This window comes from Caretta caretta, chromosome 7, assembly GCF_965140235.1.
Source record: "Caretta caretta isolate rCarCar2 chromosome 7, rCarCar1.hap1, whole genome shotgun sequence".
Lineage (NCBI taxonomy): Eukaryota > Metazoa > Chordata > Testudines > Cheloniidae > Caretta > Caretta caretta.
Window position 1 is genome coordinate 112,041,395 of NC_134212.1, and position 72,089 is coordinate 112,113,483.

Genomic DNA, 72,089 nt, shown 5'->3' on the forward strand with positions numbered 1-72,089 from the left:
TAGTCCAACCCCCTGCTCGAAGCAGGACCAAATCCCAGTTAAATCATCCCAGCCAGGGCTTTGTCAAGCCTGACCTTAAAAACCTCTAAGGAAGGAGATTCTACCACCTCCCTAGGTAACGCATTCCAGTGTTTCACCACCCTCTTAGTGAAAAAGTTTTTCCTAATATCCAATCTAAACCTCCCCCACTGCAACTTGAGATCATTACTCCTCGTTCTGTCATCTGCTACCATTGAGAACAGTCTAGAGCCATCCTCTTTGGAACCCCCTTTCAGGTAGTTGAAAGCAGCTATCAAATCCCCCCTCATTCTTCTCTTCTGCAGGCTAAACAATCCCAGCTCCCTCAGCCTCTCCTCATAACTCATGTGTTCCAGACCCCTAATCATTTTTGTTGCCCTTCGCTGGACTCTCTCCAATTTATCCACATCCTTCTTGAAGTGTGGGGCCCAAAACTGGACACAGTACTCCAGATGAGGCCTCACCAATGTCGAATAGAGGGGAACGATCACGTCCCTCGATCTGCTCGCTATGCCCCTACTTATACATCCCAAAATGCCATTGGCCTTCTTGGCAACAAGGGCACACTGCTGACTCATATCCAGCTTCTCGTCCACTGTCACCCCTAGGTCCTTTTCCGCAGAACTGCTGCCTAGCCATTCGGTCCCTAGTCTGTAGCTGTGCATTGGGTTCTTCCGTCCTAAGTGCAGGACCCTGCACTTATCCTTATTGAACCTCATCAGATTTCTTTTGGCCCAATCCTCCAATTTGTCTAGGTCCTTCTGTATCCTATCCCTCCCCTCCAGCGTATCTACCACTCCTCCCAGTTTAGTATCATCCGCAAATTTGCTGAGAGTGCAATCCACACCATCCTCCAGATCATTTATGAAGATATTGAACAAAACTGGCCCCAGGACCGACCCTTGGGGCACTCCACTTGATACCGGCTGCCAACTAGACATGGAACCATTGATAACTACCCGTTGAGCCCGACAATCTAGCCAGCTTTCTACCCACCTTATAGTGCATTCTTCCAGCCCATACTTCCTTAACTTGCTGACAAGAATACTGTGGGAGACCGTGTCAAAAGCTTTGCTAAAGTCAAGAAACAATACATCCACTGCTTTCCCTTCATCCACAGAACCAGTAATCTCATCATAAAAGGCGATTAGATTAGTCAGGCATGACCTTCCCTTGGTGAATCCATGCTGGCTGTTCCTGATCACTTTCCTCTCATGCAAGTGCTTCAGGATTGATTCTTTGAGGACCTGCTCCATGATTTTTCCAGGGACTGAGGTGAGGCTGACTGGCCTGTAGTTCCCAGGATCCTCCTTCTTCCCTTTTTTAAAGATTGGCACTACATTAGCCTTTTTCCAGTCATCCGGGACTTCCCCCGTTCGCCACGAGTTTTCAAAGATAATGGCCAATGGCTCTGCAATCACAGCCGCCAATTCCTTCAGGACTCTCGGATGCAACTCGTCCGGCCCCATGGACTTGTGCACGTCCAGCTTTTCTAAATAGTCCCTAACCACCTCTATCTCCACAGAGGGCTGGCCATCTCTTCCCCATTTTGCGATGCCCAGCGCAGCAGTCTGGGAGCTGACCTTGTTAGTGAAAACAGAGGCAAAAAAAGCATTGAGTACATTAGCTTTTTCCACATCCTCTGTCACTAGGTTGCCTCCCTCATTCAGTAAGGGGCCCACACGTTCCTTGGCTTTCTTCTTGTTGCCAACATACCTGAAGAAACCCTTCTTGTTACTCTTGACATCTCTGGCTAGCTGCAGCTCCAGGTGCGATTTGGCCCTCCTGATATCATTCCTACATGCCCGAGCAATATTTTTATACTCTTCCCTGGTCATATGTCCAATCTTCCACTTCTTGTAAGCCTCTTTTTTATGTTTAAGATCCGCTAGGATTTCACCATTAAGCCAAGCTGGTCGCCTGCCATATTTACTATTCTTTCGACTCATCGGGATGGTTTGTCCCTGTAACCTCAACAGGGATTCCTTGAAATACAGCCAGCTCTCCTGGACTCCTTTCCCCTTCAAGTTAGTCCCCCAGGGGATCCTGGCCATCTGTTCCCTGAGGGAGTTGAAGTCTGCTTTCCTGAAGTCCAAGGTTCGTATCCTGCTGCTTACCTTTCTTCCCTGCGTCAGGATCCTGAACTCAACCAACTCATGGTCACTGCCTCCCAGATTCCCATCCACTTTTGCTTCCCCCACTAATTCTACCTGGTTTGTGAGCAGCAGGTCAAGAAAAGCGCCCCCCCAGTTGGCTCCTCTAGCACTTGCGCCAGGAAATTGTCCCCTACGCTTTCCAAAAACTTCCTGGATTGTCTATGCACCGCTGTATTGCTCTCCCAGCAGATATCAGGAAAATTAAAGTCACCCATGAGAATCAGGGCATGCGATCTAGTAGCTTCCGTGAGCTGCCGGAAGAAAGCCTCATCTACCTCATCCCCCTGGTCCGGTGGTCTATAGCAGACTCCCACCACTACATCACTCTTGTTGCACACACTTCTAAACTTAATCCAGAGACACTCAGGTTTTTCTGCAGTTTCGTACCGGAGCTCTGAGCAGTCATACTGCTCCCTTACATTCAGTGCTACTCCCCCACCTTTTCTGCCCTGCCTGAGATGCTTGTGCCACAAGTACTCCTTTTCTTTTTGGGCTCAGGCTGTAGCCCTAGCTCTGGGGCCCTACCATCTCACAGGGTCCTAGAGTCTAGGCTCCAGCCCAAGCCCAAAGGTCTACAGGGCCAGCTGCGGATTTGTAATTACTGTGTAGACATACCCACAGTGGCCTGGCCAGAGGGCCAGAGGGCCGAGTCAGGAAGAGGGAGCGTTCCGAGTTGTGGGGGGAGTCACAGCATGAGTAACCGACAGAAGGGGGAGGCCAGAGTTGGTAAAAGCTGATCTCCAAATGTAGAGATAGGAGGTGCTACCCGTGGTGAGTGTACCTCTTCACACTTGCCATGAATGATTAGACCAGTGGCTCTCTAACTTTTGTACTGGTGACCCTTTTCACATAGCAAGCCTGTGAGTATGACAGCCCCCCCCTTATAAATTAAAAACACTTTTAAATATATTTAACACCATTATGTATAACTGGATACAAAGCAGAGTTTGGGGTGGAGGCTGACAGCTTGCGACCTCCCCATATAATAACCTCGCACCCACCCTGAGGGGTCCTGACCCCCAGTTTGAGAACCCCTGGATTAGACCTACCTGATCCTGCACTCAGTGTAGTCAATTATACTACTGTATCACCATCTACTTCAATGGACACAAGATTAGGAGCCTCTGTTGTTGACTCTCTCTTTTGGCTGTGATTTTTTTTGTTTATTCCATTGTCATCTGGGGGAAATGGGGATACTAAATGTCTTTTAAATGCGTAATCCTACAGTCATTTCTAAGGGAAAACACCCTGAAGTGTTTTGCCTGAGTAAAGGCTGTAAAATAGTTGTCTGTATCTCTAATTGTCTTTAGCTGAACTAACAGCAAAATTATTTATCATGTTAGACCTTGCTGTCAAACTAGGAAATCCTCACCTCAGCTTTTCTTTAGTTAGCATTGGCACTAAAGGCCTCACCATGTTCTCCTCAGGTTCATGTAGACAAAAAATCCAACTTTTGCTAATATTTTTAATTGGATAATACTGCTCATATCACTCATTTGAATTTTATTCATACGCTATTCAAATACTTTTTTTATTTAACATCTATTACATGTATACTTTACATGTTTGGGCTGAATAGCTACCCGTAAATAATACCATTGGAAAAAAGACACAAGGAACACTTGTAAATGAACAATTTAAACACATGCATACTGAGATTGAATATTAATAACAGGTTTTCACCAGCTTAGGAGTCAAATCCTAGTCAGTTGATTCTCATGGCTAGTACAATCAATGACAATGACATTATCTGAATAAACAAGGCAGGAAAATCCTAATCCCAGTACAGAGAAGGCCCAGATTTATGTAATTTTCACTTTCTTCCAGTTCCATACCATGTAAATTACACCATTTTAGCCACCTTGAGGTTCTCTGACATAACTTATATCTCCTTATACAACACCTCTTAATTTGACTCAGTTCAGCAAAGGACTGGAGCACTCGCGTAACTTTAAATAGGCAACTAGTTTTATTGAAGTCACTGCGACTACTGATATGCTTAAAGTTAAGCTTATACTTAAGTGTTGTGCTGAATCAAGGCCTAAAAGGATTCCCATGAAAAAACACTTTAATATTAATTGTGAAGTCAACTGTCATCATCAACTTTAACAGCAATAGTTATTGGTAATGGTAATAATTCCTATTTTATATGACTAAGTGGTTTTAGAATATGTTTTGGGACCAATTCTGCAATCCATACACGGACAAAACTGCTATCAAACTCTCTCCCTCCATCTCAGACACAAGGGGGGGGGGGGTCAATTTTCAAAAACTGTAAGAAAATATGGGTTGTGGAGCTTGGATACAGTATTTCACTGGGGACAAATAGATCCACCCTCCCCATCACTCCCCTGGATTCCTCCACATCTGTGGAGTACCCTGGGCAATGGACCTGCAGCCCTGAGGCTGAAGTGGCAATCATGGATCATACAGCATTGGGTGGGGGAGGATTTCTTAAACTTAAACCCCAAGGAAATCCTCATCAAACAGCCCAGTTACTTATACTTATATATGAAAATAGGATTTAGTCTGTAATGTTAACTGATGAGAATTAAGGTAGTGATGGTGGGGGGGTGGATTAGAAAACATGTACCTACTAGCAGAGTGGCTTTGTGATTGCTGCCACTCTATAGAAGTTATTTTGTACTTTCATCTTTGTACTTCTGGGTTATGGCCTGCTTTATGAAGCTTGCACAATTGAGCTTTTAAGGTATAAATAACCATATGGCATGTAAATATCTCCTGCTGGCAGCATAAGTGTCTGTCTTAGAGGAGACCCAGGCTATTACCTTTTCTAGTAAGAGGAGGAATATGATGAAAGTGGATACACAGGGAAAATGGTACACTCAGAATGGAGTTAGTTATGGACTCTACTGTATCTGTACTGGCTTGTGTGCCATATTCAGAGATGGTAAAGGAACAGCCTAGGCAGGGATGCCTGTTGAATATGAGAATGGGATCACTGCCAAAACAGGAAAAATATTATTTTTGAAGTAACCAAATGCCCACATTAATAAACAGCAAAAGGAGAATCTTTGTTTTCCCAACAAGAAATATGAAGGGTGATAGCGTAACAACAAAGGCTTACTAAAATGTGTGTAGCTAAAGTACTGCAAAGACTGGTTTCTGTGACATTTAAATCAATCTTCTGTAAATTATTTATTTGCCTGAAGACTTTTGTGATAATTTCTGCAAAAAAGAAAGATACATGCATGTTAATTTGAAATATATGAAACAAATCCTAATTGTGAGACTATTCTTTATAAATAACTTAAAAGGGCAAGGACATGGTCACAACCTCCACCATATGTCAGCTGACTTGGGCTAGTATGTGGCCAGGAGTATTCACCACTCTCTTTAAAGAGGTATACTAGATATTGTTGCTGTGTGTACTCTTTCACAGGAGTCAAAAACAACATGCCTATCTTGGGTACAATACCTTTGGGAACTATTTTCAGAGTATCAGCCGTGTTAGTCTGTGTTTGCAAAAAGAAAAGGAGTGCTTGTGGCACCTTAGAGACTAACCAATTTATTTGAGCATTCGATGCATCCGATGAAGTGAGCTGTAGCTCACAAAAGCTTATGCTCAAATAAATTGGTTAGTCTCTAAGGTGCCACAAGTACTCCTTTTCTTTTTGCGAACTATTGTTTTTGCACAGCTCCTGTTCCCTTGTCCCCAACACATGGGTATGTCTACATAGCAATTAAACACCTGTGGCTGTCCTGTGTCAACTGGCTTGGGCTACGGCGTCCCAGAAGGATGTCCCCTAATGGGGTCCCAGAGTCCAGGCTCCAACCCAAGCCTAACATATACACTGTAATTAAACAGCTCTGTAGCCAGCTGATGCGGGACAGCCACAGATGTTTAACTTCAGTGAAGACATACCCACAGTGGCCTAATGCCAAAATCTAGCCCTTGAATTTTAAGAAGACTGAATTTCTTTGTATCATATGTAATGTACCAGGATACCAAATGAAATTTATTTTGTTTACACATCATATACAACATCCTATACATAGTGAAGTATGTAACGTTCCCAAACCACCTCAATCAGCTTTAAGATTAGTATAGCTACATTGCTATATTTAAAGTTGAGCATTTCCATTAGGCATCTCATTTTGAGAGTTTAATCTCACTCTGTGTATTTATGTGGCCCCTGTCATCATAGTATATGAGCATCTGCCAGCATCATTATTCCCGGCCTTGCTTGAGAGTGTACATTTTAGATCTGTTTTAGACCTCTGAGAAATCAAAAAAGTAGAAGTTTGCATTTTACAAAACTTTGTTTTACTTGCTCATGATAAAGTTAATGAATGAGGTTCAAGGTTACCATCCTTCCAAATAAAGCGTTATGCAATAAACTACTCTGGCACAAACATTTTTACTGTTCATTAAAACCAATGTACATACATCCAAATAAACCATATCCTGTCACTGATGCCACATTTTTTCCCCCTAGTGGCAGTTGTATCATCAAACAGTAGCTAGACCAGACTCCAAAATACATCAACCAAAACCCCTTCACTCCTGAAAATGAGACCCTTAAAGTATTTACCTGCAATGTGTTTGTCCCCTACTTTTAAAAAACTAATATTAAGAGTAGTAAAATTCATAAATTCACAAGTGCTGAATAAATAAAGCTAATGTAACACAAACTAACAGTTATGAAAATTGAAGAAAAGGTTGATATTTAGAAGAAAATATGCAGTCTTCTCTAGTCAGTTTCCATAAAGAACCCTATGAGTTTACAACATTCAGTAAGTACATGAGAGTTGTCCTCCTCTGTGGCCCAATTGCAACATGTCTATTTAAATAAAGGTTGCTCTCTAGGATCAATGTAGCTCATCCTGCATGGTCTGTTCAGCATTCAAGAGGCTAATATTAATGGTGGCCCTACAACTAAATCCCTGCATCTTTTGCTGAAAATGTCTCAATCTTAACAGGTAATTTTTTTCTGACTTTCCCTTTTCAGTGAAAAATGGGGCTCTTGGCAGTTTGCAAATGGTGGGCCTAAAATTAATGGAAATTAGGAGCGCTCAATAAAAATAGCATACCATCTGCAGAAATTCAATTTCTGTTTGAAGAGCTTCACAAACATTTTCCAAGTCATCTTCTTTGTAAATTTCCAGTTCTTTTTTTATTCTGTTTCAATTAAAAAAAGAAAGTCATATCCAAGGCTAGTCAATTGTATTACTGTTTCATTCAAATTTGGTCCAAGCCTGCAATCTGCTCAGCGTTCGCAGACCCTATCCTCCCTGCACAGATCTGATTGCATGATCAAGAGCTAGATTTGCAGTTATGATAGACCTGCATGTTCAACACTGCATAACTCCTGGAGATTATTCATCACTGGCAGTTGTGGTAGTGACGAGAAGAACTTTAGAAAATGACAATCTCTGGGTTTGAAGAAAATATATCCAGAATAAGTGCTGTAACAGACAAATGTGAATTATAGGGCTATAAGTCTATTGCTGGGTGTGGTGATACCATAAACTCTGAGAGGATTATAACCTCATAATTCAAAATTTGCCTTTCTTTTAATACATGGATTGGAATCATTGATCCAGGCCCTCCACAGGCTCCCACTTCTGTTGCCTCCATAGTTATCACTGCTGTCTCTCCTCTGTGTTATGTTTGTTCCATGCTGTCCTCTCCTTTGCAATATCAATAGCATATGTCAGGGGTTCTCAAACTCCTCCACAGTGTGGCTCAATTTCAATAGAGTGAGTCTCTGATTATACCTCCCCTCCTGTTCACTGTGCTGTGCCTCATTTCTCCTTCCATTTTATGTCACATGATAGTCCTATGGCCACTGCGGCAATTGCTTACCTGGAAAAATAGTAGTATTAAAAGTATCTTTAATTTTTAAAAGTGTTTGTAGCTAGATTGCGATATGCATTAGCAGCTGGAAATAAGGAGGTGCCAGCACCTTGTGACCAGCCACCTCACTGTGTGGACCACCAGAAAGTGCTCTGCAAGCCAACAACGGTTCAGAGTCTGGGAACCCCTGTGTTAAAACTTTCTTAAACTGAAGGGCCCTAGGTCTTCACATTGAGTTTCCAGGAGGGATGTTACGGAGAATGAAATTGGTCACTGTCATAATTATAAAGGGAAGGGTAAACCCCTTTGAAATCCCTCCTGGCCAGGGGAAAGCTCCTCTCACCTGTAAAGGGTTAAGAAGCTAAAGGTAACCTCGCTGGCACCTGACCAAAATGACCAATGAGGAGACAAGATACTTTAAAAAGCTGGGAGGAGGGAGAGAAACAAAGGGGTCTGTGTGGCTGTCTATATGCTGTTTCTGCCGGGGATAGACCAGGAATGGAGTCTTAGAACTTTTAGTAAGTAATCTAGCTAGGTATGTGTTAGATTATGATTTCTTTAAATGGCTGAGAAAAGAATTGTGCTGAATAGAATAACTATTTCTGTCTGTGTATCTTTTTTGTAATTTAAGGTTTTGCCTAGAGGGATTCTCTATGTTTTGAATCTAATTACCCTGTAAGGGATCTACCATCCTGATTTTACAGAGGTGATTTCTTTACTTCTATTTACTTCTATTTCTATTAAAAGTCTTCTTGTAAGAAAACTGAATGCTTTTTCATTGTTCTCAGATCCAAGGGTTTGGGTCTGTGGTCAACTATGCAAATTGGTGAGGCTTTTTATCCAACATTTCCCAGGAAACGGGGGGGTGCAAGTGTTGGGAGGATTGTTCATTGTTCTTAAGATCCAAGGGTCTGGGTCTGTAGTCACCTAGGCAAATTGGTGAGGCTTTTTACCAAACCTTGTCCAGGAAGTGGGGTGCAAGGTTTTGGGAAGTATTTTGGGGGAAAAGACGTTTCTAAACAGCTCTTCCCCAGTAACCAGTATTTGTTTGGTGGTGGTAGCGGCCAATCCAAGGACAAAGGGTGGAATATTTTGTACCTTGGGGAAGTTTTGACCTAAGCTGGTAAAGATAAGCTTAGGAGGTTTTTCATGCAGGTCCCACATCTGTACCCTCGCGTTCAGAGTGGGGAAGGAACATTGACAGTCACAAGGACAAAACTGTCTAATTGTCACTCAGCATCAAGCTCAAAAGGCAGCCCCAACAAACACAGAACCTGTGACTGAGTTAACCTCTGGCACAGAAGCAGTTAATAAAGCAGATTCTTGTCAACAAAATTCTGAATTGTGGCTGATCCTGAGACAGAGGAAATGTCCGCTCCAAATATTCCTGTAGACTGGATGGAGCCATTGAGAGGGATTTGACTTACCTAATACTGTCTCCAGAGTGGCCTAAGAGGCCATGACCAGAACAACAGATGCACTGTTCATCAGATAACTAGAGTCTGTGCAGCTCTCACAGAAGCAAAGAGAGCTATTCACAAGTGAATAATCCTCTCTAAAGGGGGTGGGTTCCCATGGGGAATATTAAAGTTTAGGAAACAAGCAGGCAATTAGTCCTCTCAAAGGTACCAGTCCAAACTACTGTGCATCACCCATTATATTTACTTAGTTAGACACTTAATGGACCAAGAGATAAGCTAATCCCAAACTTTTAGTGGCCTGATGTACATGAAGCGTAAAATTATACTGTAAGCCCTGTTATGGGTGCTAGCAGGTAGAGAAACAGAAGAGAACTGCAAAGTTCGGTTAAGTCCACTTCCTATAACAGAAGAACAATATCAAAGGGTCATGATGGATATTTTGAGTCTACTATATAGGCAGACAAAAAGGCAAGAGGTATATCCTGGTGCTAGTGAAATATGCCAGCTAGTCCCTTACAGCAGTAGCCTTGCGCACTGCTGATGTCGAAAGAGAGAAACTGATAACCTTTAAGTGTTTCATATATTGGGTGTTAGAGGATATTGGTGAATTAGCCTAGTATGTATATATAGATGATGTTTCTTTAGCCAGCCTAACATGGGCAGAGCATCTCTTCCACATGCGGCAGTGATGCTTCTCATAAAAATGGCTTTGCTAACCGTGAAAGAAAAAGTGTAACCTTGATTTGATAGAATTAGCTTATTTGGGACACAGAGTTAGAATGGATGGATTTAATAACAGAGACTGAAGTTTGTTTCATTTTTTCCCCATTAAGGTACCAAAAAAGGCAAACTGCAGAAAGGGATAAATTTGAGCTGTTTATGATGTGTGAGGTCTCTCTGTTTAGAGAAGGGTTACAGAAGCTTACAGAAGCATTTCTTTGGAAACGAACTGCATACATACATGTGTTCTGACAGAAAAGGAAGATATAAAAGAGAGTTTTAAAGATGGTCTACAGCTGTGGTCCACAAACTTTTTAGTACTGCAGTACCCTTACAGATATTTTAAAATTTGGTGGCTCCCTATATCAAGTGCCTTTTGTTTTTCTTTCTTTTTTTTTCCTGACACAGGATACTAGAATCAAGATGGACTCTAGAGTTTGGATGGTGTTTGTGACTTTAACTATACACAGTTTGTTTAATTATATAATCTAATCTAATCTGGGTTTTTAAACCTATAATTTGAAACTATGGAGGTTTTTTTTCTTGGTGTCTTTGGACAGAGCCTAACATTTTAGTGGAAAAAACAGGCTGTTCTGAACTGCATAGTTGCGCAATGCTTGGTTGAATCTCTGATAGTGCCAGGTATTAGTTGTTTTCCAAGTTTAAATGATTTCTGTGTTTAGTTTTCCTGGAAACAACTGCTGAAAACGCAGACACACAGAAATAACTTAAACCAAATAGAAGCAGCACTTTCATAGCTTTATCACTGAGTTCTTTGTACTCTCCCCTAACAGAAATCCAGAATTTGTCAAATTTGTCAAATCCTGATTTGTCAGATTTGAAAATTTGACGACAGTTTTTAACACTTGACAATTCTAAGTGATTTTCTTGAGCTGAGATATCTAAGGTTAGAAGTGAGTCAGCCGTTACCAAGAATGGCTTTCAAATGCAATCGATCTGGAGAGTAGTGTTCAACTTCAGGAAAATATTCATCAAAGTGGGAATACAGTCCAGACAAATGAGTTAATATTGGGTCGTTAATTCCATTTCGATTACTTTCACTTTGTTCTTTTTAAAAGTCTGATAATATTGGAAACCTCTCGCTAACTCCCTTTTCAATGTGGCATCTTCAAAGACAAACTTTCTTCATTAATCCCCAGATTTTCTCTTTCATATTTAGTATATTTGCATGCCTACCTTGAAGTGTTAGGTTCAGTGCATTCAATTTGCTAATATGTCCACTGGCTAACCCAACGTAATAAAAAAGTCCAATTACATATGTAATCTGCAAGGTCTGTTTTCCCCAAGGAGGAAAATTCTGATTTCATCACACAATTCAAAACCACCTGACTTTGCTATGAAACAAAACTTGAATGTGGTCAGTGCCCATCTGTTCACAAAACATACTAAAAGAGTGTGTGATCACCAAACACTCTAGTTTTCTGTGATTTTTTTAAAAAAAATCTCCATAAGAAACATAAAAATCCATGTTTTTTCTGTGATTAAAATTAAATATTGAATTTCAGTTTCCCTAGCCACAATATATATAGGTATCAGTTGAACACAATGTTATTGATACAGTAGAACTCTGTTTGTCTGAGCCTCCATTATCTGGCTCTCCGTATTAACCAAGCTGGGGCTGACAGCTGAGCCCCGGGATAGCAGGGCTCCCGCCATCAGCCCCAGGGTGTTTAATATGGAGAGCTGGATAATGGCGGCTCAGCTAAATGAGGTACTACTGTATATGTTTTTATTTTTTCACAAAATGTAAAAACTAAAGATTCTCTGCAAAAAATGCAAATTCTATGTTTTTCCATGGCAGACGGATGTCTAGGATCCCTGGTGATCACTGCCCAGGATTTTATAAAATTAACAATTTTAATAACCATATTGAGAGCCTTATATACTTCAGTCTGCAAATTCTTCAATGCCAAAGCTTGGTGATGAATCATACAGAATGTCCAAATTGATGCTGGTGTCACTTTCTTTAATCATGCTGCAAAATCCCTGTTCTTTCCCGTCATGGCTGCAGCCCCCTCCCCACACAGCCTCCTCCGCACACAGCCTGATTTAAGATCGTCATCCACTATGAATTTATCACTGATCTTGCATATTTTCTCACTTGTTGTTTGAGTTGGGCTTTTTTGCAAAATGAAAGTTCAACTATTGTACCTGCTGTGACAAATTTCATATAACGCAGAAGCTGAACTATGTTGGCTATGTCTGTGGATTCTTAACTTGTACTTACAACTGGTCTTGGCCATTTTCTGTGCGATCATCAGTGTGCCAAGGGGTAGAATTATTTGACATCGGAATGGTTTTCAATGCCATGGCTGTTTGTTCCCCAATCATAATTCTACACATCTGTGGCTGCTGGAAGAAAAACGCTCTTGCCAACAGTGTGTGCTTGTTTTGCATTTTGCAATTCACTTGGCTATAACGTAAGATGCTTCTAAGGCTTTTTGAGGAATGATTGCTTCTTTAGGCACAATTTTTTTTTAAACACTTTCATTCTTCTTGTTTCCAAAAGAAAAAATTGTGGCTCTTGTGTACAAATTCCAGGTATTTATTTTCTAAATGTCTCTGTATTTTCTCTGACCTCAGATTTTCATTTATTAACACTTGAAAACAAATTACACATTGTGTCTGTGGACTTTCCACAGTAATATCAAGACACAAAAATCCAAACATACTGTAACTGTCATCATATTATCTACTTTTCTTCCTTTTTCAGTTTAAATTTATTAAAATAATCATCACCTTCAGCCAAACATTTGCTACATGTAGGATTCATACTCGATAAAAATCATTCCATTATAAAGATAAGATGCACTTCAATTATAGAACCATAGGGTTAGAAAGGACCGCAAAGGTCATCTAGTCTAACCCCCTCCCAAAATGCAGGATTTGTTGTGTCTAAACCAACCAAGACAGATGGCTATCCAGCCTCCTTTGAAAATCTCCAGTGAATAAGCTTCCACAACTTCGTGAGGGAGTCTGTTCCTTTGTCCTACTGTTCTTACAGTTAGGAAGTTTTTCCTGAGATTTAATCTAAATTTGCTATGCTGTAGATTGAACCCACTGCCTCTTGGCCTGCCCTCTATGGCAAAAGATGACAACTTTTCTCAATCTATTTTATGGCAATTTTTCAAGTATCTGAAGACCACTATCTTATCCCACCACGTCTCTTCTTTTCCAAACTAAACATACCCAGTTCCTTCAGCCGTTGCTCATATGGCTTGCATTCCTTCTCTTTGATCATCTTTGTTGCTCACCTCTGGATTCTTTCCAGTTTCTCTACATCCTTTCTACATATATTGGTGACCAGAGCTGAGGCCTAACCAGTAGCGAGTAGAGTGATACTGTCACCTCCTGTGACTTGCATGCTATGCCTCTGTTAATGCAACCTAAACTTACATTTGCTTTTTTTGCAACAGCATCACACTACTGACTCATGTGAGGTTGTGATCCACCACAACTCCCAGATCCTTCTCAGCAGTGCTGCTACCAAGCCAGTTTTCCACCATTTTGTTTTTTTCTTCCCTATGTGTAGCACTTTACATTTGTCTTTGTTGAATTTCATTTTGTTGTCTATAGCCCAGCTTATCAAGATCCCTCTGAATTTTAACTCTATTCTTCAAAGTATTGGCAACCTCCTCTAGTTTTGTGTCATCTGCAAACTTGATAAGTATGCTCTTTCTACCTACATCCAGGTCACTAATAAAGATGTTAAACAACACCGGACCCAGAACAGATCCCTGTGGAACCCCACTTGAGACCTTCCTCCAATCTGACATAATTCCAGTAATAGTTACTCTTTGTTTGAGGTTGTTTAACCAATTATGTATTCATTTAATGGTAGTTCCACTGAGCCTGCATTTCTCCAGCTTACTTATCAGAATGTCATGTGGGACTCTGTAAAAAGCCTTGCTGAAGTCCAGGTCTATTATGTCCACCGCATTTTCCCCATCCACCAAATCAGTTAGCCTGTCAAAGAAGGAAATCAGCCTGGTTTCGCCTGATTTGTTCCTGGTTGATCCATGCTGGCTGCTGCTTCATCTTCCACGTATTCACAAATTGAATGTTTTATAGATTGCTCTAGTAGCTTCCCAGGTATTGAAGTCAGACTGCCTGGTCTGTAGTTCCCCAGCTCCTCTTTTATCCCCTTTCTAAAGATGGGGCATTACATTAGCCCTTCTTCACTCTTCCAGGACCTCTGCTGTCATCCATGAGTTTGTAAAGATTATTGCCAGTGGCTCTGAGATTTCTTCAGCTAATTCCTTCAGTACCCTCAGGTGAATAGCATCCTGCCCCGCTGATTTGAATTCATTCAGATTGGTCAGAAGATCTCTTTACTTATCTCAATCTGCATCCCTTGCCCTTTGTCTATGGTAACTTCACTTGTCGTCCAGTCATATGTTATTTTTTGTGAGAAGACTGAAGCAAAGTAGGCACTGAGCAGCTATGCCTCCTATCATCTTCCATTACCAGCTCACCTTCTGCACTGAGCAGCGGACCCACACTGTCCTTGGTCTTTCTTTTTTGCCTGGTATATTTTGAGAGCCCCTTCTTGTTGTTGTCTCTAGAATTTCTTGCCAGCTGTGACTCATTCTTTGCCTTGGCTTTCCTGATTTTGTCCCTATGTGCTCACGCTATTCCCATGTATACTTCCTTGGTGACGTGCCCCTCCTTCCATTTCCTGTATGTATCACTTTTGATTTTTAGATAGCTGAAAAGCTCCTTGTGCAGCCGGTGGCTCTTTTTATCCTTCCTCTGCATCAGAATAGCTTGATGTTGAGACAGCCCCCTTTGACTCCTTGTCTTCCTAATTGGCCTTTCCATGGGACCTTGCCTACTATTTCTCTGAGTCAGTTGAAATCTGCCTTTCTGAAGTCCAGTGTCTTTGTTTTGCTGTTCTCATGTCCTCCTTTCCATAGGATCTTGAATTCTATCAGATCATGATCACTACCTCCCAAGTTCCCAACCACCTTCATATTCGCTACTAATTCATTCCTGTTTGTCAAAACCGGATCCAAAATGGTTGACCCCCTAGTTGTTTCCTCAACTTTCTGAATCGGAAAACTGTCCTCTACACGTGGTAAGAATTTGCAGGACGTATAATGTTTTGCTGTAATAGTCTTCCAGCAGATCTCAGGGACGTTAAAATCCCCCATTAATACTAACTCATGTGTGTTAGTTAATCTTGTTACCTGCTTGTGGAATGACTCATTCACCTGACTTTGTGGCCTATAATAGACCCCCACCATAACATTGCTACTGTTCTTTTCCCTTGTTATCTTCACCCAGAGACTCTTTGTAGGTCTGTCTCTCACTTCCCCTTGAGGCTTGGAGCAAGTGTATACATTCTTGATGTACAGCGCAACACTCTACTCCTTTTATTCCCAAACCTATCCTTTAGGAACAAGCTATCTCCCTCAGTGCTGGTACTCTAATCATGGGAGTTGTCCCCACAGTGTCTGTAATGCCCATTAAGTCATAATCTTCTTCATATACCATGTTCCCCATACTCCTTGTATTTGTATGTAGGCGTCGAAGATATTTTGCAGACTGCCCTGTTGCTTTTCTTTTTGCCTTTTTAACGCAGTTGTGATTTCTAGTCTCTTCTCCAGAAATTAGCCCCTTCCCCTTTTCTTTGTTACTTGAGCCTAGATCCTCATCGGACAGATTTTTGTCACCATCCCTGATAGGACCTAGTTTAAAGCTCTCATCAGGTTAACCAGACAATATCCAAAGATGCTTTTCCCAGTATTTGATAGATGGAGCCCATCCCAGCACGGTAATCCTCTTTCCTGGAACATCAGCTTGTTGTCAAAGAAGCTAAAGCCCTCTTGCCAACACCACCTGCGTAGCCAAGCATTGACTTCCACGATTCGTCGATCCTTGCCTGGGCCTTTTCTTTCAATATGGAGGAGGAACGAGAACACAACTTGCACTCCAAATTCATTGATCCTTTTTCCCAGAGCCCACATAGTCTGTACTGATCTGCTCCAGGTCATTCTTGGCAGTATTGTTGGTGCCCATTTGCATAAGCAGGAAGGGGTAGAGGTCCCAGTGCTTGATGAGTCTTGGCAGACTTTCAGTCACATCCTGAATTCTAGCTTCAGGCAAGCAGCACACTTCTCAGGATTCCCGGTCTGGATGGCAGATGGATGACTCTGTCCCGCTTAGGAGGAAGTCCCCGACCACTACCACCCTTCTCCTCCTCTTGGGAGTTGGCTGGGTTCTTCCTCAGCCCTCTTTCACCATCTGGTAGTGCTGGTGCTGCTGCAGGCACTGGAAGTCTCTTTGCCTACCACTCCAGCAAGAGGCCTTCAGCAGAGACTTCCTGCTGAACGCTTCCCCCAGGAGGAAGTCTCTCTGCTGAAGGCCTCCTGAAGGAGCAGAGGGCACAGAAGCTCCCAGCCTCAGTGGGAGCAGCAGCATATGCTACAGAACCATAGATAAGGTACAGGAAATTTTTAAACTCAGTTTAATAGTCTCTTAATTAGAAAATAAAATGGGCATATCTACTATTTTTTTTCCCCATAAACACTTATGGCTTCCCCGTGAATCCTTCAAGGCTCCTTTTGAGAGCCAAGGCTCAGAGTTTGGGAGGCACTGCTCTAAGAGGTAATATGTACTGCACTGTAATAAAATTTAATGTATAGCTCACAGATCCTTTAGAAGGGAGAAGTGGTACATTTAAAGGTCTAAGCCTCAGATTCTGATCTTGGTTACATTGATTTCATAGAATATCCGGGTTGGAAGGGACCTCAGGAGGTCATCTAGTCCAACCCCCTGCTCAAAGCAGGACCCCCAATCCCCATTTTTTGCCCCAGATCCCTCAATGGCCCCCTCAAGGATTGAACTCACAACCCCGGGGTTTAGCAGGCCAATTCTCAAACCACTGAGCTATCCCTCCCCCCTAAAGATTTGTCTACAACTCTGGCCCATTTAACTGAGGCTATTCCTCATAGAATCATAGAAAATCATATTAGGGTTGGAAGGGACCTCAGGAGGTCATCTAGTCCAACCCCCTGCTCAAAGCAGGACCAATCCCCAATTTTTGCCCCAGATCCCAAACGGCCTCCTCAAGGATTGAACTCACAACCCTGGGTTTAGCAGGCCAATGCTCAAACCACTGAGAGTAACTTCATTGTTTTTGCTCCTAATTTATTACTTTCTGTATTTTCCTCTGTTAGCTTGATATTAAAAGCCTAATTTGTTTAATAAAAACAAAAGCATAGTTTGTTTAACATGGGAATAGGCAGGCAGGCACTGATTGCTTTCAAAGTGAACACTGCTATTCTTGTCTTCTGGAGTCAGGTGAAATTGATGTGTCTGATAGTCTGGGTGCAGGTCTTGAGCTACAAATGATACCATGGCTGTGATTCATGTGAGGAGTCCCAACTCGCTTTGTGGCACCAGTACTGAGGGTAAAATAACTGAGACTCAAGCAATAATTTCACTCATATTTGCTTATCTGCCTCTCGGAGCTATTATGAGAATTAACTAATTGCTATCTGTGAAGTGCTTTAAAACTCTCAAGCACTAATTAAATAATTACTTATGCATTTTATTTTAAAAGTTTTTCTAAAACTTTTAAATAGTCAGGTGGAGACATTTACATTTCTCAGAGTTTGGGGGGCAGTGGTAAGTCATTCTCATTCAAACGGAGAGGTTAATTTTACATTAATCAATTGATTCTGCTTTCAAGTCTTCCTTCTTTCTTATTTAGAAACTAAATAATTACAGTATGTGCCAGGAATATTATACTCACAAAACAGGAGATGTCTGTTAGGTTATAGGCTACACAATCAATGCTGTGGAGACGCCTGAGTTAGTGAATAAATGATGAAGTTTTACCAGAAAGAATACAGAGACAATGGAAATATTCAAAATAATGCTTAACCTGGAAGTAGATTTAGCTTTCTCATTTTAGTAATCAGATCAGAAGGACCTTCATACCAATCTTTTCACTGTCAAATTAGATGTGCAAATCTATGGAAATATATTATCCTGACATAATTCTCAGTCACTTTTAGAAGTAAGGCGTACTTCTCACCAGAACAAGGCATAATAGGACATTTCCTCCTCCCCCAGCATAATGACAACAGTTCTTTAAAAACAAAGAAAATAAAATATAAAGTTGGGCCACAAGATTCTTGCTCCAATAATGTGGATGAGTATTCAGAGAATTATTAGGTTAACCACTTACTTTCCAAATAAGCCAATATTTATATAAAATTCTATTATCCCCCTTCAAGTATGTCTTCTTTACTCACCTGAATTTGTGTAAGCGCTACACAAAACAATTCAGTTGTTTTATTTTATGCTGAAAATCATCAAAAAGCGATCACCAACTCAGTCTCACTGAGCACCTGATTCTGCAGGCTTTTCCTCACATTGAGTGGTACCTTATTGAGGATCCAATCTAATGCCCACTGGAGTAAATGGGAGTTGGATCAGGCCCTAAGAGTATGTCTATACACTACTGCCAGGAGTGAGCCTCCCATCACCAGGAAGACAAATTAATACTAGTGGGGCTTGAGCTAGCAAATAAAAATAGCAGTGTGGACACTGCAGGTTGGGCTCTCATGTTTACCTGTCCCCCTAGGCTTCAGAGCCCAAGCTACAATGTTTACACTGCTAGGTCAAGGCTGTCTACCCGAGTTTGGAGGCTCGCACCCAGTTGCAGTGTAGAGATACCCTAAGTGACTAGCCACACTGACTTCAGCAAGGCTACTCAAGATGTAAATCAAAAGAGATAGAAATACCTTACCTCAGATTAGATAGGTTACGTGCCTGTCACTTGAGAATCTAAGTGCTGGTTCCATTGTATATAAAGTACTAATTAGGACAGAATATGTGAGCAGTATCCATCCAGTTATCTTTAAAAATATATTAAATTCTTAGAAAATGTCTGGAGAATGGTTACAAAATGTAATTTAGGTATGACTGGAATACCCTATGACAAATTTTAAGAAATATTACATGAGGGAAATAGTGTTTGAAAGATAAATATTCAGTGGTCAGACAAGGGTGAAATTCACCGCTGTTCACAGAGCCTGCAGAAGGCCTAAGCACCACTTACATCCCAGGTAATTTGAGTGTCTTAACTGACATGTTGGCTTTGTGCTGGCCCTTGGCATGTTGGTGAATTTGACCATAAACAACATAACTTTTCTCATTGCAGGATAATAGTCCAACTCATGGACATGAATTAAGGAGAAGTTTGCGGGATGGGCTTTTCCTTTCCAAGGCTTGTTGAGTAGTTGACTTTAATGGAGCTATAACAGATTACACCTACCAAGGATTTGGCTCATAGTATTTATAAAGCTCCCAGGCAATGTATTTAAGGCACTGCACAAATAGAAACAATCACAGATTTAAGAATTACAGTATAAATACATCAAGAATATTAATGTAATTTAATATACCATTGGTTAAACTCTGGGCTAGGTGAAAGAGTTTGTCACATACTAACACAATATTTAACAAATGTTTAATTTCAGTTAAGTTGCTGCCTGTCTGAGGGGCACATTTCTTCCCAATACCTAAATAATCCTTCATAACTCCTATTGGGGTCTCTTTTTAAGGAAGAGACTGGCAAGGGAGTGGTTAAAGCTACAAACCTCAGACTTCAAAGCTGAAATGGATAAGTATCTGGGGACTGATAGCATTTATGGTTATACCTGCTGAAAGGCAGAGGAAATCATAGATGAACCAATGGTTGTTTCAATCCAAATTTCCTATGTTTCTACTTGCATAAAGAAAATTGCTCCCAAGCAGACTTTAGATGTCAACATTTACCCTATAGCAAATTTTATATCTGAATTATAAACCCCAGAAATTGGGGTTCATAATGGAAACCATGACACAATTCTAACTATAATAGCCTTACTGGGCAGTGCCATAAAAAAGTGTTCGGAAATCAATGAGCAGATTTTCATTAAAGAAACCCATTATGCATCACATATTACTCCAGAGATTGATATTTCCTGCTTATAAAATTTAACATAAAATTTAATTGCAAATATTTTCTCAAAACCACCAGAATCAGGCCTTAGGCAATCCACTATTAATATGAAGCATTTGTTCAGCTCTAGTGGACATATTTCTTGTATGAATTATGTGAAAGAAGGCATCATTTGCTCCTTCATGGTTTCAGTAATGAGGTTTCTTTTCCTGTAATATGAAGCATAAGAAGCAGTACTAGTTCTTTTCTAATTAGGTAAGTAAACAAAGCCCCAAACTATTAAATAATGTAAACTGACTGTGCGTTTTGTTTCTGTTTCCAGGCTTCTTAAATAGTATGGAATTTCAAGCTTCAAAGACATAATTTATCCTCTAAATTCTCTTATATAATGGACTGGTTTCAATTAGAAACTGCCCCAGCCTTCTCAGAATCACCTTTTAATTAAAAATCCTTTTAGCCTGTTTGATGTGTGGCAACACACAGTTCTAAAGTAAAAGTGTAAAACAAGTTAAATAATAATAACCCTGGTAAATAATTAAATAGAATATAACAGAGGCAAACCCTGAACTCAAGAATGTATTAGTACCAGTTAGAGGCCCCTCTCTACTTAACTCTGAGTTAGGATTTCATGTTTGAGAAACAAGAGGAGCGGAGTATTTGGCATCTGAGAGTTAAATGCAAACTATAGGTAGCAGATACCTAGAATGGGTGATTAAAATGGGTATCTCATGATTTAAAGGCAACTCCCCTTTGAAAAAGCTCAGTTTTACTCTAACTGTTGCCTTGAATATGCATCCAATTCACTGAGACTGTTGATTTTTTTGAGGCGGCTTTGAAGCAGAGAAGGCACTTCGGAGAGAAAGAGAGAGACTTCTGTGCATGAGTTGTAAGTAATTTTGGGGTAGGAGCAAAGGCATGCTCTTGTTTTTTTACCTGATGATATATCCAGCAGAATAGTGGTCACTCTATGAGGCATGCAACATACTAGTTGTAATGATCTGTGAGTGACACCAGGAAGTTATTGGAGTGTTATATATCGTTTTTTAAATAAAAATATTCTTGTTTTGACATTTTCAGTCTTTTTTATAAAAACAATTTTTGTTAGCTTTCCCTCTTTTGTTTTGCTTTTCCCTTTTTTCAGTGGAAAAATGGGAAAAGGGGGAGAAAGTGTGTACATGGGGGCGGGAAATAAAAATGAAAGAGGATAAATAAAATTAAAATGAAAACCAAAAACTTAAAATCATTTTGAAATTTTTTGGTAATTTTTTTTTCCAGAAAATTAAAGTTTTTCTTTTAAAACCCTTGGAATGAAAATCATTTTGAAATTGTTTGTAGCAATTTTCAGTCACTTTAGACTTTTTGTCATGAAGATGTCTACTTAAAGGCCATCAGGCCAATTTTGCATCAGAGTCATTGAGAGACTCCAGGGAAGCTGACAGGCATGTGAAGCATTCACCCTAGAATGGTAACAATTTGGGATGACATTCTGGAGAAGATCTTTGAAGCCAGCTGAGGCATGGCTCACTGGAAAGCCAGTTACCAACATTTCAAATTTTGAAGTTGTTTCTGATTGCAAAGTTTTCAAATGGAACAATTTTTCACTTTACCAGCATTTTTTTGTAATTTTTTTTGTAATTTTCAAAATGTCTGAATTTTCTTTTCTTTTCTCCTTTTCTTCTTTTTGCCACTGAGTGCAGTACTAGGAATAGTGTCCAGATTTGTCTTCTCACGCTCATTCACTTTCCTTTTTCCACTCTGCGACTCTTCAAAACTTCATCCACTTTGAAAAAGTTACTAAGTAGCAAAGTAAATGTTTCATTTTTCCCTTTGCTGCATGTAATTTTCCAAAGTGGAGGACATTTTGGAAAGTTTAGAATGGAAAAAGAATACATTTTTAAAAATGTGGAAGAAAAAAAAAGCAAACCAAAACCCTAAACTTGTTCATTCTGTTGCCTCCAGTAGCAAAAAAGGGAGAGAAAATGGGAAAAGCAATCATTGAAAATACTGAAAATTATTAGATTTTGAAAAAAATTAAACAAATCTAAAATTCAATTCAAGAAAAAACAATTGTTTAATTTCATTTTGAAATTTCACATAGAAAAAATGAAATATTTAATCAAAAGATATTTTGCCACAGAAAACTTAATTTTTGATAAAACATTGTTTTTCAGCAGGAAAATTTCAGTTAATTCTTACTCTGAGGCATGTTAGGCCAAGAATGTTGCCAGTCAGTGAGCTAGATCTTCCAGCAACACTCAAGGCATTTCTTGAAGCCTGTAAATTGTTTGTCCACCAGAAGCTGCTGAAGGGTTTTGAATATTCATAGTAGTTCCTGTGAAGGTTAACTGATGGGCAGAGTGCAGGTGAGGTGATTGAGGTGTACGATGGAACTAATTTAACGCATACATGATACATGCTTCAGTTTCTGAAGGCTCAGAAAAAATATTATTTATTGGAGATAAACAGTAAACAGATTGTAGCAGCAGCAGCATCTGGCAACAGACCCACTACCATCGGTGGTGCACAATGAAAAGACTATTGTTGGCAATTCTGGTAGTTGTATCTAATCAACAGGAAGTTGAGTGCCTCTTGCCCCCAATGTGTATTGATGATTTTTGAATTCTGAGTCAGAGGCATTCCTTTGAGGCACATACCCATGGGTGAGGATCCATGAAAATACTGCATTTGGAGAACACTATTTTGTTTCAGTGTTCCTAATATCTCAGAAAAAGCCAAAAGAAATTTTAACAAAAATTTAACAAATTTCCCAAAATTTATCTTTGAGCATGAGAAATTCCAGCCTTTTTTGGGAAAACTTGTAAGTGTTGGAAGCTACTATTTTGCTATAACCACATCAGTGCTTTTTATTTAAATTGCGTGTGGCTGGTTCCTATATCTCGGGCATGTTGTGGAGCATCTGCTCATCTACAGCAGCTCCATCAGCTGTCTGAATCACCAATGAGTGGGTTTTTTTCCTGACCGTGTGTGATAATTGGAGGGATTTTGGAGAGATTTTATTAAACCATCGACATGTTACAGAGCATTTTGCTGAGCTCCAAGATGAGTCACTGTAATTTTAATTACCTTGCTATACTTTTCAGCTGAAATGTAATATACTTTAAGATATATGCTTAATTGTAATGAAGATTCTTCCTTTGCCAGCTACTTTTAATATTGATTTTTGAGCTGGGCCTAAGTATGTGATACAATAACAGACTTAGAGGACAGTCTGGGAGCTACATATATCAGGTTTATTGATGCCGTCTGTGTCTCCTTTTCTTCCCTTTTCTAATGAGGCACTAAAAACATCTGTATTTTTACCATTTACAGAGTAGTGTGGTTTCACTGTCTGTAAAAGGTAAACAAAAATGTTTTGATTCTTTCATTTTGTAGGCAAATCTACGTATGTTACCCATGATTCTTGTCAAAATATCATCCTTTGTATACTAAATATTGTTTCTAAATACTATTTAGAAACAAAGGCTCCATTCCTACAATGGATTCTGCATAGGCAGCACCCTGTTTTCAAGCCCTATCTTGAAGGCCAAAAAAGTTTTTTGTTTTTTTTTCTTCCCCAATCATGTTAGTTAAATCACATTAGCTTAACATTACTGAAAATCTCTAAGATGTGGACTAGCAAGTTTGAAGCCAAATAACACTGCTTCAGAAATGTTAGTATCTTAACAGAGCTTTTCAGTCATGTTAAGCTCACTTGGCTGAACTCACATGCCTGAAAAACACACTTTTGGGGCATTTGACTTCAGTAGGGTTCCATGCAGGTGCAAGGGCATGCCTGCCTAGGATTTGTAGGATTGGCTTTATCAAGACAATGACCTCTTTATAAAATATTTCATTTGAAAATGATACAGAATCAATGGTCAGAAATTTTTGACTGCCTGTGTTTGGGGGAAAAAATAGTGTACCTCCTGTAAAGAGTACAGCTGTGTCAGAATGACACTTAACAGATTTTGTCTAAATCAACATTTGAAGGAATATACAAGTTAAATTTCAATAATGAACTAAGAAATATAATAGTCATTTAGTTTGTTAATCTTTTTCTAATCCTTTGTAGTAAATTTTTTCCAAGACAAGAAGTTTTTAGTTAGTATTTTTCTTCTAAACTGAACAATGACAACAAAATGTCAGGTTTTAGTCAGCCCATCAACTAATGTGGAAGTGCATTTATTTTCTTGCTGAGTCAGCTTTGTGTCAGGTGTATTGAAATTAAGCTTCCTTCATTCAGTGTTGAGAGTTGTTAATCTAAAATAGCTTATTTATTTTGAAGGAAGAGCCAGAAAGAGTCATTCTTAACATGCAACTATAGAATCGAAAGCAAGTAATCAAGGTAGCTTAATAATTAGCAACTTAGCCAATAATTCATAACTTGAGCTATAACATCCACTCTTTTTTCTCCTTCCGTATTTCCTCTTAGAGGCCCAAATGTAGAGGTGAGTGGGTGAATCCAAAATAGCGTAAGCTAAAGTAATTTACTCTTTAACACCCTCCTGTTAGTTGCTTTTCTTTCAACACTGCTCTCTTATGGCTCCATATTTATATTAATAGAATGTAAATTAAACCATCTTTGATTCCCTTTCTATCTTAGCTCAGTTGGCCCAATTAAGTTGTAATATGTCAGGGTTGTAAGAAACACACTGGTAAACGTGTATGAGTCCAAGTTGTTGCAACTACATACTAAAGAGCCAAGATGAAGATGTAAGCCAAACTATCTTAAACAACTTTGGACTCACTTTGCGCAGAGCGGCGTTTAAGTGTGAAATGCTAAAACAGATTTTATGTGACTGTAGTAGGTTTTTTAAAGGATTTCCTAAATCATAGAAAAGCAAACGGTTACTATTTTAGTAGTCGTAGTACTTTATATATCTTCTAAACACTATGCAGCCAGTAGCTAATTAATATAAACTTATTGCAACATAAAATAAAAATCTATGATCAATTAATCAGCAAATCTTATCATATTTCTTGTTGATTTGATTTCTTTAGGATGCTTCATTGATTAGTATTCATGACTATTTAATATATTTTATCTTCTATAGTGCCTTCCATCCAAAGTTCTTACAAACACTTTACAAACATTGATTGAACCTCAGAAGACCCCTCATTTGCTTATTACCCTTATTTACAAATGGGGAAACTGAGGCACAGGTTAACTGATTTGCACAATGTCTTTCAGTGAGTCCATAATCCTAATTCTTGGTGGTTCCTGACTTTCAACACAGACAGATTTTCCAAGAAAACTAATTATGCTAGTTTGAATATTAAGTGATGTTACAGCACTAAATTACTCTGAGAAGTGTATTTTTTAGAAGGAAGATGACAACCCCATACATCAGAAAAGCTAATGCATCACCATGGAATTAATAATGTAAAAGAATGAAGTCTAACATATTCCCTTATGGACCAGCAGATACTATTACTATTTACATTGTGTCTGTGTACATGTTGTACAAAAGTCTTTTGCCCCTGTATGTAGCTTTCCAAATTAATTAATTCTCAAGGGTTGAAAGAGTTAGGAAATAGGGTTGGTGGTTGATTTTCTATGAAAACTGTTTTTCAACAGAAAATTGGGTTTTTGACAAGCAAAATTTTCCTGGAAACTTTTTTAATTGAAAGAGTATAGCTGCAATCTTTCAGTTTTCAGCTGAAAAGTCAAATTTCCATGGAAGATTTTGATGATGACAAATGTTACTTCATTTTCATCATAAATTTCTATGGGGAAAAGAAAACTTCAGATGAGCTCTGCTACAAAGAAGTCCTTTCTTTGCTTTGTTAAAGGGTTCTTACGCCCAAGGACAATTTCATCAAGCTCAGAAAACATTATATTAACATGTCTTCAATATTTTTGTATTGAAAAGTCATGGTTTCTCCTTAAAAGATATTGCAGAATTTACATTTGCATAAAAGGGTAAATGTCACATTTAGGCAAACTAAGATAGATGTCAATTTCCAGAACCGGGAAGTCCCTTTTTTTTTTCCAGAAAGTGAGTAAGATGGAAGATCAAGTACTCACATAGAGCAGAAAATGAGTACATGGTCCTCCATTTTACTTAGTCCATGAGAGAACGAGCCATACGGGGATGCTGATGCACCTTTTATGCACCAGAGGCGTGACTCCACAGTAGCTTCATTCGAAGACAATCGCACTTGGGGAGGGTGGCAGTGATCAGGGAAAGTAGATCAAATTTAAATTTTTGTGACTCCAGTGTCCTCAGACCACTGCACAACTGGTGCAGAGGAACAAGGATCACCATTCCATTCTGTAGGCTGAAACAGCACAGCAGGTAAGGCAGCACCCACCCTCCCTCCCCTTGACGTGAGATGGTCAGGTGGAGTTTGAACCTGCTGTGGGCATTGTGCTAGTCGCTGCTTTTTACCGGGGCTGGGAAGGAATTTTTCCCTCACCACCATATTGGCTTCAGTGGTGTGGGGGGGTTTTCGCCTTCCCCACAGTGGGTGTCAGGGAAGGCCTATTATGGTGAGCAGAAAAGGTGGTAGGCTATATGTCACAACTTATTTTGTAAGTGTGGGGCAGATGTTCAGTGCAGGTACTCGATAGGGAAGGCATCCAGTGACCAGATAAATGGCCTGGTAAAGGACTTAAAAAGGAAGTGCTGGTTAAAGGAATGGAACGGGGCAGGGAGTTTGGGGCTCCTATGGTTGGAACAGCAGGGAGCCAACCCCCCTTTCTTATAGCCCACCTTAACCTGTCTATGAGGGGGCGTTTATGGTAAGGTTCTGGCAAAAGATGTGCTTGAGGGACCTGGCTGGAAAAAGAGGGGGAGCTGGTGGAAGCCCCCTGGGTAATTATGGAATAAATAGGTGGTTGCCTGCACTGTACACTTTTATCTGCTGGGTAGTCCCAGACATTTAATAATAAAGTTGTGGCCTGATTAAATCCATATCAAGTGTCTCCTGTCCTTCTTTTTGGTATAGCCAGACAACGAGGAGCAAAGTCTTTGACTTAACTGGATGTCATAAGTAAGGGCAACAGGATTTGTTCTGTAACACACACTAATTATTTTTTCAGACTTCAAAGGGAATAGTATGCAGAAAAAGTTAAAATTAGGCCCAGTGTAGCTACCATGATGTTACAGGAATGATCCAAAATCGTAAAGGCAAAGTTTAAGTTTGAAAACTAAACTACACAACTGATGGTCATTACCTTAAACATTCAATGTCAGTCTGAGGCTTTTCACTAACTTTGACTTTTTCTGCTTCTAAACATTTTGTAATGTCTTCAGCTTCATGTAGTTGTTCTTTGGTATCTAAAAATAAAATAACAATGTCCTTACTAATATATATTAATCATCTGTATTCACATATAGCCTGCATTTTATAAGCTCACACATTCTAATTATTGTGGAAACTGCTATGAAGGTGAAAATATTAGATCACAGTACATGAAATTAAAATATTTTACAGTTGTAGTTACCATACAATTGTAATCTTTCAAGCAATTGCAAAATCTGCAGGATGCTTATAGTATCTGTACATTAAAATTTTAACTCAGAAAGAACCATTTATGGCATTTCTTCCCTAGTTCAACTACTATTACATATGCATTATGTAAACAATACACATACATTCTGGTTATTTCTATTTTATACCGAAAGCTTTGTAGATTTAATAAAAATAAAAGATTGGCTTTATTATACTATTTTAGCCAAATCTCAGAACCGGTACTTCATCCTCATCCTCCTTGACATGTCAGCTGCCTTTAACATAGTCAGCTGTTTTTTTTTTTTCTTGAAATCTTGTCCTCCTTTTCTTTCCATGACTTTTTTCTCTCCTGATTTTCCTCCTACTCTCTAACTGGTCCTTCAGAGGATCCTCTTCCTCACCCCTTCAACTTTCAGTGGGGGTGTCACAGGGCTCTGTCCTTGGTCACTTTCTCTTCTCTGTCTACACCTGATTTCACCTACACAGTAATCTCATCTGTAAACACAAATTCAGCCATCTCTATGTTGATGACTCACAGATCTATCTTTTGGCTCCAGGCCTATCTCCCTTTGTCCAATCTAAAATCTTGGCCTGTCTCTCTGACATCTGCTCACCGATGTCTAGTCATCAGCTTAAGATCAACATGTCTAAAACTCAGCTTCTTATCTCCTGCCCATTCCTCCGAGCCTTCCTAATACCTCTTTTCTCAATCATTGTGGACAACATTGCCATCCTGCCTGTCACTCAGACCTATGTCACGGGCATCATCTTTGACTTGGCCCTCTTTGTAGGTCCTCACGTCCAGGCTGACTAAATCTTGGTGATTCTTTCAGATTTTTCTCTGGCCTCGACAAATGTAGTCTTGCCCTGCTCATCTCCATTCCAAATGCTGCTGCCAAGATCATTTTTCTGTCCCGTCACTTTGACCCTATCACTCCTGTCTTTGCATCCCTCCTCTGGCTCCCCCTTCTCTATTACATGAAACATAAGGTGCCTGTCTTAACTTTCATGGCCCTTCATAGCCCATCTCCACCCTAGTTATCTCTCAGTCGGTATTGAGATGTTGACTCCCACCTCCAGTCGCCCCATGATGCCATCACCAACTTGTACAATTTTTAAACAAGCCCTTCATTCCTTATTACATGCAGTTCCTCGCAGTTGGGAGGGGGAAATCTACATCATTATCTTCCTCCAAAACCCTCCTTAAAACTCATCAACAATAGCTTGAGCAACAGTAGTAGTGAAGTTGCAGCCGCACGGTCGGTGACTGCTCGAGGATGTATGCAGGGTTCTGGCAGGCAGGAGTAGCTTGTGCAGACACCAATGCTGCTGCTGTTACTCAAGCTAGCTTTGATTTCATATCTGTCTGTATATGCTTCAATCACACCTCCCCATGGCAGAATACAAATACTCTTATGTGGTAAGTTCTTTGGGACAGACATCATCTCTTTGTTCTGAGTTTGCACAGCACTTACCACAGTGGCCTCCTAGTCTATGACTGGTTTCAGAGTAGCAGCCGTGTTAGTCTGTATTCGCAAAAAGAAAAGGAGTACTAGTGGCACCTTAGAAACTAACCAATTTATTTGAGCATAAGCTTTCGTGAGCTACAGCTCACTTCATCCACTAAATGCATCCGATGAAGTGAGCTGTAGCTCACAAAAGCTTATGCTCAAATAAATTGGTTAGTTTCTAAGGTGCCACTAGTACTCCTTTTCGTTTAATCTATGACTAGCTCTCCTAGGCACTACCGTAGTACAGTAAATAATTATGATGGTGAATGGACTGCAGTGTTAAACAAAATGGGACAAAAGTTGGATCCACTGAACTCTGCTCTATTTGAAATGTCACACAAATAAACCCATTTTATTACTAGATCCTAGTACATAATAATCTAGATGACAGGCACCTTATGTTTCATGGCTATCAAGAGGTGTTACAGTATACATGGATCAGAGCTGTATTTCAAACACCAAAGTACTTTGGAGAAAGATTGTTTCATTATTATAAAGAGAGAAGAGGTGAAAAGGAAGGTGAGGTTGGAGAAAGGAATAACGAAGACAAAAAGCGAAAGGAAATGAGGGAGAGGGTAGATAACTAAATTACTATCAATCTATCCATAAATGATAAAAATAGTCTGGAAGAGAGTGACACCACTGGTTCAAATTTATAAGCCTCAAATTTGTCTTTTATGGCCCCTATCCTGCTTCCACAGAAGACAATGGTAACACCTACTGTTTTGACTTCCGTGAGAGCAGGTTCAGACCCCAGATTATCCTGAGTTATCCGATGCTCCTGCTTTATTTTATTTCAGATATGCACCACCGGCACACGGATAAAAACTTTTACTTTGTCACCTTTTGTTGGTTCTTTCATAAATCAAGTTACACACACATATATATATATCTCATGTCCTCATTCTAAATCAATGCAGTATTATATCTGAAAAGATTAGCAGGATAAACAGCTTATCATTAAAGCTAGATGAACAATGGCTTTTTTTGGTTTTCAAGAAAAAGTTTTCGGTCAAACCAAAACCGACATTTAAAAAAATTGTTTGGTGAATCTAAGTTTGAAAATTTTTATAAATGTATGTGTTTTACCCCAGTGATAAGGGCACTCACCTGGGATGTGGGAGACCTAGGTTCAATTCTTCCCACTGCCTGATGTGGAGAAGAGATTTTAGTTGGGGTCTCCCACATTTCAGAAGAGTAGCGCACTACTATCACTGGGCTATGGATATTCTAGTATGCGGTTTTTTTCAATCTCTTCTCTTGAAGCTGTGTTCTACTTTTAAAAAATTATCACTGGAGAAGGGACTTGGGTGTCCCTCCCCACAGGCGAGTCCCTAAATACCAAGCTATACATCCATTCTAACTCTCTTTCCCTGTCCCCGTGACTATCCATTGTCATTCTAAGTAACAGTTCATATCTTTCATTAAGACAATGAATAGTCATTGGGACAATCATACTTCTGAAAAAATATCTGAGGGGAGCTATTTGTCAAATATGTTTGTCAAATCACAAATGATTATCATAATAAGTGATTATCAAACACATTAAATACCTTTGAGTTTGCTCTGGAGAGTAAATAAATCCTGCTTTAATTCATTCTTCTGCAGCTGGAGTGCATTTAACTGAACATTTTCATGTTCCATTGACTCCATTTCTAAGAAGAAATATATTTTAAGTTAAAATGTATTACAGTTTTAATCTTGATGGTATAATCTTAAATACTCTTTAATTACTTGTAACCGTCTTTGGATATTCTAAAAGGACATTAGGCTAAAAATACAATTAGACTTATAAAACCTGGTGTACAAGAAATTACATATGGACAACTCTATTAGAATTATATGTATCTACAAAGAGGGAATACAAGGAACAGGTGCATGATGAATTAAGTCTGTCAAGTCAAACTGTCTGCAGAGAAATTTTTTACCCCTGTTGGCTATTCATGTTGCTGGAACTCTGGACTTTATCGCCAGATGGGTGAGTTGGGTTCACCTGGAGAAATAGGAACTGAAACGGTCCAAGTAGCCATTGCCTTTGTTACTCATGTGGTCTGTGGCTAGCACAAAGAATGACTGCCCAGTCAGCAAGGAAGAGGAACAGGAAATGCCGTGGTTAGACTACCTGCTATGATCTTATATTCTATATTTGAGCTCAAAGGGTCATAGGATCCTGTTTGAGACAATAACTATAAAGGACCAATCTCATGAGGCACCTGTGCATGTAACTCCCATTGAATTTAGGAGGGCTTGTAGGATTCAGAGCTAGGTGGTCAATAATCATTGAGGATTTATGTGGTCCATTTAACATGGTAATGCAACGTGCACCCCCCTATACTTCTCTGTTGGCTATGACCTCCTGGATAGCCAGGAGTAGATGCAGGTATCGCAGAGCTTGTACTTCCCTGCATAGCACAAATGAGTGGGAGAGAGTGTACTGGGCAATATAGCCACACCAACACACTGTCCCTTATTCAGGGCAGATCATGTCTTACAATCTAGCCCGAAGAGAAATATCCAGCTAGGAAGGCAATAGGTTTAAAACTATTGCTTTACTCAGTTATGTTTTAGTCATTTGTATTCTCTAGCAATCCAAGATAAAATAGTTTAACATAAGACATACCGTTTTTCAAAATATTTGCCTTAGTTTCTAAGTCACATATTTCAGTCTTGACTTTTTTCCTAATCAAAAGCTCTCTGTTACATGTTAGTCCATACTCATTGTTAAAATCTGTGATTTCCTTAATAAAATTCTCCTCTTCTTCAATCATTTTCCTCTTTGTATCTGACTAAAAAGGTGGGAAAAAAATACATAGAGAAAAATAGAATCATTGTTAAAATAATCGAGGTGAAATACAGTTTTGTCCCCTTATAACTATGTAAAATCAGTATGTATTCTATTTTGTAACCTGGAAAAACAGGGAAATGGTCTAGCTCTCCAACATTACTTCTGTTGCATTAATCTTACTGTTTTGCTCTTGTGACAAAATGAAAGGAGTGTGTTCTATAATAATAGTGCTGTATCATTAGTGTTAGAGGCCACATTATGCTATCAATTTTTAAGCATGTGTTGAAATCAATGGAGAGTTCTGCTTAAAATCAATGGCACAAAATGGCCATTATTTTTGGTTCTTTAAATTGCTCATTAAGGGTGAAATTCATCCCTTTGCAGAAGTCCAGGACAAGGCCACTGCACTATTTAAGCTCCCAAAATATAGCCTAAGAGAGCTGACTCTGTTAGGGAGTCTGGAATATGGAGTTTCTCAGTGCCTTTTAGAAGTAGGTCCCAAATTTAAAGTATTTGCTTTTTCAAGGAAAACTTTAACTCATAGAAAAATACATTCATATAGTCAATTACAAGATTAAATTCCATTCAAAGCTCTTATCTGAATACTAATTTAAATAAAAAGTGAATTCCCTTGTAAACAAGAAGAGATAACCCATGTATCAAATCTAACTGGATACAGCTGATATCAAATTCACGTTCCATCAGAGGATAGCAATTTTGCCTTTATTGCTAAGTAGCATTACTATAATATTTACAGTATTCCTATTCTGTCCTATATGTCAGAAGGGGAATATGCTAGACACTGCAGTAATACTACTAAATTGTAAAGACAACTGAAAAGTTTTTAAAGGTAATCCAGGAGGTAGATTATCTAAAATCATGGATTAAAGTTTGGAGTGAGAGTCTGAATTTTTGTGTTCTAATTTGATAGAACCAAAAGAAATTTTAATCATTCAGATTTTCATACTTAATTAGTGTCCAGTTTTTTTCAAAATATAAATCTGACTGTAGTCATACAGTATTTTGTAAAACTGAACTCCCCTAAATAGTATAACTGGAAACATACAAAGATTTTGAGAAAAATACTCCTTTGATTCATAAGTTCAACTTTCTTTTTCTCTAAGATGTCTTCACGTTTCTTCAAAAGTTGTAAGTAGAAGAGCTTTTCAGACAGCTGTTGAACCTTCAAAGAGAAGAAAAGATTATTGGTGATAAAAATAAGTACACATGATGGATAGGTCTTGCACATAAAGAGCCCTATCCAGAAAAAAAAGTCTGCATAGCTGCTGGACCATGGAAGCTTAATGGGTCTCCTTTTCTCTTTAGCTTGCAATCTAAACACAATTCTTCACAGCAGTCTCTCCTCTTTAGAGGCTAAACTCAGTGCTGTTCCCAATATAGAGAATGGAGTCCTTAACTCTCATTTTTAGCCAGAAAATTTTTCATTTGGAATGGAGAGAGACTCAACAGAGCATACAATCTTTTAAATAGCTTAACATAGGGGTGAGTTTTTCTCCATCTAACCAGATATCATTAAGTCAGGCATAGATTAACTTCAAAGGGACAAAACCCCAAAGTTATTGTGCTCTTCTCTGAATGTCTGTGGTTAGCCATAGAGAGCTATTTATGCTAGCTATTACCCTGTGCCTCTTCTACTATTGACGATGAAGTAGGGATTAATGGTCTCATAAATTTTCCCAGTTTGACTGTGAGAACTATCAGGCAGAGGAGAGTAATGAAGGGACCAAGCTTTGGGCTGAAGACAGTTCTACTATAAAACCCCAAATAAACTAAAAATCTTCCTTCTGCACACATTTGTATTTTTGGATTTAATTTTTTTAAACAGTACTTCAACTGATGAGGTAGGCTGCTCAACTAATTTGTGCATACCACTCAAGGAGAATTCTTCCAGATTTTGCAGCACAACCATGGTTGGAAATTTAAAACTAAGCAAGCATAGGGGGACAGAATATGATAAGATACAGGAGCAGATAAGTAGGGAGCAACTAAGTTATTGAAGGATATTAAAGGCAAGCACCAGAAGCTTGTATCTGATGTGATGGTGAGTGGGAGCCAATGAAGGGACTCAAAGAGAGGGGATGACAAGGGAGCAAAGTGGCTGTCAGGAAGCCCACAGAGTATGGGATTGCAGTAGTCAAGAGGAAATACGGTGAGAGTCTATATGATAGTTTCAGTGGTGTGGATGGCAAGAAAAGGCCAAATATTAGAGATATTATGGAAGAAGAAGTAACAAGATTTAGAAACTGTCTACATAAACAGGTTGAGAAAGGGTACAGTCAAGATGATATGTCTGAATAACAGAGAGAATGGTGGTAGTGTCAACTGTAATGTAGCTCGGGCAAAATTAGGAGAATTTAGAAAAGAAAACAATGGGCCAGATTTTCTCCTCACATACCAACCATATTTTAGTGAAGGTGTCAGGGAGCTTGTTCCTCCAATATCAAGAGCTTTGGGATAATTTATTGTTACGTACTGATTCAAAGCAAGTTACTAATATTGTGCTTCTGTGTTTATATTACTGAATATAACCAGGCATATTGTAGTTTCTCCAACCCCAAAGTGCCTTCATAATCTATTACTTTGCAGTAAATTTTTTTAAAGAAATCATTGAGCCATGAAAGGCAAAATGCTATAAATCAAGTTCTAATTACATGCTACCTGGTTTTACAGAACAGAAAAAAATTAATATTTCCTATGAGCATTCCCTTGACCACAAGCAGTCTCTGTGAAATAGATGTCAAAACATTTTTGAACTCTAAGGCTCATCTACTTATTTAGGCTTGGGTTGGGATGGAGCCGGGGGAGAGGGAAGAAATGACATACAGATATTTGAAGGAGGACTTTAGTATTATATTATTTCCTAGTAGTAGTTTGATTATATTAATTGCAGTAGATACATTGAGAATTTGTAGAATAAGCTAAATTTTAGGTATTGAAAAATAATTGACAATGTAAATAATCTCACTAGTCAATGTATAATCTTTATATTGAAATATTATTTGATTGAAATAATGCATTTTGGCATTTCCTTTATTGCCTGCATCATTTCCTTTTGATAAATGAATTAATTTCAAACTAAACAAGCAAATAAAATCTACTTTTGTACACACTGGTAAGAATATAATTAATTTTTGATGTATAAAAGACAATGGAATCAATTAGGATTGCATCTTCACCTTTCTCCAGTAGTCATGTACAGCAATTGTTTTACTTTTGAGTCCTCTGATACCTACCATACAAACCACAATTATAAACCAGAATTAATCAGTAACAAATTAGTGAATGCATCCGATGAAGTGAGCTGTAGCTCACGAAAGCTTATGCTCAAATAAATTTGTTAGTCTCTAAGGTGCCACAAATACTCCTTTTCTTTTTACAAATAAAATTGTGATTCTCATAAATTAATTTTATAAGCAGGACTACAGGGGGTTGGTTACCTAGCAAATATCACACATTCCAACCTTGTATTGATTAAAGACCACTTCCTATTGTAGATCCATATTGGGTTCTGATCTTTGAAACCGTTATGCACATTAGTCCCATTGAAGTCAATGGGGCTGATGACATGCATATGTGTAACTGTTTGCAGAATCAAGGTCTAAATTTGTAACTAGTAAATATTTCTAAACAATTCTGTGGATTCTTTTCCCCCCTCTAACATACCTTAATCTATTTTAGGGGTTTCTATAGCACCTGTCAAAGTAGCATTGAAGTGCATATGTAGAACAAATGCACTGGCAAACCACACAACAGCCTAAATTTTTGAAGAGATAGGTATTACCACCAAACCATTAATTCACCTCACCAAATGAATTAGTAGTATAATAAGTGTTGGTAAAATTAGGAGTCTGGTAGTAAAAGTCAAAAGGGGCACAAAGCACAATCCAGAAGATTGCAAGATTTATCTCTAACATATTTCTGTTATTTTATAGGTAGAATACTAGAGATAGCATAGGCCTGACTCTAAAAGGAGCCTCTGTCTGCCTGTTTACTGTGCACCTACAGTTTTGTGGGTGCAGATATTTAAGAGCACAGGTGACATCATTTAGACCTCATTTACAGGCACAAACAAGTGGGTGTCGAACATCAATTTCACCCACAATTATTAGTACTGACAAAACTGAGAGTATAAAGAGGGAGTACATGTCTCAAAACAAGGCTCCACATCTACTATATGGAAAAAGGGATTAGAAAATGTAAAAGAGTGAGTGGTAGAATACTAACTGGTCTGGCTAGAAAGGTGGTTCTGTCTACAATGGCACTAGCCAAACTATAAGTGAACTCTTTGTACATGCTAGACGGTGAGTAACACAAATAGAATTGCTGATGTGTGGATGAGGTGGAAACCCTTAAGGCCTGATCCAAAGCTCACTAAAGTCAATTCTGGGACTCTCTTAATTTACTTCAGTGCACGCTAGATACGGCAGTCATTGAATGGAAGTGGACAGTGAAGTGCGTATGTGAACGAACTCCATGTATCTTAGAGTGGTAATAAAGGAGAAGGAAGGAGTGTTCTACCTTCTACATCAAGACCCCAAGCTTGTAAAAGGAACCAGATTAGACCCCTGAGCCCATCTGGAATCCTACTGAGGCCCCTGGGGCTCCATGCAATCTCAGGGGTCAGTCTGAATGGTGAGTCTTATAGGACTAGGATCAAAATGGCAGGCCGATGCTCTTGTGACGTGTTCAGATACTATGGCGATGAGCACTATAGAAATGCCTACAAATACATACATAAAGCAAACACTATGATAATATTAACACTACGTGAAGTGTAGTGCTTCAAAGTGTTCATGAACAATTTATTAAAATTACAGCCCATTTACCAATAACAATAATTAACATACTATAAGTATTACTACTCTACCTTAGTTTCTAATTTTATTTTTGCTTCATTCAGTTCTTCTGTTGTTTGCTTAATTTTTTCATGACTTCTGTTTATGTCTAATTTAACTGCAATACAAAATGAAACTTTAAACACATGAAATCAATTTGTGAAAGTGAGATTCTTTTAACAATTTGTTGCTTGCAAAATAGAGTGGTGTAGAAAGATGACTTCAGTAGAGACATATAATTGCTAGACTTCTAAACACATCGGTTTTCCTATAATAGCTACTGTCATTGTCATCAGTTACTAGAAGCGGAAATCGACATTCAGTTGCGAACAAACGAGTGCCTAATTACTACTTTAGGGTGGACAAACATGACATTTGCATAGATAATTCAGATAGCTATCTTTGGAAATTTGATTTAAATTAAGGGTTACCTGTTTTACTGTATAGTAAAGTACCTTGTTGATACTCTGCTACACCATGACCTACTGATTAAAACAACAGGCAGGGAGACAAGATACAGGGGTTCTATTTCTAAATCTGCTGGTGGTTTTATGCGAATCTTGGACAAACTTCCTAAAGTTCCCACTGCACTCCAAGCAATTACATTTCCTGAAAGCAGATTTTGTAGAGTTCAAACTACAGGTCTAGACTGCAGTATTGCCAGACCCAAGCATTTACAAAATCATGATTTAGGCCCCCCCAATATTATGAGGTCATCTTAAAAATCATGAGATTAAAAAAAATAGCAGGTCCTTTTTATTCGCCTTCTGGTTTTGAGCCTTTGGGTTTGTTTTTAATCTTTCCTCCATCATCAGGAGGGTAGAAATGTACTCTTTAAAAACAAAACAAAACAAAACAAAAAAAACGAGCGAGCACTGAGATTTGCTTGTAATAACATGATTCCAGAAATTGGGGCTTTAGGAATAACAACAAATATCATGACTCTCGTGATAAAAAATTATATGTTGGCAAGGCTGTGCGTGAGGATGATACAAGCCTGACCCTGCTGTATTCAAACACAGGAGAAGGGAGGTAGGCTCTTTCAAAGCAAGCCCACATGTGTCTATCACAGGGCTGTCCTGAGGCCCTATGGAGTTCACTATAACTATTGAAACAGGAGGTGGTGAGAGAGGCAGGAACTCGAGTTATTGGGCTCAATACAGGAGTGACTGGGTAACTCTGGCCTGTATTATACAGGTGAGACTAAAGACTCTGAAGGTCCCTTCTGGCCTTATAATCTAGGAGTCTATATACTCCAGGGGAAAGGCTCAGCCAAGATTTACTGGTCTTGCTTGAAACCATCACCCCCACCACGAGATGGGGGAACCACCACACTGCCCTTCTGGGCTCTATGGGAGCCAGGGAGTCATGTGACCACAGGCCATCATTGCTGCACCAGGCATGAGATGGCGGCTGTGTGGCTGACCTTGGTGCATGAGGCGCCGCTTCTCCTCCGCTTGCTGCTCCGTGAGGAGGATTTGCTGGAACAGCGAATCCAGGCTCATTTCTGTCTCCTTGGGGGGCAGGACTTGGGGTTATTTCCCTGTCCCTGGGAGGCTTATTCACCACTTCAGAGGCCCCTCACAGGGGGGTAGGGAGCTCTTCACTGAGCCTGACTCCTCCCCCTTTAGCAGCAGCCTTGTGCTCAGTCCGTCACACCTACTCCCCCTCCCCACCTGACCACCTCAGTTCCTACCTCTGTACTGGGGTTTGTGCAGCCGAGGAGAAGCCGCAGAACCAGCCCATCAGGTGGGGAAGCCTGAGGTTAGAGCAGAGGAAGGAAGCTGGGTTGAGGGGTGGGAAAAGAGGAGCCCAGTAGTACAGGTGGCTGGATAGGGGAGGCTGGTGGTTTTGGGGGGCAGCAGAGGGAATAGAGATTGGATGGAGAGAGCGGGGGAGTTAGCGGGGGAACTGCTGGTGGAAAAGATTGGATTGGGGGTGGGGCAGAAGGTAATCTTAACACATAGAGGGAGGGGTGGTAGTCATGATTGCACAACATTTCAAAGTTAATGGGATGAAACAGAACTTCAGCAAAACGTTATGTTATAGTCAAGCTACTGTTAAACAAAATAAGGCTCTGATGAAACTTGAAAACATGAACCTGACCCATCTTATGTAAAACTGAAAGGATTTTTTTTTAAAATTGGTGCAAAGTGAAACAGAGGGAAGAGTTCACAAGGGTGAATTTAGGAAAGTGTTTTAGTAGCGAAGCTTCCTACCCAAAGGCCAAAGGAAAAATGGAAACTATGAGTGAAGTGGGAAACTTCTGGCAATTCAGATAGCTATTTCTTACCTGAGCCTGGTGAGCGAACAAGTTATTTTATAAAAATTCAAGAGAAAGAACTACAATATCCTGGGATCAAGGCGAAAATAAAATGAAAACCATTCTTTGACGTTTTCAGGACTTTACTGCTATGGTTGCAACAGGGGCTTTCATGTTTCAAACTGTGAGAAAGCTTCTGTATGCCAGGATGGTGTTCCCTGTCACATATTAGAAGAGCTGCTCTTTGTGGCGGGGCTCCAGAGTCTCAAATTATGGGAAAGGAACTGTTCTTCATAAGAGAGGAAGCCAGAATCCAACAATAGTGCATTTCTCGATATCTGAGAATGCCCAGTAAGCCCTTTTTACGGCTCTGTTAAAGAAGTCTTGAAATTAGGATGGGGGAAGTGAAATAGTCTTTAGAGTTCAGCTTGGTAGCTGTGACTTGGGCCTCAGTTCTGTAAACACACACATGCTTAAGTACACATAGTAGTCTCATTGAGTTCAGTGGGACTACTCGTGTGCAAAGTTAAATATGTATGTAAATGTTTGCAGGGTCCAAACTAAATGTTATAGAATAAAAGTAAAATGCATTCCTGTTTAACTAGAGCCATGCAAAGAATAAGACCTTTTGTAACTTGTTGGTTTTTCCCAAAGGTGGCTTTAATTTTATTTTGTAGGTCATATCGGTGCATCCTAATCTTAATCTATATCTGTATTTTAATCATCATGCCCTAATCAGGTCATGTCTTTTTAATGTACTTCAGAATTAGTAATTGCCTTTTGTAATCAAGGTGCTGTGCTAGTAGTAAAGTTTCCTCTACAAATTCTAATTTGTGTAGGAAAGGGGCGGGGGGAGGAAAGAGATTTTGTTACTAAGTGGTGCTAAGCGTAAAAACACTTGTCAATTTAATTGCATGTATTTTTAAATGTATAGTGTCAGATTTTTTCAAAAACAATTGTGATAGCCTGAAATGTAAATTTGGAATCTCTGCCCCTCAATCCTCTAAATATTTATAAATATTTATAAATTAAAAAAAAGTTAATGGAACCTTCAGGATGTACATGAACTCTGAGTAGCTTCTTGCTCTTACTCTCTTCTCCCTTGTTTATTGCTCTAATTCACTGCAGCATGTCTAAAATTAGGTACTGATCTTGTGTACATTTTAGCATGTGCATAACTTTAGAAAAAAAAGGGGGGAGGATGGGTTGGGATTTTTGTTTTTCTAATGTTCCACGCTGTGGACCCCCTCTTTTTATTCGTAACAGAAGTCTCGAACACAGCCACACAGAGATGCCATAGTCTTTGGCCTTTAAAAATATTCTCTATCCAACCAAATGTCACATGAGAAATTCCTTGCCTTTCATACTAGGATGCTGGGGGACACAGAATGTGGGTCATTCTCCCTATTTTGATTGTTTTATGACAGTGTAAGCAGTGTAAGTGGGGGAATAGTCCCACTATTGTGGGGAACTTTTCTGGCTTCTGCATTACCCCGGTGAAGTGGGCTAGCAAAAGGATCTGAGTCCTCGCTCCCACTTCCTTTACCCAGTGGCCTCCCTGCCCTTGAGGACTCCCCTTCCACTCTCCTGTCTGGCAGAGTCCTCGTAACCCCAACAAGGCTGGGCCCAGGATTCCTGGGGGGCTTGACCCCCAACCCTGCTGTGGTCACCTAGGACAGGGGCTAGGGTGTCCCCACTCCGGGGTATTCTCTCTGCACTGGCCACTTCTCTGACCCACTGACCATTACATACAATTTAAAGCAAATGCAAGTTATTTAATCAACAATTAATTTTAAAAAGAATAAGGAAAAATGGGAAAGTTAAAGGAAACACATCATCCCGCTCTGTTGCAGGGAACATCACAAACAGTGTCTCTGGAATGTCAAGGCAGTTCACAGTCTGTTCCTTGTAAGTCCCAGGCCGCCTTCTCAGGCCCTGGCTGTGCTGTAGAGATGCTGTGGGTTGGACGCTTGCTCTGGTGGTGGCCACACGCTCTCACACTCTAAGTGGTAGGACCCTTCTTCCCAGTGTCGCCCCCGCCCTGTCGGGGTTACGATCCAAACCTGGCCTGCAGAGCCTCTTGGCTGAGGCGTCTCCCTGTGCTGGGCCTGCTGCCCAGGGTCCCCCTCGCTCTCCCCAGCTGCTCACCGCAGCCAGCTCAGGACTGCTCCAACCCCAGCTCCACCACTCTGTCTCATGACTGCTGCTGTTGCTGCTCTGCCTCCAGCTCCATGGGCTGTTTCTTTGGCCCTTCTGCCTCTGGTTGCTACAGCTCTGCTCCCAGGACAGGTCTGCTCTGTGGGCTGCTTCTGTGACTCTGCTCCCAGCACTGACCTGCTTTGTGGGCTGCTTTTCTGGCCCCTCTGGCTCTGGTTGCTGTAGCTTTCCCCGCAGGGCAAGTCTGCTCTCTCTGGGCTGTGCCTCTGGCTTTGGGGCTGCAGCTCTGCTCCCAGGACAGGGTCTGCTCTCTCTGGGCTGCTTTTCTGGCCCCTCTGGATCTGGTTCAGCTCTGCTCCCCAGCTCAGCTTGGGCCCCTGCTTTCTCCTTAGGTTGGCCCCACTCTGTCTGACCCAGGCAATTCCAGCTCACACGGAGGACGGGACCTCCCTGGCCTCCTGACTCCTTGATTAGCCTGCCCGCCCTGTCATTCAGGCTGACCTGGAGCATTGGCCTCTCCCCACTGTTCCTGGGGACTATCTGTTTCAGGGTCCTGATTTCCCATAGATCATTCCCCTTTTAGTACTGGGAGCTAGCCAACCAAAACACCCACACTGAATGTTAGTAAGGAGGCAACTGTTCCCTTACAAAAGTCTTCTTGGACAGAGTTCACCTCTGGGAAGAAGCTACAAGAAGGTGCACATTGGTAGCCTTGTGATGCCTCTAGTGCCTTGTGAGGCATGAACCTGTTAAATGTTGTTTTAAGAGAAATAACCTTTGTAGAAAACTATTTTTGGTGGGAGTAAAAGGAAAATAAGGCTGTAGTAGAACTAGGTGAGGCAGTATGGCCTTCTTCTAAAAATTATAGTAGAAAGATAGAAAATACAGAAGCAGGGAATAGTTTATAAATACATTTCTTCTCCTATTTTGAATACATTTAATATTTGTTTTTTCCTAGTCATTTTTCTCTTGTTTACCTGTAGCATTTGGACCGCCTGTCCCTCTTCTGATTACCCAAGAAGTCCAGCTGTCCATTTAGTTACATAAAAGGCACAGCTAATGCTCTTAAAACGCTTTTGAAAGAAACAGAATACTGAATAATTTCAATGTGAAACCAAAGTGCATTAAAGTGGCTGGAGGTCAACAAAGTGCTACTGAAATAGGTGCTTGGCATTGTGGGGGCAGGGGACAGTTTTTATTCCAGCGCTTCTCTCCCCCTAACCCGCCTCTCTTCAATCCCAAGCTGACTGCTTCTTTGTGTCTACCTCCACCTTCACTCTTCCCCACCTATTTAATAGAATAGGGCGAATTCTTCCTTATGGTAATTCTACTTACTTTATTTTGTGTTTGTTTTCAGTGATGAAGTCCCAGCTGTACGCTGCTGGGAGTTGGTGCTTAAGTGTGACATTATAAAAAATGTGGTTTTGAACAACTAAATTTTAACCCAGCATAACTAACTCCACTGACTTCAGTGGAATCATTTTTGAGTTGCACCAATGTGAGATCAAACTCAGTGTTTTGGCACAAATGAAATGAAAATTAAAAAACAAAATTAAAATTAATTTTACACTGAGCCATGCTAAATAGGAACATCAACTAAGTTACATTTATGACTGGTACAACATTGTTACAACACAACAAGCATCAGATAGTAAAACAGATCTCTCATCAATGGTGATGGCCAATAAAAGGATGAGTGACTAAAATAGATACGTCACAGGGTTTCTGGCCCCAGTAAATGACATAGATCCAGTTTCCTTGTGCCAGAACCAGTGTTCCCACTTCGGCCAATTAAGAGGGTAGGGCACCACTTGGGGCTATAAAGGATCAGGGAGTCAGAGAGAGAGAGACCTGATGAAGCAGAATTGCCTGTGTGAGAATCAGGTGAGAGCTGCTGGAGACCAGGGGACTGGAGGACCTGGCATAGAGTTACTGGGGAGTTGGAGGAAACTGAGGCAGGTGCACTTGTTGTGCTGCAGCCTGCTGAAAGCAGGTGCTGTAGGGCAGTAGTTCTCAAACGTATTTGATTGCACCACCCTTCTTTGTGTCTAGTAGTTTACGCGCCCCTTTCCCCCGGGCGCCTGGCCAGCAGCCACTGCTCAGTTCTCAAGGCAGAGCAGAGAGCAGCAGCTGCTGGCTGGGCACCCAGCTCTGAAGGCAGTGCCGCCGCCAGCAGCAGCGCAGATGAGAACCCACAACATGCATTGGCTCCTTGATTTTCTTCTGCAGCACAGGTTAAAGCATGGTCTAATCATATACCCCTCTTCATCCCTTATACTATGGACTGCAAGGTGGGATGCATAGGAGTCAGTGCTCCAGCTTTAAATCCATTGGAGGTTCCCCTTCTCTTGGATGATCCCCAGCAGGGGCTTTGTGAGTAGGTTCTGCTTTCTTTGTGTTGTCTGATCACGGAAAAGGACTAGAACATGGCAGAGAATCTGCTCCAAAGTTTTAACTGTTGCCCAGGGACCTATTTTAATATTGTGTTTGGCCTGCAGGGTGAAAAGCTTAAGCACAACTTGTATGCAGCATATCCTACATCTGCAGAAATACCTTACAAACATGAAATACTGGTGTTCTTCATTTAGCTTTGTCTTAGAAAAGTTAGAAGTACAATTTTAAAATCATTTTCTTCCAAACAAATCTATTGATTGAGCAGCCGGTTCAGTACTACTGTCAAATACAAATACAGGACTGATTCTGCTTGCATTCACGTCAGTTATTTCCCCCAACTCCCCTCACCCCCATTTTCTTGAATAGAAGCAGGATTGGGCCAATGGTAAATTCTACGGAAAGAAATACAGTCATATCAGACTCCATCTTGTGGCTGTGAATGGTAATTTCAGGGTGCTCTTTATGCCCAACACCCACATGTTTGTTTGTTAATGTTTAAAATAGTGCTGCCAAATCAGCAAAATAATGTTTTGTCCAAATGATTGGTTAATTCAACTATTGCTACTGCGGTTGTTAAGAGTGAAAAATATTTATACTTCCAGTAACATTTTGTGATTTTACTTTGAAGTAATTGGACCAGATTATTGTGCAGATTTATATCCTGTGTAATCTCATTGATTTATGTAAGTGTCAGTGAAGAACTTGGCTCATTGTTTTTCCAGACTGAAAGTGTTCAGTATTTCAAAACTGAAGTAAATAAAATGACATCACTACCTAATAAATTGTTAGTTATTGAAGAGAAACAAAAATCTACAGTAGATCTCTGAATTTAAGCAAACAGGCTAATATTAAATAATAGCACCAGGAAGTGACTTTAATCCTCCAGTGAAGCTAACATTGTCTGGGGTAAGAGTTATAGCCTTTTGCATTTTGGTAGGAATGTAAACAACTTTTCAACAGATGTCCCTTATAAAGGAAGCCAGCTATTAGCATTGTGATATCTCTGTTTGAGTCTCACATCCAAGATTTTGTGTAATTCCATCTGGAAAGTCTTCATTGGATCCCATCCCTAGGGGTTATAAAGTGAAGATTATTATTTTTTAAATCTAAGCCTTCTATTGTCTTTTGGTCATAATCATACAGCACCTGCTTTATTTGCTGATTGGTAATTGTGCTCGGTAAAAGGTCTTTACACTGTATGTCTCCAATGCTTTTGTAATTTAAAAGGTAGTTCACCTGTCTTCTTTGCTAGATTTTTCTCTTAAAACTTCTTAAATCTAACCTTCCTAATAATTTGGATATTTGACAACTGAGGCCTTCCTTTTTAAACATTTATCAGAGCTCTGAAATTTTTTGGCATGTGTATAGTAACATATGTAATGAAGGAAAAATATGACTAATCTGTCATGTAGTAAAAAACTAGCAAAACAAAAAAGGCTTTGGTTTAGTGTTGCAGCAAACTTGTTTAGTTGTTAGTCTGGAACTACAACTAAAACTACAGTTTGGTTTTAGTACACAGTAGATAGGACTCAGTTGTTTGAGGAAGCTATCAGCTGTCCATTTTCACAATGGAGAGACGTAAACAGTGGGGTCCCCATCTCCAAAGGAGCTGCACTGGGAGCTGTGCTGGTCAACATATTCATTAATGATCTGGGAAAGAGAGTGAACAGTGAAGTGGATGATACAAAATTATTTAAGATAGTTAAATACAGAGCTGACTTCAAAGAGTTAGAGGGGGCTCTCACAAAACTGGGTGAAAGGGCGACAAAATGGCAGATGAAATTCAACACTCCCCCCCCACCCCGCTATAATGATGGGTTCTAAATTACCTGTTATTGCTTAAGAAAGAGATCTTGGAGTTGTCATGGATAGTTCTCTGAAAACTTCCACTCAATGCATAGTAGCTGTCAACAAGGCTAAAGAATGTTAGGCATTATTAAGAAGGGGCCAGAAAATATAATGCCACTATATAAATCCATTGTATGCCCAGACCTTGAATAGTGTGTCCAGTTCGGGTTGCTCTACCTCAAAAAAATATAGTGGAACTGGAAAAAGTTCATAGAAGGGCAACAAAGATGAGCAAGGGTATGGAACAATTACCATACAAGGACAGACTAAAAAGATGAGGACTATTCGTCTTAGAAAACACTCAGTTAAGGAAGATATGATAGATTTCTATATAAAATCATCAATGTTATGGAGAACGTGAATGGAGAAGTGGTGTTTACCCTTTCCCACAATACAAAAATCAGGGGTCACCCAATGAAATTAATAGGCAGCAGGTTTAATGCAAACAAGAGCAAGTACTTCTTGCACACAACACAATATTAACATGTGGAACACATTGCCATGGGATGTTGTGAAGGCCAAAGGTATAACTGGTTTTGAAAAAGAACTAGATTAAATTCATGGAGGATAAGTCTATCAAGGGCTGTTAGCCAAGATGGTCAGGGATGTAATCTCATATTCGGGGCAGCCTAAACTGCTGACTGCCAGTAGCCAGAAGGGGAAGACAGGGTGGATCTCTAAAGAATTGCCCTGTTTTATACACTCCCCCTGAAGTTCTGGTACTGTCTGCTGTCAGAGATAGGATATGGGGCTAGATGGACCATTGGTGAGACCCTAGAAAGTCCCAGAAAGCTGAAGGGTATCATTTTGAAACTTAAGTTCTTTGTAGCTTATGGTAGTCATAAAGAGATGGGTTCACCACTTGTTTTGTTGTTTGTTTTTTATTAGCATAAATACTGTTATTGTGGGTTCTGACCCTGTAAGATACTGAGAGCTCTTAAATCCCATTTAAATCAATGGGAGTTAAGGATACTCGGCACTTTGCAGGATTGGGCCCTTTGTTATGTGGTGTAAGCTTGCATTAAAACAGACTTAAGGAAAATATTCATTTTGTTTAATGACTCAAATTGAGCAACTTTAAATATTTTACCATATCCTTTGTAACCCCATTCCATTTCTTTGATCCCTCTTTACCTGTCTGTTGCATGTTACTCTGTTTTTTCCCCGGAAATCTGGTTTCTTTTTCGGCATCTATTGGTTATATAATCCCGCCTTACTTTATATGAAATATAAATCCTAGTGGGTCTTGAAATATGTATTTAACGTTAATACATCAAGATAAAAATCATTTTATGCTTTCAGTATTTAAATTGACAGTAACCTTTATAGAATATTACTAGATCAGCATCTGTCATTGTCTTCTCTAAGGCAGTGGTTCTTAAACTGTTTTTTTCGTGGACCAATTGAAAATTGCTGAGGGTCTCGGTGGACCACGTAGTGATCTTTCCAAATGTTGTTTGTACTGTTAGCTAACTATTGTAAAGCACTTTGGATAAAAGCACTATATAAAAAAACCACCTCAATAATAATTAACTTTTTTTGTTCTACAAATAAAAGCACACCTCATATTTTAATATCAGTAGTCTTACTTTCTAATGGGATGGATGTGCCCTCTCTCCCCTGCCGTGGCAACCCCCGAGCTGGAGCTGGGAAGGAGGGGGTCTCTCCCCGACAGCCGCAGCCCTGGAGCTGGGAAAGGTCGCCTCTTTGTCTGGCCTCCACAGCTGTGCACATCCCAAATTTCCCCCACTCTCTCTTCTGACCCCACTGCCCCCTCCCACCTACTCCCTATTCCCCACAAGGCCACCACCTCACCTTACATGTGTGTCTTCTCCAGGGTCCAGGCATCTAATTGGTAGAGCCATGCCTGTGCGGCTCCACTAATTAGGTGGGTTGCCCTTCACTGTTTCATGTGTGGCCGCCCAGGCGCGCACCTTAGAGGGAACTATCCACGGACTACCTGAATGGAGCTTGTGGACCACTGGTGGTTCACGGACCACAGTTTGAGTACTTCTGCTCTAAGGTATTTCAGAAGATTTTCAAATGTTTTATCATAGTTCATAAAGCCCAACTTCTTTCTGATACTTCAAATGCACCAACAACATGATACATATTAGATGGTTAAAGAAAATAAATAAAACATCTTAATTTTCACAGTCATGGTGAAAAGTGGTATTCAGAACTAATTTAGATAATTTTTAAACCCTTCCCATAATTTCCATTAAAGCAAAAGGAGTTAGTTGGCATGATGAAAACAACTTGAATGCAAAAAACAAGAATTTCCTATTTTTTTATAATAATAATTGTGTCTGTGCTGAAGGCTTTCATCAAATTAATCTCATAGCCTAATATGCCATATTTCCCCCATAAAAATTTGCCAATTGATTTATAACTTCTTAAGTAACAAATTTTACATCAATATTTACAGCATTCAATATATTTCTTTCTATAAGTACAGAAAAGCACAAATACTGTAGACCTAGGATAACGTTTAATGGTCAACTAAGGTAAAACAGGCAAGTTTTTTAATGGCAATGGATGAGTCAACCTCTGAATTTAGTAATATGTCTTTTCTCTATAGGAGACCTAGTAGGGGATGAGACAGTATGTACCTGTAAGCTTAATACAAAGGATCTGAGTTATTTGTCTAGAAGCTGTTCTTCCCCCCCAGCTCTCTTTAAAAAAATCTGAATAGCTCTTAGAAAACTTATCTAGCCTTCCTGAGGAAGCTGGTTAAGGCCTTTCCTATCTGTTAATTGCAAAAGATAATCTGAGAAACAACAGGATAATCCTGAGGTCTACATAAACTGTGCCCTTTCCCTTTTGATATGACTCCTTTTTGGGTGCAGGAGACCTTACTCAGAGTAGATTTGGCAGTGGTCACTCATGCTATCAAAATCTCCCTATTGATGGAGATACTGTTTCTGTGATTCCATCTGTTTAAAGAAATGTGATTGCAATTAAAAGAGAGCCTGCAAACTGTATTCAACCTATGCTTATAAGGGATTACTCCTTTTTTTATGATGCAATTTTCAAAGGCTTGCATGGGCACAAATAACTTTTTGCATGCTCCATCTGGGGTTCAATGCAAAGGCAAAGCAATTAAAAATTTTATTTTGAGCAAAATATCACAGCGAGATTAAACTGGAATTATAAAATGTTCTGGATACATAAACAATTATTTACTTTGTGTCCCAACTGCTGCTTTTCAGAAGCGTCCGCATGTCTGCTCTCTGTTCGTGGGAAGTGTGTCTAAATAATTTTTCTGGTTTATTTTTTTAAAGATTATTGAAAGAAAGTAACAGAAAAGTGAATGGTAATGAATAGCAAAGCAAATGTATTGCTTTCTTGTGAAATCATTACATCTCTCTCTATCTGAAAGTTAAATCAGACAGTTTCATATTCTCTCTCTGTCTGTTTTTTGAATACCTCATCTTTATTATCTCTGTATAATTAAGTAGGTATACACATTATTTTCATAGACGTTTTAAGTCAATGATTTTTTTAATCAGATCATCTAAATTCTTTTATTTTAGTCAATCACGTTTCTATGGATAACTGTTTTTGCAACTAGTTGATGAAATGATTAATAAGACTGCACTTTAAATTTAAAGGCGACTGTTGTGTGTTAAATGCCATTGGGTTTCCCAGAACTGTACAAATAAAAAACAAACAAAAAAACTCTGTCCCTTTCTAGAGAGACATCAGAATGAAAGGGCAAATCCTGCATACGTGCACATGATTAACTTTACGTATCTGAGTAGTCTAATTAGAGACATGGCTTGATTATGCTGAGCATGCCAGGTTAAAAAGAGTTTGGGTGGGACAATCTGTGCAGAATTATACCATTGCTCTTCAAGGTAATTCCAGCCTTAGTGCACAAGAAGCTTCCCCTTCCCCAGTAACCGACCCAAATCACTGTTATATATTCTTCTTGGTATTTGTACATGTGATCAAATGCAGTGTCTGGACTGTCCATACTCCACTGGATGAGACTGAAGTTTTTGTCTGAGCTGTTTATGACATCTCAGCACTTTTTGGGTAGAGAGGTTAATAAAGTGCATAACCTCTCCAGCTTGACTGTTGTCAATTCGTTGTAGAATTTATATTCTGGCAAAATCATTAGTTAGCAGTTTGGCACGTCCAATAGGAGTTACTTCTGTATCTGAACACGCACTGTCATGTGGTCTATTACTTACTTTGAGATGGATGTAGGAATCTCTGGGCAGAGATTCCCTGCTTATTGTTGGCAGACCTAAAGTTTCAAAAGTACCTTCCAGGATATATTCACCAATGTTTTATGTAAAATTTGAGACAGTAATGAATATTATATGGGAAGCCTTAACAGCTTTTTTCTATCTGCGATAGGATTCAAACCAGGAACCAAGTATCCTTAGAACAGATGAAACCTTGAGTAAAAATTGGAATGCTTCAGTTTTGATTATCTCTAGATAATCTTCCTTTGTAGCCAAGAAACTAAAACTGTCCAAAAGCAACTAGATCAGCTCCTCACAACTAAGCCACAACCTTTACTTATATTAGAGAAACCATTATTCAGTCATTGGGCATCACTTGATAGAACAGACAGATATTTTTAGACAGGATGAACAACTCACAACTGTCTGACCAACCAAGGACTGAGAATGATCTAATTTTAGGAGAAGGTTCAGATCTACTACAAGAATTTGATTAGTTTAATTAAAATGACCATGTTGAGAGCTTGGAGAATAACTACCACGTAGCTCAGTATGCTCTGGTAGTATACCTACTGCTTGCTGCTTCTGGCCTCCCAGGATTCTCCCTGTGCAAGAATATCCTAATTTTGTGAGGTGGCATGGAGCTGAGTTAAAGGTGATGAAAGAATTCTTCAGAAACAGTATGTTGGCAAGTTTTACTCTGTTTAAAGAGTTTTGATCACCTTCAGGACCCAAGACTTCCTGGGACCATACTGCACCTTAAACCGTCCTTTAATTGATGACCAAACTCAAAGCATCTCTTATCCAGAGCATATAATTTTGTTAGCAAGGACTCTCGGATCTGTCCTGCCACAAACCATGAACCCATAATCTTGGTATATTAGATCTTGATAAACGTCAAGAGGCTTTCAGACCCCCTTCTCAGTATTGTTCTGAAGCAGACATGAATAGCTATAGTACCAAATGTTGTATTATAGGCTATATTTTTTCTCATCTATTTTAAATACAATTTTTTTCTTATGGAGGCCTTATCTGTATGTCACCCCACTGATGTGCCTTGAAACTGTCAGTAAAAATAAATGTATTTCCAAAGTGTTCAGAGAGCTTTATTTAATCCAATTACTCTCATTTGCTGAGGTCAGAGGATCTGCCATTGTTTGAAGCCATGTGTGATTAGATCAGAGGTGGGCAAACTACGACCCGCAAGCCACATCCGGCCCTTGGGACCGTCCTGCCCGGCCCTTGTGCTCCTGGCCTGGGAGGCTAGCCCCTGGTCCATCCCCCGCTGTCCCCCGTCCCCTGCAGCTATGCTGCTGCGCGGTGCAGCTGCCAGACATGCTGCTCTGAGCAGCATGGTAAGAGGGTGGGGAGCAGGGGGGTTGGATAAGGGGTCAGGGGACAGGGAGCAGGGGGTGGTTGGATAGGCGTGGGAGTCCTGGGGGGCCCATCAGGGTGCGGGGGTGTGGATAGGGGTCGGGCAGTTGGGACACAGAGTGGGGCTGGGTTTGGATGGGGGTGGGGTCCTGGGGGGGGGCTGTTAGGGCTGGGAGGGGGCAGTCAGGGGACAAGGAGCAGGGGGGGTTGAATGTGTGGAGGGTTCTGAGGGGGGCAGTCAGGGGGCAGGAAGTGGCAGGGGGCTGGAGCCAGGTTGTTTGGGGAGGCACAGCCTTCCCTACCCAGCCCTCCATACAGTTTTGCAACACTGATGTGGCCCTCGGACCAAAAGGTTTGCCCACCCTTGGACTAGATGGAAAACATAGATGAGTGGGAATGTACTGATTACCTCTGATTTCACTGCATTTTGGACAATGTCTCCCTCATTTCTTAATCCAGAAAACATAGAAAGTTCTAACTGTTTCGATTTCATTCCATTTAGTAAAACTTCCCAACAAAACCTATGTTAAAATGGAGTTAAGGTTGAGAGTATATATAAAACCAATTAATTTACCTGGACATTCTCAAAGATTATTCAGTATAACATATACTCTATTTTCCTTCAAAATTACAGCACTTTGAGTCCTGATTAAATTTTCTTAGAACCTCTGCTTTAAGTGCAAAATTAAACTCAACCTTTACAATGGCATCTTCCAACTGACCCATCATCACAATCTAAATTAGGTGATTCTCAAAGCCCACAACTATTCCAGGCAGCATGAAGATTCCTTCCCACAAAGCTCAAGACTGTTGGAATCTGTCAGGGTTCCTTCCCCACTCTGAACTCTAGGGTACAGATGTGGGGACCCACATGAAAGACCCCCTAAGGTTATTTTTACCAGCTTAGGTTAAAAACTTTCCCAAGGCACAAACTTCGCCTTGTCTTTGAACAGTATGCTGCCATCACCAACTGATTTAGACTAAGAACAGGGAAAGGACCACTCGGAGTTCCTATTTCCCAAAAATATTTCCCCAAGCTCTTACACCCCCTTTCCTGGGGAGGCTTGAGAATAAACAAGGTGAGCACAGACCAGCCTTGGATTTTTAACACCCAAAAAACCCAATCAGATTCTTAAAAAATAGAACTTTATTAGAGGAACAAAAAAAGATAAGAGAACAATTCTGTAAGATCAGAATGGAAGATAATCTTACAGGCAGTCAGATTCAAAACATAGAGAATCCCTCTAGGCAAAACCTTAAGTTACAAAGAGACACAAAAACAGGAATACACATTTCTTCCAGCACAGAGAATTTCACAAGCCAAAACAAAGAAAACCTAACGCATTTTCTAGCTAGCTAGCTTACTTACTAACTTTACAGGAGTTGGAGGGCTTGCATCCTTGATCTGTTCCTGGCAAAGGTATTACACAGGCAGACAAAAGACTTTTCCCCACCTCCAGATTTGAAAGTATCTTGTCCCCTCATTGGTCATTTTGGGTCAGGTGCCGACCAGGTTATCTGAGCTTCTTAACCCTTTCCAGGTAAAAGGACTTTGCCTCTGGCCAGGAGGGATTTTATAGCACTGTATACAGAAAAGTGGTTACCCTTCCCTTTATATTTATGACAGCATCCATTTAGTCAAACAATGTCCATTTTGACTGCTCACTTACAGCATTTCGAAAATGTCATGGAAAAGTTCAAACACAAAAGCAGCCGCGGCCTATTATGCTGACCAATATTGTCTCATTGTTTTCCTCCCCCATCTGTTGTATCCATCTGTTGTCACCTCTTGTCTTGTACTTAGATTATGTTTGTGCCAGGGACTGTTTTGTTTTCTTTGTACAGTGCTTAGCACAATTAGATCTTGATCCATGGCTGGGACTCCTAGGTGATACAATAATACAAATAAAAAAGCAACACCAGAATCTGTAGGTCAAAACTTTTACAATTCAAATCTGATATTTGGTGCTTGGAGTCAAATCTCAGTCTTTAATCAATTGAACATCATCAGTCTTTCAGAGAATCTAAGGTAGTGGTTTATAATTTAGAACTGATGGTGGAAAGTTTTGAAATATTTTCACCTACCAAGTAGCGCATCAAGCAAGAGCAGAACAGTAAAAACTCAGAAAACCTTAACTGATGGTTAAGTACTTCAGCAGTAGATTGAGGAGGAAAAGAAGGAAACCAGAGAGAAAAATCAAGAATCCTAAACTGCTCAGAATTATATTTTCTAAATCTACCAGTGTGTTACTAACTGGAAAAAAAATTAATGTTCAGGTGGATTTGCTCAGCAGAAAGACAATTCATTCAGACAAAATGCAGCACAAGAGAGCTGCAACTGCTGAGGAATTCTAGTAACACATTTAATGATACCTGATCTTATTACCAAGTGACTCAGATTCTTCAGCTTTTATAAAATCCATTTTACAGCAGTTAAAAACGTATTGGGTTTTGCCCAGCTCTTGGTTTATTGACTCCTACCCAAAAAGAAAAGTGTAGAAAGTGTATCTAATTTACCTCAGTTTAGCCAAGGAGGTTGTGATTCTCTCTGGTGACATATGTGGGTTAACTTGCTCTCTTGTAACAGAAATATCTGCTCTGACATAGCACAGTGACACTCAGACCTCAGTGGTTCAGGAGCCAAAGTAGCGATCAATATTACCTAGAAGAGCCAGAGTAGTGTGAATTCAGTGTTTCATTTTCTATTTTCATGTATAAGAATTATTCTCACAGCAAAATGACTGACCAAGTATTATTATTTTATCAGCTACAATTGGTTAATAACATAGTAAAAGCATTCTGATTGGTTAATAATTAAATCACAGTGTTTTAATGTCATGTGCTGCAAAGAGCCACAGGAGACACTTTAAAGAGCCACTTGTAGTTCATGAGCCTCAGGGCTTGTCTATACTTGCAGCTAAATCGGCACTGCTGCGATAGATGCAGCAGTGTCGATTTAGCGGGTCTGGTGAAAACAACCTAAGTCTATCGCAGAGCACTCTCCTGCCAGCTTCTGTACTCCACCTCCCCAAGAAGCATAAGGTAAGTCGGCAGGAGAGCATCTCCCATCGACACAGCGTGGTGTAGATACTGCTGTAAGTCAACCTAAGTAAGATACTGCTGAAAGTCAACCCTAACTTATGTAAGTGAGGTAGTGTAACTTAGGTCGACTTACTCGGACTGAGGGCTGATTTACACTAAAGCTGTATCACTGGCCTAGCACATGATGACTATATGGAATACCAGCAGCTAATACTTTGTCACAGGCAGGTGTTAATTGCCTATAGCAGTACCAGTTAAGAAGAAAAGTGTTTGGGTATGGCAGGGGAGCAAATAGATAATGCAGACTCCTAAAATCCCAGAAGATGACCTGAACCACAGAGTTTCTAGTCTGTGATTTAAAGATTACTTTGTGGTGCTCCCCAAGTTTGTGAGACACTTCACCACTACCTGCCCTTAGCCTGAATGAGCCTTTTCTGTGTTTGCTGTGGGTCAGCTCCTTGAAATCAACAGCTTCTGGTAGTACAAGCACTAGCTGCCAGGCCTCTGCAGGTCTCAGTCTCTCTGTGTAGGTAGTGCTAGGCACACACGAATCCTCACATCCTTGGATCATTATTTGTAGTATCTTGCCCCTTATCCTGTGGTTTCCAAAGGAGCAATACACATCAGCTCGTAAGTTTCAGCTCAGGATCAGCACTTCGCTTAGCATCATAGCATGTAAATACCTTGATAATAAACCTATTCTTGTTTTCACTATAAAAGAGTTGAGATTCAAGAAATAGTGAGTAAGGATATTGGAAACACATGATTACATATAAAACAAAATCATAGCACACTTTCTAGAGACTAACCTTAATTAGCAGGTTAACCTCCAGCCGAAAGAAGTTTATCTCACCCAAAGTTCTTTACAGAATTTTCCACCAAGGCTGGCTGAGACCCCATTTTCATGAATTCAAACATGCTGTCCTTTACTTTGTAGGTACAGGATAACAGGGTGTCTTCTTTGCCTTCTTGAAATACCTCCGAAGTTCATTATCTTTACTCATGGACAGGATAACCCCCGTGGCTTGTTTTTTCCCATGTGCTCTTCCTGTTGACTTCATATCTCTTCAACTTTTACTTCATATGTAAATGGACATCAATTCTGTTAGCTTACAATGTTTAATTTACATCCTGACAGAGAGATACATGTTTCTTAACTCCTGTCTGAGGGAACCAGTCTGAGACATGTCACCTTTTGGTGACCTGTTTCCACCTTACATGCTTAAGAACATAATTTTTTAGTATAGATACATGACTCCTTACATAGTATTTGTATAAAGAAAAGGAGGACTTGTGGCACCTTAGAGACTAAACAGTTTATTTGAGCATAAGCTTTCGTGAGCTACAGCTCACTTCATCGGATGCATCCGATGTAGCTGTAGCTCACGAAAGCTTATGCTCAAATAAATTGGTTAGTCTCTAAGGTGCCACAAGTACTCCTTTTCTTTTTGCGAATACAGACTAACACGGCTGTTACTCTGAAATAGTATCTGTATGTTTCACAATGATATTGATGATGAGTGTGACACCAGCTTTCATTTGAGACCTCACATGACATTCTTTGGTGAACCAGAATCAGGAAATTCCTGTAACCCCACCGCACTCTGTTGTCATTTGGAAGTAAGAAGCTCTTGGGTCACGTATATAAAAATATTATTTCTGATCCTACGGCTCAAAACAAAAGTCTTTCTTTTTTATTTTTGGATGACTCACTGGGTGAATGAATATTGGTCATCTACTCTCCTCTTTTAGCTGTCACCATGGCCATTAATGAAAACAAGATACACAGCCTCAACTTATTTCTATATTGCTTCTTCAGTTCTCCAGCAGGTGGTCTTAGAAATGGGGCAGCTTATTTCCTCCCAGCCTAGATATCAGTACCAAGCATATCAGTTTGAGGGCATGCCTTTTCTCACACAAATTTGGGAAGATGAAGTTCTAAAGTCATTCCTGAAACGTGTTACTGCATGATAATATATTACTGTTCAGCCTGTTTTCTCCTAAAATATCTTGTCAGAGAAATTAAAAAACAGATTAATAAATCAGGTCAGATCTACTCTGTATATATTTCCTCCAGTCCTGTCTTGCCACATTCAGATCACTGGTTTTGCAGTGAAAAGATGGCCTAAATTATACATAGCAAATGAGAGATTCTCCAAACCTGCTAGTCCTCAATAAATCCTCAGATCATATTTGCATTGAGCTAACTAATCTGCTACTGATACTAACAGTCAGCTCTGTCAATATTTTTTTTTCTTCATGATGTTGCCTCCACAGAGTCTCACATGCCTAGTCATAGAAACTTTTAAAGCAATAATTGTCAGTTATATGGTGTACGTAATTTCCTAGAGCCCTACATCCCATAGATGGACATTGTGAAACCGCAGTCCTGTGCAACTACAGAATTCCTTTGTTTGTCATCTGGAGTAGTAATGGAACAAACTTCTCTTTCCCCCCATCAGATGCATAGGTCCCACTGTAAATAGCTTTTTAAAAGTTGCATTACGTTTATGCTGAAAAGTTTCTGGTTTATTATTTTACTTTAATGAATTTTAAAAATACTTTTGGTTAAGATGATGGAATTTAGAAGCTGATTCTCTTTCCTCATGATGTTCTTCAGTTCATAGAGGCATGAAAAATTCCCTTTGTGGCTTGGGGGGAGGAAACTCAGCTTTATTATTTATTATGAACAGTTATATTGCTGTAGTGCCATGTTGGGGCACCACTGTGCTAAATGCTATACAGACATAGAAAATGACAGTCCCTCCTCTCAAAGAGTAAAAAGACAGTATACAGTAGGTCAATAAGACAAACGAGTTCAGGGTGGGTAAGAGTGACAAAAATAGAGTGTAGGCAATTCAGAGCCAGTAAAAAGCAGTAATCACAGCTTGCCACCTCCCTATCTGTTATCAAGTTGTAGTTTACTGTGTGCATTATGGAAGAGGTCAGTTTTGCAAAGGGACTTGGAGGAGGATAAGGTGGTAGCCTTAGGGATTTTGACTAGGAGGTTTTCACATTCATGGAGGGGCAGCATGGGGGACAGTGCAGAGAAGTGGCCAAGTGGGCAGTCAGGGCTGACATCATTGGCAAAATGAAGGCCATCTGATGGCTCAGAAAGCTGGTGGAGCTAAATGGTAAGCCTTCAAAGGCAATAACAAGAAATTTGTGTTTGATGTGTTTGATGTGGCTAGGCAGCAGTTCTGCGGAAAAGGACCTAGGGGTGACAGTGGACGAGAAGCTGGATATGAGTCAGCAGTGCGCCCTTGTTGCCAAGAAGGCCAATGGCATTTTGGGACGTATAAGTAGGGGCATAGCGGGCGGATCGAGGGACGTGATCGTTCCCCTCTATTCGACATTGGTGAGGCCTCATCTGGAGTACTGTGTCCAGTTTTGGGCCCCACACTTCAAGAAGGATGTGGATAAATTGGAGAGAGTCCAGCGAAGGGCAACAAAAATGATTAGGGGTCTAGAACACATGACTTATGAGGAGAGGCTGAGGGAGCTGGGATTGTTTAGCCTGCAGAAGAGAAGAATGAGGGGGGATTTGATAGCTGCTTTCAACTACCTGAAAGGGGGTTCCAAAGAGGATGGCTCTAGACTGTTCTCAATGGTAGCAGATGACAGAACGAGGAGTAATGGTCTCAAGTTGCAGTGGGGGAAGTTTAGATTGGATATTAGGAAAAACTTTTTCACTAAGAGGGTGGTGAAACACTGGAATGCGTTACCTAGGGAGGTGGTAGAATCTCCTTCCTTAGAGGTTTTTAATGTCAGGCTTGACAAAGCCCTGGCTGGGATGATTTAACTGGGATTTGGTCCTGCTTCGAGCAGGGGGTTGGACTAGATGACCTTCTGGGGTCCCTTCCAACCCTGATATTCTATGATTCTATGCAGTGGTGGATACAGTCCATGGAGGGATACAAAGAGGGAGGTGAGGTGGTCAGAGTGACAAGTTAGGAAGATGATCCTAGCAGAAGGATTTAAGGGGGTAGAGATGAGATTGCAATGAGTTTGGTATCAAGGCCAGAGAGGAGGAGTAAAAAAAATGTTATGTAAGTGATTCAGAAGCTGACATCCCATTAAAAGTAAGTGGGCTTCAGGTTTTAAGGCACTTGAGTACTTTTTGAGTCTTAAGGCATTTGAGTACCTTCAGTGTGCCCTTGTTGCCAAGAAGGCCAATGGCATTTTGGGATGTATAAGTAGGGGCATAGCGAGCAGATCAAGGGACGTGATCGTTCCCCTCTATTCGACATTGGTGAGGCCTCATCTGGAGTACTGTGTCCAGTTTTGGGCCCCACACTACAAGAAGGATGTGGATAAATTGGAGAGAGTCCAGCGAAGGGCAACAAAAATGATTAGGGGTCTGGAACACATGACTTATGAGAAGAGGCTGAGGGAACTGGGATTGTTTAGTCTGCGGAAGAGAAGAATGAGGGGGGATTTGATAGCTGCTTTCAACTACCTGAGAGGTGGTTCCAGAGAGGATGGTTCTACACTATTCTCAGTGGTAGAAGAGGACAGGACAAGGAGTAATGGTCTCAATTTGCAGTGGGGGAGGTTTAGATTGGATATTAGGAAAAGCTTTTTCACTAGGAGGGTGGTGAAACACTGGAATGCGTTACCTAGGGAGGTGGTAGAATCTCCTTCCTTAGAAGTTTTTAAGGTCAGGCTTGACAAAGCCCTGGCTGGGATGATTTAATTGGGGATTGGTCCTGCTTTGAGCAGGGGGTTGGACTAGATGACCTCCTGAGGTCCCTTCCAACCGTGATATTCTATGATTCTATGATTTTGAAAAAAATTTCCACAGAGAGTATTCTAGTTAAGATATAAAATGATGAGGGTCTGAAAAAGAGCTTTGATTGTCTGGACAGACAGAAAAGGCTGAATTTTTGAAATATGGGGATAAACATGGCAAGGTTTGGACATGGCCTAGGTGTATACTTCGAGAGAGGGCTGAGTTGATGATTATACCCAGATTATGGGCCTGTGTGATTGGGAGGATGATGGTGGTTGAGAAATCGAGGAGAGGGGAAGGCATGGTGGAGGGAGATTAAAAGTTCAGTTCTGGATGTATTGAGCTTAAGTTGTCAGCTGGACATTCAGTAAGAGTTGTCCGAAAGATAGGCTAAGATGTGGAAATGGACGGAGGAAGACAGGTCTTCATTAGAGAGAGATTTTCAAAATTGTCAGTACAAAAATGACATTTGAAGTCATGCTTACGGTTAAGAGGACTTAGAGATACAGTGTAGAGAAAGAAGAGCAGAGAGCCAAAGACTGAAACTTTGGGGACATCCACTGAAAGAGAGAGAGAGGAAGAGGAGGACCCACTAAATGAAGGCAGTCATGTCTTCAAGGCCTTCTCACAAAGAGCCCAAAAGGCTCCAGAACACTGTTTTATAATCCCCTCCTGCAAGATGTTATTGTAGCTCAAGAGTCTGGGAGATCTCCTAAAAAGGGTAACTTCAGGCATATGTAGTATGGCTGCCAAGACTCTTGGTTACAAAGTATGATGTGAAATCCTAGGATGAAGGATTCATCCTCTTGTAAAGAACCCCTATAAAGACCTGTCAAAGTGGATTCCACTTTGGAATATATTGTCTCCACAGTATCACAATGACCCTCCCTTCCTCCTCTCTACTTCTGATCCCAGTTGTAAGTAGATTTGGGAAGCAGGGAGGGGTGGGATATTTATGCCATTTGTTTATGGACCACAGAGGGGATTTTATATGTACTGTAACTGACAACTACTGCTTAAGAAGATTCCAATGCTAATTCTACAGCGGAGCTTTGTTGAGACAGAACATGAGTTACTGTTGGTAAGTAATCCCTTTTTATACAAGTTAAGGAGTTGTTTCATTTAAATCATATTTTTACATTTCCTTCCTTCCTTCCGAGTTATCATTGATGATCTGTGCTACTCAGAGCACTTAAAATCACAATCTTTTTAAAAAATATGTCTATGTACTGGTAAATGTGAAGAACACATATTTAGTTTGGTTTTGTGATCTCTAAGGCCTTGCCTACACTACGAAATTAGGTTGAATTTAATGAAGTCAGTTTTGTAGAAAGCGTTTTTATTCAGGCAATTGTGTGTGTCCCCACACAAATGCTCTAAGTGCATGTAGTCGGCGGAGTGTGTCCACAGGACTGAGGCAACCGTCGACTTCCGGAGCGTTGCACTGTGGGTAGCTATCCCACAGTTCCCACAGTCTCCGCCACCCGTTTGAATTCTGGGTAGAAATCCCAGTGCCTGATGGGGCTAAAACGTTGTCGTGGGTGGTTCTGGGTACATATCATCAGGCCCGCCTTCCCTCCCTCCCTCCGTGAAAGCAAGGGCAGACATCATTTTGCACCTTTTTTCTTGAGTTCCCTGTGCAGACGCCATACCACGGCAAGCATTGAGCCTGCTCAGCTCACTGTCACCATACATCTCCTGGGTGCTGGCAGACACGGTACTGCATTGCTACACAGCAACAGTACAGTGCAGTATGACTGGTAGCCGTCATCGACGTAGTCCAGGGTGCTCTTTTAACCGACCTCGATGAGGTCAGAGGCGCCTGGGCAAACATGGGAGTGACTCAGCCAGGTCATTTCCCTTTTAAGTTTCGTCTCATAGCGATTCAGTTCTACCGGCAGTGCACTGTCTTTTAATCTGCAGCCAGCAGAAGACAATGGCCAGAAGTCATACTGCACCGTCTTCTGCCGAGCACCCAGGTGAAGATGATGGCTAGCGGTCGTACTGCACAGTCTGCTGCCAGCAAGACGTATAAAGATAGATGAAGTGGATCAAAACAAGAAATAGACCAGATTTGTTTTGTATTCATTTTCTCCTCCTTCCCTCCATGAAATCAGCGGCCTGCTAAACCCAGTTTTGAGTTCTATCCTTGAGGGGGCCATTCTATTTCTTGCAAAGCGACCCCCTTTGTTGATTTTAATTTCCTGTAAGCCAACCCTATAAGCCATGTTGTCAGTCGCCCCTCCGTCCACCAGAGCAACGGCAAACAATCGTTTCGCGCCCTTTTCTGTGGATTGCCCGAGCAGGAGCAGATGCCATAGCACAGCAAGCATGGAGCCCGTTCAGCTCACCCCAGCAGTTATGACCATTGTAAACACCTTGCGCATTATCGTGCAGTGTATGCAGAACCAGCACCTGAAAAACCAGGCAGGGAGGCGACGGCAGCATGATGATGAGGACATGAACACACTTTTCTCTAAAACCGCGTTCCCCCGCAATTTGGAGATCATGGTGTTAATGGGGCAGGCTCATGCCGTGGAATGCCAATTTTGGGCCTGGGAAGCAAGCACAGAGTGGTGGGACCGCATAGTGTTGCAGGTCTGGGATGATTCCCGGTGGCTCCGAAACTTTCGCATGCATAAGGGCACTTTCATGGAACTTTGTGACTTGCTTTCCCCTGCCCTGAAGCGCAAGAATACCAAGATGAGAGCAGCCCTCACAGTTCACAAGCAAGTGGCAATAGCCCTGTGGAAGCTTGCAACGCCAGGCAGCTACCGGTCAGTCAGGAATCAATTTGGAATGGGCAGATCTACTGTGGGGGTTGCTGTGATGCAAGTAGCCAGCGCAATCACTGAGCTGCTGCTATCAAAATTAGTGACCCTAGGAAATGTGCAGGTCATAGTGGATGGCTTTGCTGCAGTGGGATTCCCTAACTGTGGTGGGGCTATAGACGGAACCCATATCCTATCTTGGGACCGGACCACCTGGGCAGCCAGTACATAAACTGCAAGGGGTATTTTTCAATGGTGCTGCAAGCACTGGTGGATCACAAGGGACGTTTCACCAACATCAATGTGGGATGGCCGGGAAAGGTTCGTGATGCTCACGTCTTCAGGATCTCTTGTCTGTTTAAACAGCTGCAGGAAGGGATTTACTTCCCAGACCAAAAAATAACCATTGGGGATGTTGAAATGCCAATAGTTATCTTTGGGGATCCAGTCTACCCCTTAATGCCATGGCTCATGAAGCCGTACACAGGCACCCTGGACAGTGGTCAGGAGCTGTTCAACTATAGGCTGAGCACGTGCAGAATGGTGGTAGAATGTGCATTTGGACATTTAAAGGGTCGCTGGCACAGTTTACTGACTCGCTCAGATCTCAGCGAAACCAATATTCCCATTGTTATTGCTGTTTGTTGTGTGCTCCACAATCTCTGTGAAAGTAAGGGGGAGACGTTTATGGCAGGGTGGGAGGTTGATGCAAATCACCTGGCTGCTGAATATGCGCAGCCAGACACCAGGGCGGTTAGAAGAGCACAGCAGGAAGCGGTGCGCATCAGAGAAGCTTTGAAAACCAGTTTCATGACTGGCCAGGGTACTGTGTGACACTTATGTTTGTTTCTCCTTGATGAAAACCCACCCCCTTGGTTGACTCTAATTCCCTGTAAGCCAACCGCTCTCCGCCTTCGATCACAGCTTGCTTGCAAAGGAAATAAAGTTACTATCATTTTAAAAATATGTATTCTTTATTAATTGATTATAAAAATAGGAAGATAACTCACAAGGCAGCTCAGGTGGGGTGTGGGAGGAGGGTAGGAGGGAAGGAAAAGGCCACTTTAAAACTTGTTGAATGCCAGTCTTCTGTTGTTTGGGCTGTCCACTGGGGTGGAATGGTTGGGTGCCCAGAGTCTCCCACCCCGCGTTCTTGGGTGTCTGGGTGGGGAGGCTATGGAACTTGGGGAGGAGGGAAGGCAGTTAAGCAGGGGCTGCAGCGGCAGTCTGTGATCCTGCTGCCGTTCATGAACCTCCACCAGACGCTGGAGCATGTCCGTTTGATCCCGCAGTATCCCCAGCGTTTCCTCATGCCTCCTCTGATCTTCCTGATGCCACCTCTCCTCATGTTCATTGGCCACCGTCCTGTGTTCTGCTATTGTGTCCCTCCACACAGCTCTGTCAGTGCCGGATGACTGCATGAGGACAGAGAACATGTCATCGCGCATGCGGTTTTTTTGCCGCCTTATCTGAGAGAGCCTCTGGGATGGAGGAGGGAGGCTTGAAACATTTGCAGCTGTTGGAGGAAAAAAAGGGAGTGAAGTATTTAAAAAGATACATTTTACAGAACAATGGCTGTATTCTTTCACGGTGAACAACACTATTCACATGAGATTTTGGTACAAGGTCGCATTTTGCATCTTATATTGAGTGCCTGCGGCTTTGGTGTTAGAGATCACAAATGCAGTGCCGGGCAACAGAATTCAGCTTGCAGGCAGCCATGGTAAGCCATAGTCTTTCGGCTTCTGCAAACTTCGTAACAGCAGCCCTCTCCTCTCCCATACTAAGCAAAGCCCGTTGAGTTGGCCATTTACTGCTGCAGTTTTCCTGTTAACGTGCAGCAGCAGAAACCAAACTAATCCCCTCCCACCATCCAATTCTCTGGGATGATCGCTTTTCCCCTCCCCCCACCGCGTGGCTGGTATCAGGGAAGATCCCTGCTAGCCAAACGCAAACAGTTCAGCGCCAATGGCCCCCCCCTCCCACTGTGTGGCTAACTGCGGGGAGGATTTCTTTTCAGCCACAGGCGAAGAGCCCAGTAGGAACAAGCACCTCTGAATGTCCCCTTAATCAAATTCCCCTATTTCAACCAGGTTACCATGAACGATATCACTCTCCTGAGGATAACACAGAGAGATAAAGAACGGATGTTGCTTGAATGCCAGCAAACACCGGGACCATATGCTGCCAGGCTTTGTCATGCAATGATACCAGATTACTTGCTACTAGCGTGGCGTGGTAAAGTGTCCTACCATGGAGGACAGAATAAGGCTGCTCTACCCAGAAACCTTCTGCAAAGGCTTTTAGAGTACCTCCTGGAGAGCTTCATGGAGATGTCCCTAGAAGATTTCCGCTCCATCCCCAGACACGTTAACAGACTTTTCCAGTAGCAGTACTGGCCACGAATGCATCCCAAGTCCTCAGGGCTACTTAATCATTAAAAAATGCTTGCTTTTATAACATGTATTATATTTAAAAAGGTACACTCACCAAAGGTCCCTTCTCCGGCTTCGTTGGGTTGGGAGGGTATTTCACTCAGGGTGATAAAAAGATCCTGGCTGTCGGGGAAAACTGTGTGCTGTGTGCTCTCCCCAAACTCGTCCTCCTCCTCATCTTCCCCATCAGCAAAATCCTCAGCCATGGTGGTGAGTATCTCATCCTCGGAGTCCACGGACAGGGGTGGGGTAGTGGTGGCGGCCCCCCCTAGAATTGCATGCAGCTCAGCATAGAAGCGGCATGTCTGGGGCTCTGTCCCGGAGCGTCCGTTTGATTCTTTGGTTTTCTGGAACGCTTGTCTGAGCTCCTTAAGTTTCACGCGGCACTGTGTTGCGTCCCTGCTGTAGCCTCTGTCCCTCATGGCCTCTGAGATTTTTTGAAATGTTTTGGCATTTCGTCTTTTGGAACGTAGTTCTGATAGCACGGATTCCTCTCCCCATACAGCGATCAGATCCAGTACCTCCCGTTCAGTCCATGCTGGAGCTCTTTTTTGATTCTGGGACTGCATGGTCACCTGTGCTGATGAGCTCGCCTGGCCAAACAGGAAATGAGATTCAAAAGTTCCCGGGGCTTTTCCCGTACACCTGGCCAGTGCATCCGAGTTCAGAGTGTTGCCCAGAGCGGTCACAATGGTGCACTGTGGGATAGCTCCCAGAGGCGAATATCTTCGAATTGCGTCCACACTAACCCTAATTCGAAATGGCTATGTCGATTTCAGCGCTAATCCCCTCGTTGGGGAGGAGTACAGAAATCAGTTTTAAGAGCCCTTTATGTCGAAAAAATGGCTTCGTTGTATGGACGGGTGCAGGGTTAATTCGGATTTAATGCTACTAAATCCGACATAAACTCGTAGTGTAGACCAGGCCTAATAAAACTTGAATTTCTTGCTAGTGTTATAAAAGATTCCTTTTCTGTGTAACCAATTTACAGAATGCAAGATGATCTGTGGGCACAGATACAACAATGTTCCGCTTATATTTTCACTTATATGTCCAACACATATAGTGCTACAGTCTTTCCTTCCATTATGTAGGAAATATGAATGATAGATATGTATACACATCTGCAAGAAAACAACTTCTTGTATGTGCCACTCAGCAATTGATTTTACATTTGTATTTCACTTTTGTATCTGAAGTATGCTGAACTTTACTCACTATAAGCCAGATTCATTCTTGGTGTAACTCCAAAGACTGAAGTAACACTGGGGTGAGATTTTGCCCTATAGATAAAGGTATATAACAGTTTTTTAAATGATGAACTATAAAAAATTAGGCATAGAGTGCCTGTTTAGTGTTCAGGAGACTGATTTATGTTTCAGAGTTTTGGCATGTTTTTCCATTTCACATTAATGTGTTTATTAGTTCTTGCAGGAAATCAATTCAGTACCAAAAGCTCATTAGTCTGAATATACATTTCTTAATTAATGTGTAGTTCTCGTAACTCTAGTGAAACTTTTCAAACTTTGAACGTGTCTGGGCAGTAGAATAATAGATTTGTTGTTTTTTTTTTTTAATTTGAAAACATAAGGTGAAAAATTAACACTTTCTCTGTCTCTTTCCCTAGGTGGCTCCTCTACCTGACTGCAGGCTTGTTTGCCATCAACTGGTGTCTGGCACCCATAGAGCAATGCAGTCAGCAGCAGTTGCAGGGAATCTGCTGCCAGATGCCCCTTAGTACAGAAATGGGATCCAGACTCTGGTGTGACTGGTGAGCTATTGAAGGGAGGATGATCGTTGAGAATGGTTCAGGCCAGGTAGTTGCTGGCAGAGCACCCCTACAGAAGAACCTCAGAGTTAGGTTTGTTCATCGTAACTGTGAAATGTATGTAACTTTGAACAAAACGTGATGGTTATTCTTTCAAAAGTTTTCAACTGAACATTGACTTAATACAGCTTTGAAACTTTACTATGCAGAAGAAAAATGCCGCTTTTAACCACCTTAATTTAAATGAAGCAAGCACCGAAACAAGCACAGAAACAGTTTCCTTACCTTGTCAAATCTTTTTTTTAATTTTTCCCTCATTGTTTTTAGTAGTTTACGTTTAACATAGTACAGTGCAACGTTTCCTCTTTTTTTTGGTCTCTGTTGCTGCCTGATGGTGTACTTGCGGTTCCAAATGATGTCTGTGATTGACTGGTCAGTTTGTAACTCTGGTGATTGTAACTTCGAGGTTCTACTCTATCTTATGGTGGAGGTGGAGAGGACAAAGGATTGGAGGGAAGGCTCCTAAAAAAGCATTCTGATTAAGAGGAAAAGTTGCTGAGCAGAGAAGTTTCTGAGTGGAAAGCAGAAACTCAGCAGGTCCTAGGTAGGGAAATAAAACAGCAGGGCTGGAAGTGCACAAGGCAGCCGATGAAGCAGTTGTTAGAAGGCTGGGAAGGAAAGGAACAGAACTAGTGTTTTTCCAGTAAATTGTTTCAAGCTCGGCTCCCTCCTTCTCCTTCCTTCTGCCCCTTTGGATACAAGGAGCCTCCCACAGAACCTCCCAGTTGAGTAGTTTTTGCCGAAGTCTGGATCCTCTTCCTGAAGGAGAAGGTGGTAGGCAGCAAATCCCCTCCATCTGTTGCTTATCACCCTATTCAGAACTACCAGATCCCACTTCCCAACACACAATACCAGTTCCTTGGATGTCATAGGATTGCAACCAAGAAGTGGAGCCACCTAAGGGAGAGAAAAAAGGTAAAAATAAAATACTTCAACTTTTTTTTTTTTTTTTTTTTTTACTTTCAGGAATTAACTAAAAAACCTACAACTATTGTTCTACTGTCCAGGAGACTCCCCAGAGTTTGAAGAATTTCATTAGGAATTAAAGCCACACTTGACGATAGTACAAAGGACCTTACTTAAGAGCACTATAAAGAGAACAATATGCAGTTCTGCTCTATTCCACTATACATCTATATTAAATTGCTATTTTTCTGATTTGTGATCAAGGTGTATAGCTCAAAAAAAGCATGAAAAACCCACTTTTTTCTATTGACTAATAATACTTATACAAGTATGATAGATGTGCAATATTATGATTAATACAGCTCAGCCAAATTTTGTAGCCATTCCACACACAACTCCTATGGGTTTTGCCCGCATATAACCATTTGCAATAAGAAGCCCATTTATTTCTATATTTTGTTTCCTCTCTTTCATGTTCTCTAGTCTTTAGATTTAAAACTGCTTTTCTATGAAACAAGACTGGAGGTTGTATTTGTTCAAACTTCAACTAAGCTACTGAGTGTCATATTTTAGAAGTAATTAGAAACCGTTTGTATTAGATGTGAACCTGTCATCTGACTTTCCTTTTTTCAAACTTTGTGGAATTCAGTGAAAGTTGCTGTGCTGAGACTCTTCTGTCCACAGAATAGGTACAAGACAAACGATGACAGCACAAGTTTCTACATACTGCTCCACAAATGTGCCCCAACCTTCATTTAGCAGCACCAACTATGAGAGGGTTGTGGCAAGTCTCTGTGACAAACCCATTCTTGGCCTCTGTGCTAAAACCACCAAGATTGTCAGTTAATGCCAGGGATGTTTTGCAGTGGGTACTAGACTGAGATTACCAACACTTTTTCAAAGACATAACCAAACAGCCAGCAAATGGAAAACCTTTTGGCTACCAAAAACCTGAGCTGGATTCAGACTTGCATCCTAGAGGCGAATGTCTGATTTTCTATTATTGACCTCTTTTGACATTCCATTGCCCTCTGCTCTAGGATTTACTTCTGACAGTCACAAATGAAAATGGTTAGTTAGGACTAATTCCAAAGAAGTAGAAGATACTTGAGGGAGCCTTTTATCTGCCTGAGATTTGTTCAGGTTTTGTTAGTAAACATTTGTCAGCTGTGACATCCACATAACAGGTACATCCCAGGTGGAAGTTCCTTGCTCTGTCTAAAAGGCAGAGATTCTTCCTCTGTAGAAGAGTTCTAACTTCCCCTCTCCACACAGATAAGGATTGAATAGTTAGTTTTATTTTGATTTTTAAAAAATCCTCTCAATAATTTAAAATGACCGTTAACCTGTCAAATAGTCACAGTTTCAACTTTTCACTAGTATAATCATGTCTGTATTGTAGTGGGCTATTACAGCTGTCTGAAAAAGTATTGTTTGATACTGTAAGCATGGACAGTAAGCAATAGCTTGAAATTTGTGCCATTTAAATCCTTTCAGATTTGGCACATCATTTTTTATTTAATTCAATCTGCTTACTGTAGAATAAAAAGAGTTTTGAACCATTGCAACAAGAAACCTTTATGTGTGAAACAATATTCATTTATATAGTGGCAAGTATATCATTTTGACATTTATTTTCAATATTAATTGTACTTATTGATTGTTTTGTACAAATTGTAAATTTATTCAAAATATCATAGTAGATGACAATATTTTGGTAGGTTTCAGAGGAGCAGCCGTGTTAGTCTGTATTCACAAAAAGAAAAGGAGTACTTGTGGCACCTTACAGACTAACAAATTTATTTGAGCGTAAGCTTTTGTGAGCTACAGCTCACTTCGTCGGTAGTGATGCACAACTATAGAAAATGGTCACAGTTGCATTAAAAGCATATTTCTGTTAAATATTTTAAGAGAAATTATAAAATCTGTAATTAATAAACTAAAATACCCTTTGCAGATGTTTTGACAAGGGTAAATGGAATGGCAAATCGTTTTTGTAGCATTGCTGTCAGTGTCACTATTGTTGAAGCAGAGAAGGGTATTGCATATAAATTCCTATCTTGTGCAACTATTGGCAAGAAAGAAATAGGAAGCTGCATTCTGGGTGATGTATGCCCCTATAGGAAAAGTCTTTTGCGCTGGAATCCTGCTTACAGATCATATTCCACATACACCTACACATTAAAGACAAAGTTTAGTCAACTTTCTTAAGTCTGTGCACAGCTTCACTAGAATGTTGATGTTGTCTGTTGAAAATTCCACTCAACTTAATGTATATAGTGCTAACAGAACATTGGGAGAGCTGTAGTTTATAAAGTAACAAAAACTCACTGTGCATGCACAAAATACTGATTTTTTTAACCCCTTTTCACTCTCTGAAGTTGAAACTGATGTTCATGTACCACTGAAAGGCACATATGCTACTTGGAGATTGTAGAAACTTCAAATCTCAGAGGGACAATCTCCTCCTGAGACACTGTAGTGATTTTATATATATATATACATACATATACACACACACACACACACACACAAGAAATAAATGATCCTACAGTTTTTCCAACTTGAAAATGGCTGAACTATTTTTGGTCACACTTTTTAAAAAATGACTTCAGACCGAGTACAAATATGCCAAATTTCAGCCCCCAAAGTAAAAGTCTGAAAAAGTTTAAGCATCTGGAAATGGAAAAAATTGAATTAATATAGAAATCTAATAGCATTAGAATGAAAATACTTCTGAAATCTTGAGCTTATAGGCTTAACATTGTAGGCTTCATTACACATTCCACCAAAAAGGTACGGTACTGTATGTGCGTTCACTTTCAGATACGGCTGTGATAGTGCAGTCTAATAGACACATTTGGCACCCTTTTCTTTCTTTTTTTCCCCTGCATCCCAGGTCTTCAAACACATTCCCACCACAATGGAATATTTTCCTCAGTAGTGTCTTGTCTCCTACTGATTCCTTTCTTTCAGTTAATAGCAACCAAAAGATGCTGGAACCTGCATCCTATTGGTACTTCTATGTCATTCCATAGGAGACCTAAGATGAAGAATAACCGTATCAGTGTTTCTCCTTATAAACCGTTTCTTATTATTTTATTTTAATATTAAAGCTCCAACAAGCTACAAGCTACAAGCTCCAACGAAGATTGTGGCCTTCCTATGTTAGGCACTGTGCATGCACATAGTAAGAGAAATTGGGCTGCTTCAAAGCACTTACAATTGAAATGAGCAAGACAGACAAAGAATAGGAGAAAGAACGCAGTATATATCCCCAGTTTACAAAGGGGGAACCTAATCCACAGAGATTTAAATGCAAGGAGTCCAGTAGAAAAAGGCAAACTCCCCCAATACTGTATTTTGAAAAGCTCCTTTTGGAAAACAGAAGCTAAGACAGAGTTTTTGCAAGACATTTTGGTTGTCTGTTTGGAGGCTCAAGCCTGACTATTCCTGTCTGTTTTTTCTTTTTTCTGTTTCTTAGGCACTTTTTGAGGAAGAAAAACACTACTTAAATGAGGTGTTTTGGTGCTTCATAATACCCCTTACTATGCTTCTGTCAGTCTGACCAATCTTACCCAAGATTACACAGATTACAAAATAAACACGTTCAGAAAGAGATATTGTTCAAATTACTTTATATTTTAACAGCTTTGTGGGCTCTCCTGCTTGCATTCCCTGGTAGGTATCAAGATTTGACTTTCTTTCTTTTTTTTTTTTTTTAAAGTCTTGCTCCATCTTGTTACGAATGGTGACCAATCAGATAGTTAGCCAATTCAAACTTGGAGAGGCCAGTACTTCAGAGGGGTGAGTACTTTGCTGCAGCTTTAAATTTAATATGAAAATCTATATTTTATCTTGATATTTGTTTGTTTGTTTTTGTCTCATCAGCCATAGTTTCTTGTGCTTTCTTCATGATCTCAGTTATTGTATGAAATTCAGGAATGTTACAACTTACTAGAGACTTCCTATTCTTTCTCACTTGAGGCTAGTAGATTCCTAACCTTTATTCAACTATAAACAATGCAGCTCAATTGGCTCTCTCTACACTACAGAACTTGCTGTGTTCTGAAACATGGTGTTTAAAAAAATACATGTGGGGTTCCAGTTTGGAAGAGACAGAAAATTAATTTTCAAGGCTTGGTAATGTATTTGTTTTTATTGTTTTTTGTTATTTAACATTCATATTATAGTAGTGCCTAGATGCTGCAGTCAGGGTCATGGCCCTATTGTTCTAGGTGCTCTACAAACACCAAAAAATGCACAGTCCCTACCCTGAAGAGCTGTGTTAGCTGTATATTAAATAATTGTTCAAAATCAGAGGTGATGGGTAATATGGTGTAAATGGAGACTCAGACTCTCTTATTAGACTAGATTTAAAGCCATTACCCATGTGTAAAGAAATCTCAGTTGGTATAACTTACACAAACAGGAGTCAAAAGAAGGTGTAAGTTTAAATAGAAGAGGGTGCCTATTTTGACTTATGTTTTCTTAAATGCTCCGATCAGTTGCTTCTTTCTGTACTCCTTTATTTTGACTATTGGGTGTGTAAATTACAAACTCTCTTGCATTCAGTTAGATTCACTGGACGAAGTTCAGAGAATATATGTATGGGAATGTGTGGGTGTATATTGCATGGTGGTAATTTGTTCTAAAACTACCTCAAGACAAGAGGGAGTCTCAGGCCTGATCTACACTTCAGAGTTACAACACTACAGCTGTGATGGTTAGAGGTGCAATTTGATTTTTTTTAAAACCAAGTTAACTATTCTAGCATAAGCCCTCGTGTGGGTGCAGTTGTTTTTACATCACGGGTATTTTTATGCATCCACATTAGGAGAGTTTTGCTGGTTTAACTATACTGATATGGATAAACCAGAAAAACTTTGTAATGTAGAGAAGGCTTTAGCTATGTAAAGTACATATTGATGGGGAGGATGGAAGATTTAACGTACATCAATTTTGACTCATTCTAGACCAGGGATCTCAAACTCAGATCACCGCGAGGGCAATATGAGGACTAGTACATTGGCCTGAGGGCTGCATCACTGACACCTTTTTCATATAAAGGTACAAAAGCCTGCACCCGCCCCGCCCCCCCCCCCGGTCCAGCCCTGCCCCCACACTAGCCCTTCCATGAGGCCCAGCACCTGCCCCTTCTCTTCCCACCCCTTCCCCGCCCCCATTCCAACCCCTTCCCCAAAGTCCCCACCCCAACTCCACTCCCTCCATGCTCCTATTCCAACCGCTTCCCCAAGTCCCCTCCCCTGCCCCGCCTCTTCTCTGCCTCCTCCCCTGAGTGTGCGGCTCCCCGCTCCTCCCTCCTGGAAAGCTCGGCTGGCCACAGCAAATAACTCGGTGGGCCACAGCAAATAACTCTGCGGGCCGCCTAGTGGTCGCGTGTTTGAGACCCCTGTT

At 40.6% G+C, this 72,089-nt stretch overlaps 1 protein-coding gene across 1 annotated transcript; it reads right to left on the minus strand.

Moving 5' to 3' along the window:
* Positions 1-5,333: 5,333 nt before the first annotated feature.
* On the minus strand, positions 5,334-38,230 carry CCDC172 (coiled-coil domain containing 172). The gene is made up of 8 exons (XM_048857959.2): positions 38,152-38,230; positions 36,758-36,843; positions 32,936-33,052; positions 31,705-31,870; positions 30,638-30,739; positions 27,296-27,398; positions 7,230-7,317; positions 5,334-5,363 (listed from the first exon to the last, which is right to left on the minus strand). Exons 1-8 carry the CDS (start codon positions 38,228-38,230, stop codon positions 5,334-5,336), a joined length of 771 nt encoding a protein of 256 aa, XP_048713916.2.
* Positions 38,231-72,089: the final 33,859 nt, after the last annotated feature.

Bases quoted from the DNA above. Each gene is read 5' to 3' on its own strand.
- CCDC172 (XM_048857959.2), bottom strand. From the start codon at position 38,230: ATGAGCCTGGATTCGCTGTTCCAGCAAATCCTCCTCACGGAGCAGCAA. The intron at 33,053-36,757 runs GTAGAGTAGTAA...TTCTCTTTGAAG, and splicing joins AAATAAAATTAGAAACTAAG to GTTCAACAGCTGTCTGAAAA. The intron at 30,740-31,704 runs GTATGTCTTATG...ATTTCTTCTTAG, and splicing joins GGCAAATATTTTGAAAAACG to AAATGGAGTCAATGGAACAT.